This window comes from Macrotis lagotis, chromosome 1 (assembly GCF_037893015.1).
Source record: "Macrotis lagotis isolate mMagLag1 chromosome 1, bilby.v1.9.chrom.fasta, whole genome shotgun sequence".
NCBI lineage: Eukaryota > Metazoa > Chordata > Mammalia > Peramelemorphia > Peramelidae > Macrotis > Macrotis lagotis.
In genome coordinates, this window is record NC_133658.1 from 267,639,944 (window position 1) to 267,712,032 (window position 72,089).

Sequence of the window (72,089 nt, forward strand, 5' to 3'; positions counted from 1 at the left end):
CCAGATCTCTCTCTTAGTTAGACTTCCTCCCCTTGCTTATTATTACTTTCTTACCAGTACCTGTCAATGAGTTATTGAATAGGTATTTATTAAGTGCCAGTCTACCAAATACTTCTACCCTTACCTGCCCCTACAAATTTATATTTACTGTCTGTCATCTAAACTTAATGAAATTAGTCTCTTTATTTTTGCCTTATAACTAAAAGATTCCCAATGAGTTGCTGATAAATGAATCTCTCTGTCTTATCTGAACTACAATGAGAATTAGAAATCAAGAATCATAGATGCCAAGAGTGTTTATCAAGATCACAAGTCATGTAGTTAAAGAGTGACCTGAACACTACCTCCTAAAGTTAGAGGTATGTCTAAATAGAAGTGTCATTGAATCTTGTCTAATCCACAGTAGATCTTGATGACTGGATCATCTTATATTTTTCCGAATATTAGTACATTCCCTTTGTGATTGTCTCCAATTTTTTACATGAATGTATACATAAAGAGAAATAGATGATGGAGAGATAGAAAGAGAGAGTTAGAGATATACTTGAATAAATCATTTGCATATGATCTTTCTCATTAACCCATGAGTTTCTTTAGAGTAGAAACAGTGATTTATTTTTTTCTTGCCCTTTTCTTTGTATTCCCAGAGCATAGCACAGTGCCTGGCCCCTAGGAGATAGTAAATAAATGCTGACTGACTGTCAGCTCATTGCTCATGTAGGATTATATGTATGGAACCTTGTAAAAGATGCAGGTTTATTAAAGATGTAGTGGTTACCATGAAATAGGGATAAGAATTCAATGATGCTACTTGGTTTTCTTTCATTCATAAATGGACTGTTCTGAATTGCCCACCTTAAAGATCATAGCACTTTCCCCAATTGATAAATGGTCAAAGGATATAAATACACAGTTCTCAAATGAAGAAACTAAAACTATATAATAATCATGCGAAAAATGTGCCAAATCATTATTGATTAGAGAAATGCAAATTAACACAACTCTGAGGAATTACCTCATAAGTATCACATAGGTTAAGATGACAAAAAAAGAGAAAATGATCAATGTGGGAGAGGTTGTGGAAGGATTGGGATATTGTTTCATCGCTGATGGAGTTCTGAAGTGATCAACCATTCTGGAGAACAATATGGAACTATGCCCAAAGAACAATAAAAATGATCATACCCTTTGACCCAACAATTCCAATTCTGGGCCTATATCCAGAAGAAATCATAAAAATGCGAAAAGACACACATGTTCAAAAATATTCCTAGCACCTTTTTTGTAGTGGCAAGGAATTGAAAACTGAAGGGATGCTCATGTATTGGGAAATGGTTAAATTAATTATGATACATGAATATTATAGAATATTATTTTTCTAAAAGAAACTAAATGGTTGGGCTCTAGAGAAGCACGGAATGAATCACAGGATCTGATACTGAGGGAAGGAAGCAGAACCAGGAGAACAATGTACACATTAACAACAACACTGTGTGAAGATCATCCTTAATGGATGCAGTTCCTCTCAGCAGTTCAGAGAGCTAGGACAACCCTATTAGACCAGCTATGGACAATACTATTCTTATCCAGAGGAAGAAAAACAAACATCTTTAAAAAACAAAAATCTTTCATAATCTTATAAATACTACTTTCAACTTTGTAAAAATATCTCTTATGTATTTCTTTCTTTTAATCCTTATTCCTCATACCAAAAATGACATTTGTAAACACCATTGTGTAAGTACAATATTAATCTGACTGTTCACTGCTGGGGGGTGGGTGGGAAGGAAGGATGGAAGAAAATTTTGTAATTTAAAAATATACAGAGACATATAAATGAATATTGAAAAACTTTCATAAAATGTAATTGGAAAAATATAATAATGAAAAATTAAATATCATACCACTGAAGGTCTCTAGCCAGGCACCTTTAGGTTGGAATAAGTTGACTTCTCTTTCAGTTTACACTGGTCACAGGGATACACTTCAGAAAATATGGATAAGGTTTTCATAGTAAAAACAACAATTCAGGTAATACATGGTCTTCCTATTGCAGTGATTGACAAACTTTCTTTGAAAGATATCTAATTCATAGTATGGCTAAAATTGTTTGGAGATAAACAGAACTCCTGGATGATATGATATGATTACATTTTTTTACAAATTCAAACAAATAGCTAGAAATAAGAACTGGTGGTAAAACTTTTTCAATGGGGCATCAATTTCAGCTCCAATTTTCACACCTGCAGCTTTTGTTTTCTGTGAGACTTCTGTTGCTAATGTATTATATGATCCAATCATGTATGAAATCTGCTCATTTTCTATGTACTCACACATATGTTCAGAATCTAACTGACCAGAACCTCCTCCTATATCTCCAATTACCTAATAAAGTAAGTTTGGATAAAGGATGCTGCTATTTATGGCTAAACCATAAAATTCAGAGCTAGAGGGGACTTTGGAAATCATCTCAAACAAATATCTGAATTTACAGAGATGCAAATGGAGGTCCAGGAATTTCTTGTTGTGATGAATTTCAAAGTCATTTTTTTATAATAATATTTTCTCTAAAATTCTGAAACATCTATGGAAATTTCTAATAATATAACATTGAAAATTCTTCTTGAGTTGTGGTCAAAAATAAAAACAAAAATAAATACTATCAGATGACCAGACTCTGGCTATCAATAGATCTGTGTTTATCTAAGTTTTTCAAGAATGCCCAGTACCCAGCTTGAAACTAAAAAAGAAATGAAAAATGGACCTCTCTCTTAACTTTACAGTGCAAGATATGAAACATTTCATGTACTGTCAGGCTCAATTTTCTGAAGTGCATTTCCTCCCCCCCCCCTCCTTTTTTTATGTTTTTTGGTACAAGAGATGACTCTCTGCATAGGGGATTATGGAGGGATATATATTCAATAGTGAAAGTTATAGAAAGGCAAAAAACAATGGGATTTTTAAAAAAGCAAAATTATCCAAAATTTCTTCCATACCTTAATTAATCATTAGAGTTAGTGTTCAGTGATATAGTAATATAGCTTTTAGAGAGATAACGGTACAATAAAAAAGTGAGACTAGAAATGAGAAAGAGGATATGTCAAAACAGAGGATAAACTGGAACAGATTGCTATTCCCTATAACTAGATGTTTAGTACAATCTTTAGCCAAAACAAAACATAGTCTCCAAGTAGTTGTGCTGTGTGAGGGGAATAATATCAACTCATAAAAAGTATAGAGAATCATATAAGTTACAGAAAGACCATACCAAAGGGAAGACCTAATGACCAAGTCAAGGTCATTTTCTTTTGCTATTTTACTTAAAATCCATCTCTCTGCTCAGCAGTCATCTGCATTTTGGGAAGAGGACCATTTAAAGGACCCGCTTTGAATTTGAGGCTTGAACCTGCAGTTTTGCATATGGGGCTAGTTGTAGGTGCACAGGCACAATCTGGTACTGAAGTTGATAATTCATCTTTCTTTTGGATGTAAATGCCTAATTATGCAGAAGATAGAAAAGTTTATCCACCCACCAACATACTTCCCCCTAAGTTATCCCCATCATATAAGCAAACAATGCAGGTGCATATATGAAGAGTACCTTTTGTCAAATTAGAACTCTTGCCATATTTTTAAATTTGGCTTCTGGTAATTGAGTCTAATTTAGCTATGATGAGGATAGCCTTTAATGAAATTTTGAAAAAGAACTAATGGGCCCATTAAAGTGAAAAAGAATTTAGAGCCACTGACTGTAAATGAAGTGAAGATGATTGCAATTGATCATTATCCCTAAAATCAAAATCATTGTTTTGAAATGAATGGAGATTATTTTTCCCTTTCTGGACCTGGTAGCAGCATCCCTCATTGAAGCTATCTTGCTTTATTGTCTTATTTTGAGCTTTAAGCTTCCTCATATTAGACTATTAGAGTTCTGAACTTCCTAAGTCTGCTTTAAAACTTTTGAATCTTTCTTTTTGACCTCCGTGAGTCCTAACAGTGGCACATCTACTTCATAGGGAAAAGATATTCAATTTCTGGTCAATCAGCAAACTTTTGATAAGCACCTCTTTATTTACTAAATATAATTGCTGAAGAAAATGGAATCTTAGACAATATATTAAAATTATTTGCAATAGAATAGTGATCAGGATATGGGTATTCATGTATTTAAGATATGTATGACAAAACAAAACAAAACAGAAAAAAACCCTTCAGAATCTGATGAACACTTAATAAAAATTACCTCTTATATATGTCTTTCTCTTAAACCTGATTCCTCATTCTGAAAATAACAAATCTGAAAACATGCTTATCAAAAAAATATGTATATGCAATGCTAACCTGACTATCTGCTGCTGAGGGGAGGGAAGTGGGAAGGGAGGGTGAAAGGAAATTTTGTAACAAAAAATATGCATGTATATATGGATGAAAAAATAAACAAATAAAAAAATTAAAAGATATCTATTGAACTGCAATATGATTGTTCTATTTAGTTTCATTGTATTTTTTAGTGAATGTGCTTGGGAAAAAAGATTTTTAATCCTCTCTGGGATGTGAATTGAGAATACTATTAAAGTACTAATTTTTAGAGAGATCATTCACAACCAGGCCAACAATACTTCTGGTGTGTTTTCTATGAGAGTTATGTGCTGATCCATGGCAGTATAGTGAATATGATCCTCATTACACATATTACAAAGTGAATTTATAGATTTGGCACTATAACAATCTAACTACTAAAAGATACTTGTAGAAACAAAAGAAATGGGATATCAAAGACAGTAATAAATATGATAAGGATTTGTCATTCAGTTATTTTTCAGGCACATTCAACTTTTCATAACCTCATTTGGATTTTCTTGTCAAAAAAACTGTAGTGGTTTGCCATTTCTTTTTCAGATCATTTGAAGAAACTGAGGGAATAGGATTGAATGACTTTCCCCAGGGTGACATAGCTAGTAAGTTCCTGAGACCAGATTTGAACTCCAAAAGAGAAGTCTTAAATGTTCCTAATCCAGCACTTTATCCATTGTGCCACCTAACTTCCTGGAGAGAATTTGAAGGCAAATAAAATTCTAGACCTCAACCTCTAATATAAGGAAGCAATCATCAAATCTTTGTACTATTGCATTGAAATAAATAAATAAATAGATCAATGTAACAGACTGGACAATGTAGAGAAGAAATAATGAAACTCATAACTTTGCATTCATTATACTCTAAGGCATCAATAAATTAAACACTTTTCTAGGTAGTTAAAAAAACCATCTAGGAAACCAAGAAAGTAGGCTTGAAGAAATATATTATATATTAATTTTCATAAAATATATACAAGAAAGATATGTGACATTCGTTATATGGGGAGAACTTAACAATGCTTGCCATTTAGTAGGCACATATTGCTTGTTGACTGACTAATCATTGACTGACCATTAAAAGAGAGAGAAGCATATGATCTGGATATTTCAGAGCTAGGCATAGGAGAGAAATTCTTAACCAATAAATATCTTTATAAAAGAGAAAATAGAACAATCTGATAGCATAAGATTGAAAAATATTTAAACATCAAAAATAATGCATCTGTCATAAAAAGGGAAGTGGTTACCTAGGGGGGAAAGTGTATCATAGAGCAGAAGGAATAAGTTAAATATGGGGAAAATTTCTTCCAGATCTTTATTCATGCATATACAACACTTAGGGACTCCATGGACCATGTTTTCAATGGGGTCTTCTTTGGAGAAGATACTGAAGGGGTTTTCCCTTTTTTTTCTCAAGTTCATCTAAAGCCTACTTTTTTTTTTACAAAGCAATTTGTTTAATTGACTTGGCCAAGGTCACATAGATAGATAATTATTAAATATCTAAGGTCAAATTTGAATTCAGGACTCCTCACTCCACTGTGCCACTTACCAGCACCACAATGCACACTTTTGTGAGACAAACAAAGAAGAAGTAAATTGATTAGGGTCACACAACTAGGAAGTAGCTCAGATTGTATTTGAATTCATGTCCTCTAGTCTTTAACCTCAGGACCCACTGAGCCACCAAGTACTTCTGAATCACCATGAAAGTCAAGGGAAATAATAATAATACAAAAAAAATTGGAAGAGAATGCTGAGAAAACACAAGGTGAATGCTGAGAAAATACAATATGACTTCAAAAGAAGAGATGAAAAAACATGCCAATTCTTAGCAAAAGAAGCCCAAATGTGTGGAGTAGTGCTTATGATTTCAGATTCTTTTCCATAATTAATTAGGTGATTAGGAGAGTTATTAATTTTTTATTTTTAAAATATTGTTCATTTAAAGTTTTGAGCTCCTTCTCTCCTCTCTTCCTCTTACCTATTTCTGAGGATGTAAGCAACCAGAGATAATTATAGATGTACAATTCTGCAAAACATTTCTACTTTTGTTACTTTGTATGAAAGACTTGAATAAAGCAACTAAACAATATAAAACAATAAAAATAGTAAAATCCAAAATATTTAAACAATCACATAAAGTCAACTTCCAGCCAAGATGGCAGAGAGAAATCAGGCACTGTGCTAAAGTCTCCTGGCTTTCCCTGAGAACTAATATGAAATGGGCCTCTTAACAGAATTCAAATCCACAAAATCCAGAGAAGAACAAAGGAGAATAACATCTACCAGCCAAGTCTGTGAACTGGGGACAAAGAGTAGTGAGCCAACACAGGGACGGTGGGCTGAGATCCAGACTAACATAAGAACAGCTGTGGAAATCTTTGGCTTTGTAATCAGGAAGGAACTCTCCAGTAAGGTTGGAGGGAGCATTACAGCTGAGTGGGCAGGAGAGATCCAATGTGGTTAAACATAAATACAGTCAGCTCTGCCTGCCTGGAAGTCAAGGGCAGCAGGCCCCATGTTTTCAGTGGAATTCCCATGTTTCCATTTAAACCCCTTCTGCCTCCCTGTGAAAGAAAGGGACTTTTCCCAGAACAAATACAATAACAACAATTTCCCTCCTCCCCAGGCTCAGATGTGGCAGCATATCTCTCAGTACTGGGTGAATAATAAGATTAACTACATAGCATGAGGACCCAGACCACACTGTTCAAGGATAATTCAGACCCTGCTTCTGCCCCCACCCCCCAGGCTTAGGGAGCGGGCAACAAATCAAAGTTACATATACTCCAGAGAAAGCCTATAGCAGGAGCAGGATAGTGGCAGACCCTAGTGGCAAGCCCACTTGGAGTAATTAAACCCAATCAGCAAAACCTCTAGAGTTTTCAAACCAAAGGTCTGTGAATCAGTCCCTCACCCCAACACAAGATCCTAGGAAAATTAAGAAAGACCAACAAAAAGGGGGGTCCATTGAAAACTACCTCGAAGTTAAAGAACCTAACTCAGAGAGAGCTAGAACTTCTGAGGAGAATTTGAATTGGTCTCCAGCCCAGAATGTCTTCTTAGAAAAGATTAGGAAGGAGTTTACAAATATTGGGAAAAGAAACCCAAGAGAAAATTAACACCTTACAAGAGGAAATTAAAATCTCAAAAGAACAAAATATTTCTCTTAAAACTACAATTGGACAAATGGAAAATTCCTTCAAAAATAGAATTGACCAATTGGAAAAGGAGTTGCAAAATGTAAATGAAGAAAATTCTTCTCTAAAATAGAATGGAATCTGTGGAAACTAATGACTTCATGTGACAGAGGGAAAACTTAAGAATCATTGACCTCTCTGAGGACATTGAGGATAAAAAAACAGGATTTAATATTTCAAGATATTTTGAAGGAAAATGGCCCTGCTATCATGGAACTAGAAGGCAAAATAATAAGTGAAAGAACACATAGATCCCCTTCTGAAAGTGATCTCAAAATGAAAACACCAAAGAATAATGTGGACAAATTTCAGAACTATCAGAGCAAAGAGAAAATTCTGCAAACAGTCAGAAAGAAAGTATTTAGATACCAAGGAACCACAGTAAGGATTACACAGGACCAGCTGCATCAGTATTAAAGGATCAAAGAGCTTGAAAACAACATTCCAAAGAGCAAGGGAGCTTGGAAGGCAGCCAAGAATTTACTATACTTCAAAACTGACCTTTCTCTTCCAGGAGAAAAGATGAATATTTAATGAAATAGGAGACTTCCAAGTTTTCCTTATGAATAGACCAGAGCTCAATAGAAAATTTCGACTTCAAACAGGAGACTTAAGAGACATAGGAAATAGTAAAAATAGGAAAAGAAAAAATGTTATCCAATAATATGAAACTTGATAAAATGAAATGAAAAATATTTTGTCTCCATCAGGGAGAAAAATTATCATAGCTCTTGAGAATTGTAACTCTATTAGAGAAAATATACTTAGCCAAAAGTAATGGACACTCATGATCTGTCTGTGATTCATAATGGTTTAAAAACAATGTCCTTTAAAAGGGGGGGCAGTAAAGAGACGGGAGGATGGAGGAGATTAGATGGGGTAAAGCATGTAACAAGAAAAAGAACAAAGAACCTATTGCAATAGAGGGGGAAAGGGGGGGGGTGGGAACTGCCCAGATTCTTCCTCTCATGAAATTTTGTTCAAGGAAGGATTAACATACACACACTCAGTTAAATTAAAAAACATTAATCTTTCAAATATTGAAAAGGGAACAGGAAAGGGGGGGAAGAAAAGGAGAATTAAAAGACAGAAGGGAAGGAAGAAGAGGTGAAAGGGGAACTAAAAGACAGAGGGGAAGGAAGAAAGGGGAAAGGAAAGAGGAAAGATGGAACACTGAAGGGGGTGGTATTCAGAAGTAAAATACTGGGGAATATTGATAAATTAAAAATTGAGGAAAATACAAACAGAGAGAAGGTAACATGGATATGTTTTAACTTTAAATGTGAATGGGGTGAACTCTCTCATAAAATGTAAGCAAATAGCAGACTGGTTTAAAAAAAAACCACAATCTACAATATGCTGCTTACAAGAAACTCATTTGAAGCACAGCCAAAGTGAAAAGGGGGAGTAGCAATCCTTAACTCAGACAAAGCATTTGCTAAAATAGATTTCATTAAAATAGATAAGGAAAGAAATAATATCCTCTTAAAAGATACCACAGACAATGAAGTAAATTCAAAACTCAATATGTATGCACCAAAGAGTTTAGCATCCAAATCCTTAGAAGAAAATTTGAATGAGAGACAGGAAGATTTAGACAGCAAAACTACTGATAGGAGATCTCAATGTCCCTCACCTGGATTTAGATAAGTCAAACCATCAAATAAATAAGAAGGAAGTTAAGGAGGTAAATAGAATGTTAGAAAAACCTAGATATGATGGACCTTTGGAGGAAATTGAATGGGGATATAAAGGAATATCCTTTTTTTTCTGCAATACATGGCATTTGCAGAAAAATTGACCATGTATAAGGTATAAAAACCTTATAATCAAATCTCAGAAAGACAGAGATACTGAATGCATCCTTCTCAGATCATAATGCAATAAAAATCACATGCAATAAAGGGCTAAGGAAAGACAGACTTAAACTAATTGGAAACTAAATAACCTCATTGTAAAGAATGAGTGGATCAAAGAACAAATTATAGAGAGATTCAATGATTGCATCCTTGATAATGCCAATAACTAGACAATATATCAAAATAATGAGATACAGCCAAGGCAGTTATTAGGGGATATATTATATCTTTAACTGCTTATATGAATAAAATGGAAAAAAGAGGAAATCAATGAACTAAACATGCAACTAAAAATTAAAGAAAGAAGAAATCAAACCCCCCCATTAAATGCCAAATTAGAAATTCTAAAAATTAAAGGAGAAGGTAATAAAATTGAAAGTAAGACAAACCATTGAACTAATTAGCAAAATCGAGTTGATCATGATAAAACCAATAAAATTGATAAAACTTTCAGGAATTTGATTAATAAAAAAGAAAAAAGAATAACAAATTACCAGTATCATAAAATGAAAAAGTTGAATTCACCATCAATGAGGAGGAAATTAAAGTAATAATGGGAAATTATTTTGCCCAGCTGCATGCCACTAAATTTGATAATCTAAGTGAAATGGATGAATATTTACAAAAATATAAATTGCACAGGCTAAATGAAGAGGAAATCAAATACCTAAATAACCCTATCTCAGAAAAAGAAATTCAGCAATCTATAATTGAGCTTCCTAAGAAAAAATCTCCACAGCCAGATGGATTCACAATTGAATTCTAGCAATCATTTAAAGAACAATTGGTTCCCATTCTATAAAAACTATTTGGAAAAAATAGGTGTTGACAGAACTCTGCTTAACTCCTACTATGACACCATTATGCTACTAATACCTAAACCTGGAAGAGTCAAAATAGAGAAAGAAAATTATAGACTAATTTCCCTAATGAATAGGGATCTTAAGAAAATCTTAAGAAAAAATCTTAAGAAAAAAATCTTAAGAAAAATCCTAGCAAAGTGAATACAGCAAGTTATTACTAGGATTATACACTATGACCAAGCAGGATTTATCTCAGAAATAGAGGATTGTTTCAATATTAGGAAAATTGTTAGTATCATTGACTATATCAATTGCAAATCTAACAGAAATCATATAATTACTTCATTAGGTGCTGAAAAAGTCTTTGACAAAATACAACACCCATTCCTTCTAAAAACACTAGAGAGCATAGAAATAAATGGATTTTTCTTTAGAATGATTAGCAGTATCTATCTGAAACCATAAACAAGCATTATATGCAATGGGAATAAGCTAGAGGCATTCCCAGTAAGATCGGGGTGAAACAAGGTTAGCTTCTATGAACACTACTATTCAATATAGTATTAGAAATGTTAGTTTCAGAAATAAGAGAACAAAAAGAAATTGAAGGAATTAGAATTGGAAAGGAAGAAACAAAACTTGCATTCTTGATGATGACATGGTGGTATACCTAGAGAATCCTAAAAAAATCATCAAAAAAAAAATGCTAGAAACAATTAGCAACTCTATCAAAGTCGCAGGATATAAAATAAACCCTCATAAATCCTCAGAATTTCTTTATGTTACTGACAAGATACAGCAGCAAGAGCTTAGAAATAGAAATTCCATTTAAAGTACCTTCAGACAATCTAAAATACTTGGAAGTCTATCTACCAAGGCAGACTCAGTAACTCTATGAAAACACCTATAAAACACTCTTCACACAAATAAAATCAGATTTAACTATCTGGGAAAATAGCAACTGATCATGGATAGCCCAAGCTAATACAATAAAAGTGGGAATTCTATCTAAATTAATCTTACTTAGTGTCTTACAAATCAAACTTCTAAAACAATTACTTTAATGAATTAGAAGAAATTGCAACTAAATTCATATGGAGAAACAAGAATATTCAGGAATTTATTGAAAAAAGGTGCAGGTAAAAGTGGCTTAGCCTTAACATATCTAAAATTTTACAATAAAACATCAGTTATCAAAACTATCTGGCAATGGCTATGAAATAGTGGTGGAGAGGAATAGATTAGGTACAAAAGAGACAGCAGGAAACAATTATAGTAATCTGCTGTTTGATAAATCTAAAGAATCCAACTTCTAGAATAAGAACTCTTTCTTTAATACAAAACTGTTGGGAAAATTGGAAGTTAGTATGGCAGAAACTTGGATTAGACCAACATCTCACAACCTATACCAAGATAAAGATCAAAATGGGTACAGTATTTAGACATTAGAGACTATATTATAAGCAAATCAGGAAATCAAGGAATAGTTTGCATGTCAGATCTAAGTAAAGGAAAGCAATTTTTTGACCAAGAAAGGTATGATTAAAAAAATTAAATTAAATTAAAATAAATTAAAAAAAATAAATTAAAATTAAAATCATTAAAAAATTAGATAACTTTTATTACATTAAATCAAAAAGCTTTTGCACAAACAAAACCAAGATCAAAAGAAATGTGGTAAATTGGGAAAGAATTTTTACAGCTAGTATTTCTGATAAAGGACTCATTTTTAAAATATATGAAGACCTCAGTCAAATTTATAAAAAAAAAAGCCATTCCACAATTGACAAATGGTCAAAGGATATGCAAAGGCAATTTACAGATGAGGAAATCAAAACAATCCATAATCAAATGAAAAATCATTACTAATTATAAAAATGCCAATTAAAGAAACTCTGAGGTACCATCTCACACCTATCAGATTGGCCAATATAACCAGAAAGGACATTGTTCAATTTTGGAAGGAATATGGGATATCTGGGACACTAATACATTGTTGGTGCAGCTGCAAATTCATCCACCCTTTCTAGAGAGTAATCTGGAATTATGCCCAAAATGCAATTAAAATGTACATACCCTTTGATCCAGCAATACCACTACTGAATCTATACCCTAAAGAGTTCATGCAAAAGGGTACAAACATCACTTGTGCAAAATTATTCATAGCAGCCCTGTTTGTAGTAGCAAAGAACTGGAAGTCATGGAAACAAAAGAATATTGCACACCCTAACAGCAACATAGGGGTGATGATCAATCTTATTCGACTTGCTCATTCCATCAATGCAATAATCAGGGACAATTTTAGAACACCTTGTAAGGAGAATACTATCTGTACCAAGGACTTTAAACAAAGAATAAAGTCTATTACCTTCATTTTATTGTAAAAAAAGTGTCTTATGTGCTACATAAAATTTGCTATCTCTAATATTTTATTTTCTCCCCAAGGATATGATTTCTCTCCTAACACATTCAATTTCAATCAATGTATAGCATGGAAACAACATTTCCAAGATTACCAAACTGCCTTCTGTGGGAGGATCATGGAGGGACAGGAGTGTGAAGGAAAGATTGTAAAAGTCAAAACCTTACAGAAAATGATGACTAGAAACTACTATTGTATATAATTGGAAAACAAATTAAATATTAATTAAAAACAATAGCATAAAGCCAATAAACATAAATATATGAGAAAATATTATTTCACAATATATAACTGGACAAATGATATAAAAACAGATTTTCAAAAGAAGAATTTTATTTTATTAATAATCTAATGAAAGAATGCTCCATTGGTAAGTGCAAATCATAATAATCCTAAGACTTTGTCTCATAGTCAATCAATATTTTCAAGGATGATCAAAAAATAAATCAATGTTGATGAAATTGTAGAAAGAAAGGCATCCAAATGCCCTGTCTGTGTGCTTTGAATATGTAAAATTCTGGAAAGTATTTGCAAATGATTATTCAGATACTATGCAAATAAATTGTCTAAAATTCCCATAGCTTTGATCCAGGCATTACACTTAGTTAAATACCTAAGAAAGCCACTAAAAAAAAATGAAATACACCAAAATATTTTAACAGTACTTTGGAATTAATAAATAATTAAAAGAAGCAGAAGCTCCAAAATTGAGGATTGTCTAAACAAATTGTGTTACATAAATGGAATATTACTGTGATATAAGAAAAAACCAATATAATGAATACAGAAAAGGATGCAAAGTAAAGAAAAATATATAATACCTTTAGTGAAAAAAACAAATTACAAAGCAATAGGAAATTAATTATGCACTCCTTTGCAGTGGTTTTAGAGAGCTCCTGAATGTGAGAATTACAGGTAATGTCAGATAATTTTTTATATTTTGATTGTTAAAGGGGAATTTTTGTAAATTTTTTTCTCTTTTTTTATAAATTTTCTTTTTCTTTCTTTCTTTCTTTCTTTCTTTCTTTCTTTCTTTCTTTCTTTCTTGTTTTTCCTTTTCATAAGAAGTGATTTTTCTGTAAAGGAGTAAATCAATAAGAAATTCAGGTGATATAAAAATAAAGTCTAACAAGACCCAAGATGATGGAAAGAAACTGGAAACTTCCCAGAGTTCTTCTCAGTTCTCCCCACCAAAATCTTAAAATCAAACCTCTAAATGAATTCTGAAGGGACAGAAGCCCCAAAAGAAAGAATGGAGCAATTTTACAACTGAAGACATTTTGAAAGAACTTAAGGAAAGGTCTGTCCCATGTATGTGGAAGAGGAATATAGTCCAAGTCAGGTAGGGTGTGGGAAAACGTGTGGGAGAATCATAACCAAAGCAAAATAAAGCAACCAAAGCCCATTAGATCTGCCTTAGCAGGCCGGTGGCACATCAAGTTTTGCATAAGGGTTCCAGCCACAGCATAGAAGAAAATTTGCAAGTCCTAGAACAAATGCACAGTTGGCATAAGTAGGCCAGACAACCTCATATTAGAAAGCAAAAACCATCACCTGAGATCCCAGTGTGAGAATTTATTGAGGAAGCCCATGACACACATCACAAAAGTCTTGGGACACCATCTGCCCCAGGAGCAGAGTTCAACTTTAAAAATCATAAACTAGGCTAAAAATGAGTAAGAAACAGAAAAAAACCCTGATCATAGAATACTACTGATATTTATGATGAAATTGGGGAAGTGATACTATAACATGCACAAGAATTCAATTTGAGTGAGGGGATGCTCTGCTAAGTAATAAACCTCTTTTTTCTCCTCCAGAGCCATCTGGGGCCAATGGCCAGATATTATGGTGACATGAAAGATCAAAGCACTAATTAAAAAGAGGACATTGGAAGAAGGCCAACACATGAAGCCCCAGAGGGGAATATGAATTGGTCTCACAAACGAAAGTCCCACAGAAGAGTTCAAAAAGAATTATTAAAATCAAGTAAGAGAAAATGAAGAAAAATGGAAAAAGAAGTAAAAGGTAATGAGAGAGAGTTAACAGCTTGGAAAAGGAAGGACAAAAATTAACAGAAGAAAACAACTACTTAAAAAATACAATTGGTCAAATGGAAAAAGGAAACAATATTTTACAATAAGATTTGACCAAGTGAAAAAGGAATTACAAAAGCTAACTGAAGAAAACAATTCCTTAAAAATTAAAATTGGGTAGGTGGAAACTAATGCCTCTATGAGACAAAAAGAATCAACTAGATGAAATTTGAAAAATTCAAAGGTAGAATAAAATGTAAAATATCTCATTGGAAAAACAACTGACATAGAAAATAGATCAAGAAGAGATAATTTAAGAATTATTGAACTAACTGAAAGTGAGAATAAAAAAGAGCCTGAATAGTATCTTCCAAGAAATCAAGGAAAATTGTGTCAATGTCTTAGATCCACATTGTAAAATAGTTTTTATAGAATCCACCAATCCTGTTCTAATAGATATGACAAAATGAAAACTCCAAGGAATAACAAATTAGACAACGTACAGAATTATCAGTCAAAGGATAAAACATGAAAAGCAACAAGAATGAAACAATTCAAATACCAAGGAAACACAGACAAGATTTCACAGAATTTAGTAGGTTCCACATAAAAGACTACAGCATCAAGAATATGATATTTTGGAGGGCAAAGGATCTTGGATTACAACTAGAGTCAATTACCCAGAAAAACTCTTTCAAGGAAAAAAGATGGATAGTTAACAAAATAGGGAATTGTCAAAGTTTCCTGATGATCAATTTTCAAATACAAGACCAGAGGGATGTATGAAAAGACAAATAGGAAAGAAAACATTTTCTTATTTCATTTTTTTAGTATTTATAAGCCAATGGGGTTTTGTGACTTGTCCAAATTTGAACTCGGGTCTTCCTGACTCCAGGACTGGTGCTCTATCCACTGCAACACCTAGCTTCCCCAAAAAATGTCCAATGAGATTAAATTGTTTGCATTTGGAGTATTTCCAAAAAGAAAATAAACTTTAAGTAAGACCTTGACCTTGACAGAGATCTTAAAGCTACAGAACCTATTAACAAAAAAGAGTGAAACATGTTCTCAAGATAACATGGAGGAATTTCAGTAAAGGATGGGTAAAAGGGGAGTATAGCACAGCGTAGCTGGGAGAACTAGGAAGCCACAGGAGATTCTTAGTCATAGGGCAGTTCAGTTCAAGGCACAGCAAGCCAGTGTGGCAGCAAGTCAGTAGTGAGGAAGACAAAGTTCAAATCTTGGATATATTGGTGAAACAGAGGGGTCTGGATTGGGCTATCCTAATGGAGGGAACAAAGTACCACACAGACAATGCCATAAGCAAGTGGCAAGCCGCAGACCAGACCCCTGACCCCAACACAAAAAAATTAGGAAGTATACCCCATCTTCCCCCAAGGAGCAGAGCTCAATTATCAAAATGAGCATAAAAATAAAGCCTCCCAAAAGCACTAACCATAGACAGTTAATATTCTGATAAGAATGATAAAAATACCATCCCAGTAGAAGAAAGCATTGACAAAATACTGATGAATGAAGCCTCAAAAGACTTTATGAATTGGTCTTAAATCCAAAAAGACTTCTTGGAAGAGCTCAAAAAGAATTTTTAAAAGCTAAAGGGAGGGGCAGCTAGGTGACACAGTAAATAGAACACTGGTCATGAAGTCAGAAGCATCTGAATTCAAATCCAGCCTCAGACACTTAATAATTACCTTGCTGTGTGACCTTAGGCAAGTCACTTAACCCAAGTGCCTTGGAAAAAAACCCTGAAAAACATTAAAGAAAAGAGGAAGAACAAAAATGAAGAAAAAAAATGACAGTCATGAAGTATAATGAAAAATTGAATGAAGAAATCAAGCTCTGGAGGCACCTAGGTGTCACAGTGGATAGAGTGGCAGTGGATAGAGCACTGACCCTGGATCAGGAGTACCTGAATTCAAATCCGGCCTCAGACACTTAATAGTTACCTAGCTGTGCGGCTTTGGGCAAGCCACTTAAGCCCATTGCCTTGCAAAAAAACCCTAAAAAAAAGAAATCAAGTTCTTTAAAAGAAAACTTGATCACCTGGAAAAGGAAAACAGTTCATTTAAAAGTAAAATTAACCAACTGGAAAGGAAGCACAAAAACTAACAGAAGAAAATAGAACCCTAAAAATTAGTATTGAACAAATGGAAACTAATGACTTTATGAGAAACCTAGATTTTATCAACACATCCAAAAAGCTGAAAAAATGGAAGAAAATATAAAATCCCTCTTAGGAAAAAATGATCAATCTGGAAAATAAATCTAGGAGAGATAATTTAAGAATTATTGTCTACCTGAAAATCTCAAGCAAATAAAATAGTTTGGGCAATATCTGTCAGGATATTATCATGGAAAATTGCCCTAATATCCTATAACAAGCAAAAACATAATTCTTCAAAGAATACACCAGTCACTTCCAGAAAGAGAAACTAGAAAAAAAATCCAAAACATATTGTATCCAAATTTCAGAATTCTCAGCTAAAGGAGAAAATGCTTACAGCAACTGAAAAAAAGTAATTTAAATACCAAGGAACAAATGTCAGGATTATGGCAGGTCTTCATCAATGTCAACATTAAAGGAGAGACATTAGAGAATAAATATTGTCACACAAAAAAACCCACAAAGATGTGCTATAATGGGGGAAAGAAGAAAGGGTGAGTGCAGAGGAAATCTGATTCACAACAAATTTGTTCTAAAGAAGGAATAACATGCATCTATAATTGGGATTAAAACTTTCTTCTAACCTAAAGGGAAGTAAGAGGAGAAGGGAAAATAAAGGGGAAGAAAGGACTGATAAAAGTGAGGGAGAAAGTAAAGTAAAAGTAAAAGTAAAGTTGATGCAAAAGTTAAAAAAATAAAAGCAGAAAGGAGAAGGAAAGGGAAAAGAAGTGATCAAGAGGCAGCTGTCAGAAGCAAATCATTGGTGAGACTGGTTAAGATGAAAGGAAAGAAAAATACAAACAGAGGGAAGTTAAAATGGAGGGAAATAAAACCTTAGTAATCATAACTGCAAATGTGCATGGGGTAAACTCTCCCATAAAACACAAATGGGTAGCAGTGTGGTTGAAAAACCAGAATCCTTCAGTATATTGATTTTAAGAACATTTGAAGCAGAAAGATATACACAGGCTGGTGCAGAATATATTATGTTTAAGATTAAGTAAAGAAAGCAGGACAATATAACTGTGCATAAATTTTGATCCAACAATATGTCTATATCCCATAAAATATGGGAAAGTTTCATATGTACTAAAATATTTATAGCAACTGGTTGTATAGTGACAAACAATTAGAAACTGAGGTGATGCCTATTAATTGGAGAATGACTCATCAAATTGTGGTATATAAATGTTACGAGGTACTATTTTTCTGTAAGAAATCTAGAGCCAGCAGACTTTAGGAAATCATGAGAAGATCTATATAGATTGATATTGAATAAAGTGAACAGAACCAGGAGAATATTGTACACAGTATCATCAACATTGTGAAGTGATCAACTATAATTGATGCAGTTTTTCAAATCAGTTCAGTAATCAAGATAAATCGCCAGAGACTTGTTATGAAAATGTCATTCATATCCAGCCAAAAAACATAGAAAATTGAATAAATAAAACAAACTATGGAGTTTGCATGCAGTCAAAACTTACTATGTTCATTTTTTAAAACTTCTTTTATTTTTTAATTTATTTCCCCTCAGTTCTAATTCTTCTTTCATGATATAACTATTATGAAAATATGTTAGATGTGATTGTACATGTACAACTTTTAGCAAATTGTTCACTACCATGGACAGGGGAGAAGATTGCAAAGATGGCAGAAAAATGTGAAACTCATGAAATAGCAAATGGATTCATGTTAATCACCTTTGCTGTTTTTGGGGGGAAAATAAAATAATAAAGATGCTAAAAAAAATAAAAAAGTAATTTCTACACAACTTGGATCAAATAAAAGGTCAGAATTGAACAGAAAATCCAATTTTCAAATATAAGACTAAAGAGATCCATAAATTATGACTGGGGAAAAATTTATATTCAGCAATATTAAATAGTTTATATCACTATTTGAGAAGAATTAAACGTGGAACTCTTGTAAACTATATCTCTATTAAAAGAAGCATAATTTGATAGATGGTGTGAGTATAAGTTGATTATGATTATATAAAAATTAAGGCAGAGGGAAAAAGGCATTGTACCAGGAAAATAGGAAAGGGTGAGGCAGCATAAGATAAATAACAACACATGAAGAGAATCCTAAAACATCAACAAAATAATTTCCTGAAACAATTAACATCTTTAGCAAAGCTGCAGGTTATAGAATAAACACATATTAATAAACAATTGTATATATTTTCAGCATAGTTCAGCAATAAGAAATAGAAAGAGAAATTCCATGTAAAACAACTGTTAGTAGTATACCTGACAAGACAAACCCAGAAATTATATGAAAATAACAAAATATTTTTCACACCAGTAAAGTCAGATCTTAATGAGTGGAAGAATATAAATTGCTCATGGGCAAGTGAAAATAATATAAAAATGACAATTCTACCTAAATTATTTTCTAAAGCTAGGAAAAAAGTTACAAAATTCAAAAATATCAAGGGAAGGGACACCTAAGTGGCATAGTGGATAGAATACTTTTCCTGGATTAGGAGGATCTGAGTTCAAATCTAGCTTCAGACATATAAAAATTGCCTAGCTGTGTGACCTTCCACAAGTCACTTAACCCTATTTCCTTGAAAAACAAAAACAAGGGGGAGACTACATTGTGCAGTGGATAAAGCACCAGCCTTGGAGTCAGGAGTACCTGGGTTCAAATCCAGTCTCAAACACTTAATAATTGCCGAGCTGTGTGACCTTGGGCAAGCCACTTAACCCCATTTGCCTTGCAAAAAACTTAAAAAAAAGAAATAAAACGAAAACAGAAACAAAACCATTGCCTTGAAAAAACCAAAAGGGGGGGGGTGGAAGGTAATCTAACCATATGAGATCAAAATCTGTTTTATAAAATAGCAGTTATCAAAGCTGTCTCATACTGGCTAAGTGTTAAGAGTGGTAGAAAAGTGGAAGAGATTAGGTACCAAAGAAACAGTACTAAATGACTATAATAATCTACTGTTGGATGAACTTGAAGACTGATTTCTGGCCTAAAAACTCACTATTTGAAAAGAAATGTTAGGAAAACTATAAAAGAATACAGCAAAATTTAGGCATAGAATAAACATCTTATACACTAAACAAAGATAAGGTCAAAATGAGTACAAGATTTATAAAAATATAAGTTATTCCCCAGTTGATAAATGGGTCAAAGGAAATGAATAGGCACTTGTCAGATGAAAAATATTAAATAAACATATAAAATACTATGTCATGATTCTTTAGGAACATAGAAATTAAAACAATTCTGAAGTACAGCTTCTCACCTATAGGACTGAATAATAAGACAAATACAGAAAATAATTAATGATGGAAAGCAAGTGGTAAATCTAGGACACAAAATCATTGTTGGTGGAATTGTGAAACTCCCCATTAAGATGAGTATAACTGTTGTTACCACTATTATTCAATATTGTACTAGAAACATTAGCTTTAGCAATGAGATGAAAAAGAAACTGAAGGAATTAGAATAGGCAATGAATAAACAAAACTGAGTATTTAAAATATCATCATATTTTACTTAATGTATCTTAGAAAATCAACTAAAACCATTTGAAATCATTAATAACTTTAGCAAAGTTGTAAGATATAAAATAAACTCACATAAATCAAGAGCATTTATATTTTAACAAACAACAACAAGAGATAGAAAGAAACATTACATGTAAGCTAATTGAAAACAACACAAAATCCTTGGGAGTCTATTTAACAAGATCTGAAGTCAAATCTATATGTCTGGAAAAATGTCTTCTCATGAGAAGACTGAACTAATAAAAGAAAAATATCAATTCTGCCTAAATTACTTTAGGGCCATACCAATCAAATGGTGACAAAAAGCATTTTATAAATGGAAAATTTTAATAATATTAATCTGGAATAGCAAAAGGTCAACAATAACAATAACTTGGGAATTCATAAAAAATGTAAAAGAATGTTACCTATCTATACCATATATATATATATATATATATATATATATATATATATATATATATATATGTATATATATATTAAAAAGAATAAGTTGTGAAGCTTTTTTGGTACTGGCAAAAGAATAGGTAAAGTAAAATAGATTAGGTACCAATGAAATAGTATACAATAGAATAGCATTCTACTGTTGGATAATGCCAGAGATTCCAGATTCTGGGCAAAGAACTCACTATTTGACAAAAACTACTGGGGAAATTGGAAAATTGTATGACAGAAACTAGGCATAGACCAATATCTCACACAATACGTAAAGGTATGCTGAAAATGAGCATATGATTTAGACATAGAGATGCAATAAGTCAACTATCAAAATAAGAAACAGTTTATCTTCCAGTACTTGGAGACAGACAGGATTCTTGATCAAGCAAGTGATATAGAACAGTGTAAACTGCAGAATGCATAATTTTGATTATATTGAATTAAAAAGGTTTTGCCCAAATAAAATCAATTGTAGTCAATGTAGAAGGGAAAAAGAAAGGAAAAAAAGAAAGCTGGAAGACAATTTTTATAATCAGTATTTTTGATAAAAGTCTCATTTCTAAAGTGTCTATTATTTTAAAGAATGAAAATCATTCCCCAATTGACAAATAGTCAAAGGATATGAATAGGCACTTTTCAGATGAAGATATTAAGGTTATCTGAAAATCATATGAAAAAATTCTCTATTAATTAGAGAATTTCCAACCAAACCATCTTTGAGTTCCTACTTCACACATCAGATTGATTATTATAACAAAAATGAAAATGATTAATGTTGGCAAGGTTGTGAGAAAACTGGGTCATTATTATATTGTTGGTGGAATTGTGAACTGATCTAACCTTTCTGGAGAGCAATTTGGAATTATTCCCAAAGAGCAATAAAATTGAAACAATGATACAAATAGGTTTATATCCCAATGACATCAAGGCGACTAATTCCGTATCACAAAGAGACAATGATAAAGCAGAAACGACCCACATTTACAAAAAATATTTGTAGCAGTTCTCTTTGTGGTGGCAAAGAATTGAAAATTGAGGACAGTGACTCTACAAGTTATGGTATATAAATGAGATGAAATAATCTTTTATATAAGAAATAATGAGTAGATGAATTTCAGAAAAACCTTGAAAGACTTACGTGAACTCATTCTGAGTGAAAAAATTAGACCGAGGAAAGTTTTGTACATGGTACCAGCAACATTGTGTGATAAGCAAGTATTATAGATTTAGCTCTTTTAAACAATACAATCATCAAAGACAGGTCCAAAATTCTTATGATGGAAAATGCCTTCCATGTACAAAGAAAGAATTATGGAGTCTATATACAGTATATACCCTATTATTTTCACTTAAAATTTTTTTCTCAATTTGTTTCTCTTTTATTCTGATTCTTCTTTCACAACATGACTAATATGGAAATATGTCTAACATGATTGTATATGTATAACCTATATCAGATTACATGCTGTCTTGGGGAAGGTATGGGAAAGGAGGGAAAATATGGAAACTCAAAATCTTCTTAAAAATATATGTTGAAGGGGCAGCTAGGTGGTGTAGTGGATAAAGCACCAGCCCTGGAGTCAGGAGTACCTGGGTTCAAATCTATCTGGTCTCAGACACTTAATAATTACCTAGGTAAGTCACTTAACCCTGTCTGCCTTTCAAAAAAACCCTAATACATATATATATATATGTGTGTGTGTGTGTGTGTGTGTGTGTGGTGTGTGTGTGTGTGTGTGTGTGTGTGTGTATGTATATATGTATGTTGAAATCTATCCTTGCAATTGGAAAAAAGATGCAAATAAAACAATGAAAAAAGTAATATATCAAATCTATTTGATTAAATATAAAGAAAACTATATGTTTATATATGTAGCTATGTATGTATTATCATTTTCAAAGTTAAGAATGTAAGAGTTCACAGATTCTTATACAGTCCTCTTCATATTTCCAAATAGTAGTGATTGTTCACATTCCAAGATTTTTACTATGACCTGTCATAGTTTAAATAATATATTCAACCTCAGTTTTCTGAAAGAGTAGTTAAAACAAACTAAAAAAAAAACCCAAAAAACATAAGATTGGGGTTTACTTGAACTTAAAATTAACCACTATAAAAAACTTTGTGTTTGAATAATAAGTAAATACCAACTGATTGACTTTCCTCCCATCTTTATTTCTTGGGGTTATTTCCCACTTTCTGATTCTTCCGTATTAAACACATTGTCCTTCCATGACCATGAGGTACATTAGCTACATTTTTAAACTGAGACTGCCTCCTGTTTAAATGGATAATCTGCTCTCTTTCCAATTCCACTGTTAAATTTTCTTCTGATGAGATTGCCAGTTTGCCAAAAGAAATCTATTCTTATTTGATCAGTCAATAATCTGCTATTCTTCTGGTATTAAGTTCAAGTTGATCAACAAAATACAGTTAGAAAACATATTATTATTATACTATTTTATATCTGAAGAGATTGAACCACTAAAGAAAGGAAATAACTTATACTTCCCACCTCCTTAATTGTATTATAGTTAGTAATAATAGCATATCTATATCTATATCTATATCTATACATATATATATATATATATACTTGTATAATATAGCTATATAGATATAATATGTTTCAGGCACTTTGATAAGCCCTTTTCAAATATTATTTAATTTAATCTGAGATATAACTACTCTTATTTTCCCCATTTTGTAGACAAGGAAACTGAGGTAAACAGTGCCTTAGCCCACATGTGAACTCCAACTCTTGATAATGAATCTAGGAATAAGAACAACAAGCTTTTGGTTGTCTAAATATACTGCCCTTAAAATCATATGTTCAGGAGTGAATTGTTTTTTTTTAATTCTTTATATCAGGGAACTTTCCCTCTATGCAATTATATATCTAGTCTTCAATTTACAATCTGAGAGATTTTGAGAGGATAAATGACTTAATCCAGGGGGAAGAAAATCAGTCAGTATCTGTTCAGAATCTTCATTTTCTTGACTCCAAGGCTATTTATATCTCTATCCACTTCATCATGTTGTCTCATAGTTTCCATGATCACTCTCAGCATAATATGGTGGTGACCAGATTGCTCAAAGCAATGTCTTAGGCCAAGAACAGTCCACTCCCTTTATGTCAATCCTTTCAGGTTCAGAGGCAGTTAGAAAATACTATACAATATTACCATAACTCCTGTAGGCACATTGTAACATTGCTGGTGCTAGATTAGCATTGGCTTCTCAAAGTCCACATGCAGCATTGTAGCTGTTGTCATTCATATAGAGAAAGGCATCTAAAGAAGAAAACTTGCCTTCCTTCAGCAGTCCACAGTTAAGAGGAAAGAGGTAGCTAATCCAAGAGTCCTCCATCAAGCTCCAAAGTTTGATTTATTTGTTTGTTTTCTAGCTTTCATTTCTTGGATTTGATTGATTAGAAATAATTAGAAGTTCTCATTTTTCAAAGCAGTCATCTCACAAACAATTTTCTTTCTTAAGTCAGTGAGGATTTCCCAGTTCACTTCATAGTCTATGTCCCTGGGGAAAGACTATATTAGAAAGCATGTGGTAAAATAGTTTCACAGTTCAAGTCTTAAAGCTTTGTTACAACCAAAGAAAACCCAGAAATGATTGCTTCCCATAAATTAATAATAGGGCCATATCTTAGAAATATTGAAAATAGATGCAAGAGATATTTGGCTTGTCATAGTATCAGCATCAAAAATGTATTTTTAAAAATCTTTTTTTTTTATCACACAAATGGTTTATCATAGAGAATCAGTGTAACGTAGTGGAAAGAGGCTTTGGTAAATAGAATGTAAACAACTAGAAGGTAAAAGTTATTTCCCCCTTATGTTTATCTTGAAATAAAATAAAACAGAACTTTTCATATATTAAGCACATAGTAATTACATATTGGATTGAATTATAATAGCAAGAGTCAAAAGACCTGTGTTTTAGTTTGGGTTCTTAAATTTATCAGCTATGAGATCCTTGATAAATCTTTTGATTTGTACAAGTATTATATATAAAATTGAAAAGACATAAATCTTACTTGCTTCATCTACATCAATATATTTCATGGGGTAGGGGAGTGGCAAAAATGATTTCATTAATGTTTTCCATTATTCAAAGTAAAAAGAACCTTTAAGTCACAATTACATACAATAGTTCAGCTTCTTTTTGTATTGTTAAAGATATGCAAAGATAGTTTTCAGCATTTGCCTTTTTGCAAACTATTGAGTTGTACATTTGTTTTGGCAGTCTCCTAGCTCTCTCATTCCCCTTGGCAATATACAATGTGTTACAGGAAGTATGTGTACAACATCTTTCTATGTTAGTTATATTGTGAAAGAAAAATTAGACCTAAAGGGAGAAGAGCCATTATTTACAGAAAAAGAGTACCCCAATCATTTTCATATACCTTAACTTATTGAGTCATTTCCCAACAGCTGGACATTCCATCAATTTCCAGCTCTTTGCCACTAAAAAATAACTACCATACATATTTATGTACATTGGGTCTTTTCTCCTTTTTATGATCATTGGGAAATAGACCTAGTAGTGGTATTATTGCACCAAGGGTTTCTATTGCTTTTGGTCCTAGTTCCAGTTTTGCATCAGTTCACAACTCTACCAAAAGTGCTTTAGTGCCCCAATCTTCTCACATCCTCTCAAACATTGATCATTTTTTTGTTAATCTTTTTTAGCCAATCTGATAGGTGTGAGGTAGTTCTCAAAGTTTTTTCATTTGTATTTCTCTTATTAATAATGGTTTGAAACATTTTTTCATATGATCATAGGTAGCTTTAATTTCTTTATCAGCAAACTGTTCAACTGAAAACTTTCTATTCTGACTTAGTTCATTATATATTTTAGAATAGAGTACTTTATCAAAAACACTTGCTGTGAAAATTGTTTCTCATTTCTCTACATTCCTTGAAAACTTGGTTGCATTGGTTTTATTTGAAGACCCTACAAGCACCCCTTCAAGGAGGTGAGAGGAGGTCAACAATTGCACATTTTACATGTTTTTACTTTCTTTAATAAATTGATCAATTGTATAGATTCTTCCCTCTTATTTTCCTTTTTTTGTCTTTAAGATATTACTCGTTACAAAAGGTAAGCACTTGAAGAACTCCTTCTGTGTGTCAGACATTAAGTCTTTAATAAATATTATCTCATTTGATTCTCATAGCAACCAAAAAGGTAAATGCTATTATCACACCTATTTTTAGTTGTTGGTGCTAAACTAAACACACTTCAAGTGTCTTATCTGGGTAATATAGCTAGTTAAATGTCTAAGTCCAGATTTGAACTCAGATTTTCTTTACTTTCTGGCCAGTCAGTACTCGATCTAACCTGATGCATGAATCTTATGGAATTGACTAATGGACTAAAAAAAGTAAATGAGTTTACTTGAGTCAACATGCTTATATCAAAATGGAAATTTCTCCTGACTTCAATTACTCCTAGTTAAGTGATACAGATCAATATATTTAACCTCTGCCTGTCTCAGCTTTCTCATCTTTAAAATGTGGATAATAATAGCACCTACTCCCAGGGTTACTATGAGGATCAAATGAGTAATTTGTAAAGCACTTATCACAGACCCTGTCACATAAGAGGAACTACATAAATAATTAGTATTTTTATTATAAATCATGGTACATGGAAGAAGTCATCAAATTTTCTGCACTCTTCTCAGCTATAGAATAAATGCAATACTATTTTTTTCTATTTATATAATACTGATAAGCATGCACACAGATTTAGGATACTTGGAAAAGATACAGTGTTGTTAAAAAAAACAAAAAGCAAAAGGCATTTGAAATTATTTTCAAAAAATAAAAAGGAAGTCAGAGTGCAGTTTCAAGCATTGACCTAGGATCAGAATGAAAATGTGGAGCAGAATTAGGGCCCCACAAACTGGAACAGTAAGCAACTTCATGAAGAGAGTGAAATCTTGGGGTCAGGTCCAACAGACTATTGCTACTCTCTTAACAAGCACTCTAGTTTCAGTAGAAGGTATTGAAGATGGTTTCACTGTCATTGAGGAATAGAATATATCCCTAGACCCTCCTGTAGAGAGTGAAGATGAGGAAAAGGATAGACTTATAACACTGAGCATCAGAAGCCTAATAATCATGGAGAGCGAACATAGGTAGATACTGAAATGGACAATGACTTGAATGAGTTGGCCTGCCTACCCCTAGGAATCCCAAAACAATCAATTCCATAGTAGTGTAATAAAAAAGATGATTGCACACAAAACTGCAAAATCCTATTTCTTTTAAATATATAATAAAGTTCTCATATAAATTTCTTTTTTCCCTTTTTTTTTTCTTTCTTTGCCTCCCCACCCTAAAAGAAGGAAACTATTAGATATAAATAAATGCTTAGTGGGAAGAGTATGGTACAAAAGATTCTCCAGTTTGACAAGAAATCTTTTCATGGATTTTATTACTACTGAAAATAGTTTTTCCTGCAATTATTGACCACCTCAAGGCACAATGGGATAAATTTCCAATCCCTAATTATTTTTCTACTTCTTTCTTTCTACATTGCATTAATATTTGTACTTCTCTCCTAAGATCCATTTTGTTCAGTTCTGTATATTTAGGGACCCATCTGCCCAAATCCAATCCACCTTAGCATTTATACTTTGCAGAGAATAAAGCAGCCTATGCACATGGTCCCAAAATAGATGAATAAATAAATAGGAATTAAATATTACAGTCAATGCACCAAATGATCCGATTTCATCAATACAGGTCTATCTATAAGCCTCTCTCTCCCATAAGGCTAGTAACAACCATGCATACCTACTTATTAGCAATAATTATTACACAGATGTTCCATCCAACATGTTGGTGGGGGGAAGAGTACTTTTTTCCTACTCTTTTCTTATCTAAACCCTATCTCTGCTTCAAGACATATCCTCAAAAGCTATCTCCTTTGTGAAAATTTTCTTTCATCTTGTTTCACTAATTTCTTCCTGCACTTAGTAGAATCTATTACACAATATGGCACCTACAGGATCTTGCATTGTCTATCAATTGTTTTAATTAAGTGTAGAATAATTATGGAATTAGATGATACACTCTTTGATATCAGAGAATTCTTAGTCTTTTGTCTCCTCTCGCACAGTGTTATGCAACTTTTACAGTACCCAAAAATCCATCAAGGTATTTCTTAACTTGGTCTAATGTATGGACTTACATATAATTTTAAGAGGGATTTTAAAATAATTTTAAACATGGAATTCTACCTCAATGAAAATCTTTTCCATTCAATGCTTATTATTGGTAAATTCAGTTCACTTCTGAAATCTTAGGTATCTTAATTATAAAATGGAAGCCTTAGCATTTTTGTGAGGGAAGCAATCTTTAAAAAGTTCTTTGCAAGTCTAATCTCTAATATTCTAAATTGAAGTCCAGTTACTACTTCATTTGTGCTGGCTTGAATTCTCATTATCAGACTTTAATTCCTTTGACTTAAAATAGTTTTTATTTGTTACTTTTAATTTATGGAATAAAATAATCAGTTCCATAGCAGTGAAATAAAAAAGGTGATTGAACATAAACCTGCAAATGTCTATTTCTTTTAAATATATAATAAAGCTATCATTTAAATTTCTTTTTCCCTTTTTTTCTTCTTTTGCACCCCTACCATAGAGATGGAAACTATTAGACATAAAATTTTATATGAAAAATTATTCTATACATACTTCTTCTATTCATCAGTTCTTTCTTTGGATACAGATAGGATCTTTCTTCATATTTCCTTTTTAGTTAATTAGTTTTTACAATAACCAAAATAATTTATTCATTCATAGCTATTCTTAAAACAATAGGGCCTCCAAAATTTTCCAAAATATTCATAACAGTTCTTTTTGTAGTGACAAGAATTAGAAATTGAGGGGATGCCCATCAATTGACAAATGGTTAAACAAGTTATGGTACATGAATATTATGGAATACCAGTTTTCTAAAAGAAACCATAAGTGATTGAACTCTAGGGAAGCATGGAATGATTTTCAGAATCTGATGCTGAGGGAAAGAAGCAGAACCAAGAGAACAATGTACACGTCAACAGCGATATTATGGGATGATCACAATGGGTGTTGATGGATGCACCTCCTCTCAGCAGTTTAGAGCTCTAGGATAATCTTATAAGACTGGTTATGAAGAATTCTATCCCCATGCAGAAGAAGAAAAACATAACAAAAAAATCCTTCAGAAGCTGATGAGCAATTCACCTAAAAAATCTCTTCTAAATTTCTTTCCCTTAATCCTAATTCTTCATACCAAAAATTACATAGCTTAATAAATGACATAAGATATAAGTCTAAACTCAGTTGCTTTTTTCCAGTTTTCCCAACAATTTTTACCAAATAATGAATTCTTTCCCCAAAATCTTTACACTTGTCAAATACAAGGTTATTATTATTATTTGCTGCTGTCCAAAGTTTTATCCAAAGTGAAATAGTCCCTCCCAAGGAGTTTTGTTTTGTTTTTGCATCAAGGTCACTTCTAAGTACCATTTTGAATCTTATCTAAGGAAGAGGTTTTAATAAGTAGAAAAGTATAGAGGATATGTAATAACTTAAGTATGTGGGAAAGAGTTGTACAGAGGACAGAAAAGTTGTCAAGAGGATTAAAAACTGCTAGTTAAACTTAATTAATTATGCAGTTTTTGGGAGGTGACAGTTTGGTTAGTTCTCAAAAGTATTTATAATAATTGTTTTTTACTCCAAAACAAGTTGTCCTGAACTGCAGCTATATTTTAAGTCCTGAAGGACACCAGAAGACTATGATATAGTAGAAAAGTCAATGGAAGATATATATCGAATGACTTAGATTCCAAACATTTCCTGCCCTTCTTGATACCTGTAGAGTCTTCAGCAAATAATTTAACCTTTCTGTACCCAAGGTTTTTGATAGCTAAAATGAAAGAGCTTTGAAAAACCATTGAAACTCAGAGTCAAAAGGGAATTTTATAGTACTTAGATTTCCAGTAGTTCAATCTATATCTGCTAAAGAATCTTCTCTTGAAAAGCCCGAACAAGTCTTAATCAAATGTTAAGTCATACATGGGCAGCTAGGTGACTCAGTGGATGGAGTACCAGTTATAGAGTCAGGAGAATGAGAGTTCAAATCCGGCCTCAGACACTTAACAATTACCTAGTTGTTTGACCTCAGGCAAGTCACTTAACCTCACTGCTTTGCAAAAAAAACAAAAAATAAAAATATTAGGTCATCCAATTTTTATTTGTACTTATCTTATGTGGAGGAATTCACTTACTCCTAATATAGTCTATCTCACTCTTAGGTTTAATTATTACTTCCTATGACCAATGACATTTAAAGAATCAGGAATAGGTGGATTGTGCTGATGACCAAGGTGGCCCACTCATTCTATTGCTCTATGTACCATATGCCTATGACCAAAGTTGAGGAATATAAATTCTAGTACTAAGGCCTATTGGATTATTGAGCAGAGTACTGGCTATGTTGTCAATTTCCAGAGGAACTATTCCAGGAAAAGAGGATCAGCAAGAAACTATTAAAAATGCCTCTTTGTACAAAACAGCATGAAATAGTTCTTCATATACAAAATCATCACAGTAAATATCACTCTAGTGAATTACGTGTTTGTGTGTTTTGCTGAAAACTGTATCTTTTCTAAGAGATTGCTACCTAAATAAGAATGCTCTGGAGATCCTAATGTAGAAATAAAAGAATGGTTCTGTCAATTTCAGTGTCTCTTTTAAGTAAGAGAAATGTGACTTTCCACATTGCTTCTATCTCTCTTTTCTCTGATGTAACTGTCACAAAGTCTTCAGATCTGAGGAATAGTGCCACTGAGATCAGTCATGAGGGAATCAGTTTTTAAGGTGAATGAGCCACAAGAGTTCTGAATGATATTTTGGAGTGCCTGTATGTGTGTGTGTGTGTGTGTGTGTGTGTTTGTGTTCTTGCATGCAGTGTATATATGTTGCTAAATGCCTATGCACAGTAATAGTTAAAATGGAATTGTGAACTTGGGAAGACAATAACAGTGCTCACAATAAGCTGTCTACAGACTGAATGGTAGCAAGAAAATACATTAAAACATTCCATGGTTTTGTCATAGTCTTTTTTTCTTGTTCTTTTCCAACTACATGTAAAAATAGTTTTCAACATTCATTTTTTTTTGTAAAATAATGACTTCTACATTTTCTCCTTCCTCTTTTTCTTCCCCTCCACTTTTATTGGAGATTTTTTATTCAAGACTAACAGGGAAACAAAAACAATATTAACCTTGAAAAATCAAAAGCATTTATCAAGTGCTAATTTCTATGACCAACCAGCAATCACTTTGGTAATTACCATTTATGTGCCAGGAACTGTGCCAGGCATTGACATTAGTATTTCAAAGAATATAATGACACCTATTCATTATGACTTAACATTCTAATGAAGAAGTCAACAATTACATGAGAAAATATGTGGAACAAAAAATTGTTTTATATTTTTCAAAATTATATGTATATACACAAAATAGTTCAATATGAGGTAGTTTGGAGGAGGACACTAGACTTTTTTGCAGAAGATTGTTCTTGAGCCATATCTTAAGGGTAAAAAGGAATTCTATTTAGTGGAAGTAAGTATTAAGTAAATTTCAAGCATGGGGGATGACTAATGAAAAGTCATAGAACTAGGAAATGCATTGACATGAGGAACAGAAAGAAGTTCATTTTGACTTGATAGAAGGGTGTGGGAGGAAAAGCAGTATCCAGAGAGCTGTAAATATAGTTTAGAGTCAAGTTGGGAAAAGTTTTAAAATTTTAAAAATAAAAGGTTCATAATTTATCCTCAGGCAACACTACATTTGAGTAGGGTATTCAAAAGATCAGATTTGCATGTAGACAAAATTATTTTGGTGACAGTGTGTAGAATGGACTGGGCTTCAGAGAGATAAGAGGACAGGAAACCAATCTTTGTCTTGGTGAGGGGATAACAGTCTGAATTGTAAACTTGGGGAGACTGCTGGAGAACTTGGAGTTAGTGGCAACAACATAAGTAGAGAAGAGATAAGATACAACAGATGTTTTGAGGTGAGACACAATTTAGGATGATTTGACAAATGATTGGATGTGAAGTAAAAGAAAATGAGTATTCCAAGAAAATAATAAAATCTCTCAGGAAGTAAACCACAAAAAGTAGGACAACTTCTTTACTCAATGAGCTTACTAAATTTATGCAGGGAGAATAACATGTTCCATGTTTATAAATAAATAAATATGTGGCATATATATATATGCATATATATATATATATATATATAAATATATGCCCAGTGAAGGGGTGAATATGAAAAAACAAAACTAGGTTAATGAGTAAATGAAAAATCTCTTAGAAGAGCAATTAGAACTTGAGCTGAGCTTTGAATAGAAATATCCAATAGACAGGGGTGAAGAGAAGGAGTATTCCAGGTATGGAACATGGGCTGTGGTGTTTTATTACAACTCATTGTGCATATTAGTTACCTTGGTAGAAAGTCCTCAGAAAGCACTTCAGAGACAGTGTGGTGCAGTGAAAAATGATGGATTTGAAACAAAAGGTTTCCAAACTGTCTTTACCACATATAATCTAATTGGAAATTAGACAATTTCTCAGAGTTTCAGTTTTCCCACATGAAAATGAGTCACTCAAACTAGATGATATGTAGTATCCCTTCCAGATCAATAATCTTTGGCTCAATAATCTTATTCTGTAGTCAATAAATAGAGGAAATAAAAAATTTTTAAATGCCCTGTGGAACAACTTAAGTTCTCAGGGAAATGTGGATTTGAGCATGTGTGTGTCATATTCTGAGTAGTTAAGTTTGCTTTAGCTTTCTTCCAAAGGAATCACTTGACATTTCTAGGAGAATGAGGTTACTTCTTACCTCTACAACTGTGTTCCCTAAAGAGAAAAATATGACTATGCATTTGCAGAAGAGCCACTCTGAAACCAACCAATCTTCCTTGTATTTGTAAGACAACAAAAATAATGACATACCATCTATTATGCAAACTGTAATATGTTTTTGCAGGAGCATCAGGTCATAATTAGTTCTGGAAAAATCATGCACATTTCTTTCCTAAGTAGATAAATACATTCAATAGCCCAGGTGACTGGGGAGCTCAACTCCCAGTCCTGATGGATGCATACTTCAGATGCTGCTCAATTCCCAGAGTAGTTGCAGAAAGACAAGAGGAAAGAATTTCTGTGTGAGTATGTAGAAGAGACTATTTTAAACTCTCAAAAGAAAGTTACTCAGTGTTGGGCTAAAATGCATTAGGGAAAGCAGTTTTTCTCATGTTATACAAACTAAAATCCATTTCCAATTGTGTTTCTCACAGTTCATCTATGAGTAAAAAAAGTCAGGGTAGGGGGTTCTTTAAAACTTCTCACTTACTTTGGCACCCAACAATAGCAGGTCCATATTACAGAAAATGAGAACAAGAAGTATGGAAAGTTCAGCACTTATCTTTGTCAGAATAAATTTTCATGAAATTTAGAGATTCCTGTAAACACCTTGAAGAGAGAATTAGCAAATACTCTGCTCAGGACAAGTCTGCCAGTGTCACAGAATTTAATAATTGAAATATTTCTTAAGGATACTGTAAAGGAGATTCCTGAACAATAGTGTAAGTTACATACATGGATTCTCATGAAATGTCACATCCTTGACTTGAAAGTTCATACACTCATGTCATCTGAAGGCAGTTAATTAATTTCCATATGCTGTTCCTAGTTTTCTACTCTTATACTAAGGAAAATAAGTCAACTTCCTCTTTCAGATAATAATCTTTCAAATCTTGGCAGTTCTTTCCTTTGTCTTCTCTTTCTCCACTGCTCAGTTTCCCTTGGAAACTTGGAAATCTTCATTTGATATCATTTGCAGCTCAACTACCATCTTAGAAACTCCTTCCTCTGAACATATTCCAGATAGTCAATATCTCATGTAAAAAAGCAATGCTCAAAAATGAACACATTACTCTAGGTAGGGTCTAAAGAGTGTCAGGATCATGAAATTTCAAAGGTACAGTGAATTTAGAGTTTCTTGTCCCTGAAAGTCATAAATTTATAGATTTAGAAATATTCTGAGATATCATATACAATAAATCATAGTTGAACAATATATCGCCTTAAAATAATCATCAATTTCTTTTTCAAAACCTACATATCCATCATTTATTACCTCCAGAGATAACCTATTCCACTGGTGGATTCTTAGAGTCTTTTCCATCATATTGAGGCAAGATCTGTTTCTCTGCAAAGTGACCTTCATTTGTAGAAACTCTCTATTGCTGCAATTAATTTGTAACTTAAAATTATTGAAAGTTATCTATAACACTGAGAAACTGAGTGACTTATCCATGGTCCCACATATTATATGTATCAGAAAATGGTCTGAAATGGGAAAAGGCTAGATGGCAGAGTAAATGCAGGGACTCCCCAAATCTCTCCCTCAAATCCCTCCAAATAATAAGTCTAAACAAATTCTACAATGGCAGAACCCACAGGTAGGCTGAATGAAACAATTTTCCAGCCCAAGACAGTATGGAAGATCTGTTGGAAGGGTCTGATACACCAGGGATAGAAAAGAGCCACATACCGGGTCACTAGAGTGAATCCTCCAATAATCCAGGGATAATGCAAAGGGCACATGGGTTCCTGGGGGTTCCTGGGTCCATGGCAGTGGTGGAGGTTCCAGATCTTTCAGTCCAGGGATTGCAAAGAACAATAGTAGGAAAACTCTATCACACCATGGTAAGATCAGAGTCCAGTCCAGCACAGGCCTTAGCATAGACCCAGTGGCAAGGGACCAGGAACAGACTTGGGGAGCCACCAGGCAGGGAGTCACCCAGAATCTGCTTCCAGAATGCTCATCCCACAGAAGTTAAGGAGTTTAGGGGAAACTGTAGAGACCTCTTTGTTATCCCTGAGGCAGGACTCTTTTGCTTTACCCATAGTCATATACAGATCACAGTCTGAGGCCCCAATCTCAGGAAAAGTAGGAGAAAAACGGCAGACCTTACTGCCTGCAGCAGACCAGGGTTTTCCTCACATTTTCAGGTCAGAAAGGACTTCTTATGGTCATTCAAAGAACAGAACACAAGCCAGGAAAGTTGTCCTAACTTTGCCTAAGACCTTGGAGGAATTGAGAAATTGCCAGTCCCTGGGGGTGACACTGAAAACAATTGCAAATCTATCCAAAGGTTGGAACAGTGCACCCTCCACCCTGGAAGTGGAACCCCCACCTTAAAAAAAGAGTTAAAATCAAGTCATAGACTGGGCAAAAGAGAAAGCAGAAGGAACAAACCCAGCTATAGACACCTTTTGTCTTATGGAGGATCAAAATATACATACAGAACATAACAAAATCAAAACTTCTGAATCAAAAACCTCAAGAAAAATTTGCATTGATCTCAGCTATGAAAAAGATCAAAAAAGATTTTTAAAACCAAGTTAGATAAATAGAGGAAAAATTGGGAAGAGAAAAGAGAGCAATGCAGGAAAAAATGAAAATATATACAAAAGTTTGGTGAAGGAATTACAAAAAAGTACTGAAGAACATAACATTTTAAAAGCCGGTTTGAGTCAAGTGGAAAGAGCAATTCTAAAAGCTAATGAGGAGAGTACATTAAAAAGCAGAATTAACCAGAAGGAAAAGGAGATACAAAAATTCTATGAAGAAAATAATTCCTTAAAATGTAGAATGGAGGTCAGGGTAGTATATGATTTTGTGAGAAATCAAGAATAATAAACGATAAAGCAAACTAAATGAATGAAAAACTAGAAGGAAATATGAAATATCTCACTGGACAAAAAAACAGCAGATCTGGAAATAGATACAGGAGATATAATTAAAAATTATGGGACTGAAAGTCATGAACAAAAAATGTCTCTAGACTTCATTTTTACAAGAAATTCTCTAGGAAAATTTTCCTAATAGCCTAGAAGTAGAGGGCAAAATAGAAATTGAAGGAATCCACCACGCATCCCCTGAAAGAGATCCCAAGATGAAAACTTCCAGGAATATTAAAGTCAAATTTCAGAATTCCCAAGTCAAGGAGAAAATATTGTAAGCAGCCAGAAAGAAACAATTCAAATATCATGAATACAGACAGGAAAACACAATATTTAGCAGCTTCTGCTTTAAGGGCTTGCAGAGCTTAGAATACAATACTCTGGAAGGCAAAGAAGTTTGGATTACAACCAATAATCAAGAACCCATAAAAAGCAAATGTACTCTTTCAAGGGAAAAGAGGGATGTTCAATAAAATAGGGAACTTTCAAACTTTAATGTTGAAATGGCTAGAGCTGAAACAGAAAGTTTGAACTTCATATAATAGGATGTATGGAGAGGGTGGGCAAGGAGAGCAAATCATATAGAATTTAATGGTTTTGACCTATTTTTATTTCTGCATAAAAATGATACTAATAACTCATATGAACCTCATTTATTAGGTCAATTAGCAGGAGCATATTATAAACAAGACATAGTTTAGCCAGAAGCAATTTGAATTAGAATATACATGTTAAAAGATGGAGTTAATGGAGGAGAAAGGAATATGCAGGCAGAAAGAGAAAGGAGAAATAGAATGGGGTATATTATTTTATATAAAAAGGCAAGAAAAAGTTTTTGTAATGGAGAGAAAGAGGGGGAGGTGAGGGAGAGTGTTTAAGACTTCTCTCATTAGAAGAAGTTCAGGGAGGGAAAAATATACAGACAATTAAATATAGAATATATCTTACCTTAGAGGAAAATGGGAGGGAAAAGTAATGGGAGAAAGGGGAAAGGAGGAGGGAAGGAGGGAGGTGTAAGTGATAGAAGAGAGGGAAGATTGTGGAAGAAGCAACACACTTTTGAGGAGGGATAGCAATAAATGGGGTGGGGGAATGGAGTGAGATAACTGTGGGAAAAATATTGAAGCACTTTTTCTGATGGATTTATGATAAGGAATGATATTTAATTCAGACACAGAGCTGATGGTGACTGAATACAGACTGAAGTATTCTTTTCTTTCTCACTATATTTTCCTTGAGATTTATCTTTCTTTGGAGAGGGGGTTATGTGTACTTTGACAAAATGACTATTGTAGTAATGTTTTTCAAGGTTACATATTTTTAACCTACACCAAATAACTTACTTTCTCATTGGGGATATATTTTAGGAGGAAGGGAGAGAAGTTGGAACTCAAGGTTTTGGAAGTACATGTCAAAACTTACTTTTGCATGTAACTGGGGAAAAACTCTAAAAAAGAAAAATAAAATAGGGTTGGGGCAACAAAAAGTATAAACTGTGAATCTGGGCTTGCTGACTCTAAGGATTTGTTTACTAGAACATGCTGATAAACAAATAAAGCTAGTCCTCTTTTTAAACAGCTATCATTTTTATCATTTAAATATTTTTTCCAAACTAAATTCCAATTCCTCTACTATTCTTCCTGTAGCAGGTTTTTGAGAACTCTCAGCATTCTGCTTACAAGTGAATATTTGTCCTGAAATGTGTTAAGAACTAAATGCAATAACCTAGCATGTTTTGAGGATTCTTAAATTATCTCCTATTATTTTATACACCATGAGGATTCTTCCTATAACCTCTTTGTCTCTAATGTCACACAAGTGATTTTTTCAAACTTGTAATCAAATAAAACTTCCTGGACCTCTGTACACTAATTGTTGTGTAGTCATATGTTCACTTACAGTTTTTTGTAGGAATTTCACACACACACACACACACACACACACACACACACACACACACACCCCACTACTTTTTAATGTCACTGGATTTAGACTATAGTCTTGCTGTGACAATGGCATCATCCATGTCACCACCATGGTCAATGCAACTTTTTAAGACTTAGAACTGAGGATCAGCATTGGAGTAGGTCAGAATTTTAAAAAAATGAGGTGCATTGTAGTGTTATCATAGATTTGTAAGGGCTACATGTAGGGAAGGAATTAACAAAGAACACAAAACCTAACATCTGGTAGTTATGAACTTAATAGTATTGTGCAGATTTGTGGCAGAATAGTTTCTTTTTTATTACAATGGTTTTTTAAATTTTTTTACATTGTTTTACTCCAAGTACATGCAAAAAGCAACATTTACATTGAAAGTGTCGAGTTTCAAATTCGCTCCCTTTCTCCCACCACACTCCCCCCATCAAGAAAGCAAGTTACTTGGTAAAGGTTAAAAATGTGTAGCCATGAAACACATTATTACAATAGTCATGTTGTAGAAGTAAACATAATCCCTCCCCACGAAGAAAGAGAAACTTCAAGAAAAATAAAGTGAAATAATAAAAAGTGTGATTCGGTCTGTATTCAGTCACCATCAGTTCTTCCTTTGGGATGTATTATAATATTCTTTACCATGACTCTATCAGAGAAATTGCTTCAACATTTTTTCCCACAGTTACTATTGCTAGTTGTACTTCCCTCCATCCTATTTCCCCCACCCCCCATTTACTCTATTCTCTCTCTCCATTCACCCTGTCTTGTCAAAAGTGTGTTGCAGGGGCAGCTAGGTGGAGCACTGGATTGAGCACCACCCCCTGCTGGAGTCAGGAGTACCTGAGTACAAATCTGGCCGCAGGCAATTAATTGCCTAGCTGTGTGGCCTTGGGCAAGCCAATTAATCCCATTTGCCTGGCAAAAAAAAATTCTAAAAAAACAAAAGCAAAAAAAAGTGTTTTATATATGATTACCCTCACCAACAATTTTCCTTCTCTTCTATCAGCTACATTTCCCTCCCCTCCCCCATTCCCTTTCACCTATCTCTTTCCTCTCCTATTTTCCTTTAGTTTAAGATAGATTTCTATACCCAATTGAGTGTGTATTTTATTTCCTCTCTGAGCCTCTTCTGGTGAGCATTAAGTCTCACTCAATACCCCATCTTCCCATTCTTTCACTCCATTATAAAAGGTTTTCTTACCTCTTTTTTTCCTTTTGGTTTTTTGCAAGGCAAATGGGGTTAAGTGGCTTGCCCAAGGCCACACAACTAGGTAATTATTAAGTGTCTGAGACCAGATTAGAACCCAGGTACTCCTGACTCCAAGGCCAATGCTTTATCCACCACGCCACCTAGCCTCCCTTTCTTACCTCTTTTATGTGACTTATCCCATTCTTCCTCTCTTTTCCCTAACTCCCAGTGAATTCCTTTCTTTCATGAACTCCATTCTTTAATGTTTTATACCTTCCCTTCTGTGACTTGTCTATAATATGGTCCTTCTAACTGCCCTAATAAATGAGAAGGTTCATATTAGTTATTAGTATTATCTTCCCATGAAAGAATACAAGCATCATTAAGTCCCTCATAATTTACCCTTCCAGTCTGTCCTGTCTGTGCCTCATCTTGTACTTGAAGATCAAACTTTCTGTTCAGCTTTGGTGATTTCATTAGTAAAGTTTCATTGCTTTGTCCACCATTTCACTTGAAAAAAGTGTAGTTGCTATTGCTAGGTAGTTGATTCTTAGTTGTCATCCAATCTCTTTTGCCTTCCAGACTATCACATTCTAAGCCCTACAAGTGCAGAAACTTCTAAATCTTTTGTTATCCTGACTGTAGTTCCACAATATTTGAATTGTTTCTTTTATACTACTTGTGATATTTTCTCCTCAATTTTGGAGCTCTGGAATTTGACTATTTTCATTTTCATTTCAAGAGGTGGTTGGTGGATTCTTTTGATTTCTATTTTACTCTCTGTTTCTAGGATGTCATAACAGTTTTCAAATTTCTTGAAAATGAAGTCTGGGGTCTTTTTTTTTGGTCATGAATTTCAGATAGTACAATGATTTTTTAATTATCTCTCCTGGATCTGTTTTCCAAATTATCCACATTTTCTTCTAGTTTTTCATTCTTTTGGTTTTGTTTTATTGTTTCTTAATTTCTCAGAAAGTTATCAGCTTCATTTAGCTCCATTCTATATTTGAAGGAATTATTTTCCTCAGAGAACTTTTGTGTCTCATTTTTCATATGGCCAATTCTGCTTTTTTAAAGATTTCTTCTCCCTTTTGACCTTTAGGACTGTTTTTTTCCCATTTGACACACAACAGTTTTTAAGATGTTATTTTCTTCAGTATTTTTTTTTATAATTCCTTCACCAAGTTGCTGGCTTGGTTTTTATGATTTTCCCTCATTGGTATCATTTCTCTTCCTAATTTTTCCTCTAGAACCCAAGTAAGATTTTCAAAATCGTTTTTGAGCTCTCCATTAACCTGAAACCAATATGTATTTTTCTTGGATGTTTTGGATACTGAAGCTTTGACTTTGTTTTATTCTGAGTGTGTATTTTGATTCTCCACACCACCAAAGTAATTGCATTTGGTTGGATTTTTCTTTTCTTCTGTTTCTCTCATTTCCCCAGTTTATGACTTGATTTTAATTCTTTGTTAAGGTAGGGGATATGCTTTCAGGGTGGAAGATGCACTGTCCCAAGATTTTGAGGGTGTTTATAGCTATTTTCAGAGACACCCCCAAGGGACCTCAATTGCTTCAAGTTCTTATGGAAGCCTCTGACTGCTCTCCTGGCCTGTGCTCTGGGCTCTGGATGAGCAGTAATATTCCTTTCTGCCCTGGAACTATGAGGAGGGTCCATGCTCTACAACATCAGTAAAGTTCTTTTTCCTGAGCCTGAAGCAGACCTGGATCTGAGGATGGGCAAAGTCACATATTCCTCCACAAACAGTACAGAGACCCCTGTGATCTTCCTCAAACTTCTTACTTGCCATGGGCTAAGCACTCTGGAAGAAGTTGTCAGATGGCTCTGATGGTAGCTGCCCAGGCCTGCTTCTGATTTGGGGGGGCCTGAGCTGTGCCAAGTCCTGTGCCAGCTCTACCCTCACTCTGGTGTGACAGAGCACACCTGCTGCCCTTCTCCATTGACCTTCACAATCCCTGAACTGAGAAATTTCGAAACTTCCACTGCTGCCATGGCCCCAGGCATCCCTAAGGACCCAAGTGCTCTAAAGACTGTTCCAGGTAGGTTGGAACTGGTTCTGCTGAGGGCCCTTTCTAACCCCAATGTAACAGACAGCAGTCAGTTTTAACATTTTATTTAGTTTTTTAACATTTTATTCTTTTTAAATTTTGAGTTTCAAATAATCCCTTATCTACTGGGAAGGTAAGCGATAAGAGACCAATTTAGCATGTATATTTTACAAAGAATTTCCAAAACATGGTCATATCCCAAAAAAGGCAATCAGACAGTAGAAGCTTGGGACACTTTATCACAGGTCAAGCACAAATAGTCCATATGACTGCAGGGCCAGTGCTCTGTCCACTTTTGAGTTGCTGCAAGTCTACTTTGCTGTTAGACCACAATGTCTTCTTTGATTTGAGCATAATACTAGACAGTCCTGTTCTAGTTTATCCTACAGCTCAAAATTGCTTCCAAAGTTCTTCAGAGAGAACATTGAGAGACTACTTGTACCTCTAACTTCCCTGTGAGCACTAGCCTTGTGTGAGTTCTCTTTAAATTAGTTTTTTTAAGCAAATATATATTTGGCATTGTCAATGAAGCTTTTCCATTGGAGTTGTGTTTTCTGTAGTAGAGTTTAAATGCTTTACAATTCAACTTCAGGAAGGAACTGTTGTTCAATGTTTTATCTTGCTATGTGAGCTTCAGAATCTTTCTAAGGCAATTCAAATGGAAGGAATTCAGTTTACTGGCACAGGCACTGGCAGATTGTCCATATTTCACAGTCAAGCCTTAAGCCTTAATGAGGTCAGCACAAATGGAGTGTGGGCATTAATTTTGGTAAGGTACCTAATATCTCTTCTCTCCCAAACTTTCCTTCAGAGTCTCCTAAATACTAAGCTAACTCTGACAATGCAGTAATGAACTATATCATATAGGTGTACATTCCTGTAAATTATACTGCCAAAATAAGTGAACTTTTCCACAGTATTACCAATATAACATTTCTGTAACTGATGAGTTGCACATATGGATGGTGTGGTGTTGGATGATGGAGAGTCTGTTTTCTTGATGTTAATTATGCTAAAATTAGCACAACTGGCAGAGAATTGACTTATGCATTGTCATAACAGCCTGCAAGGCAATAATTTGCAAAAAGAAATCACACATCATCTCATCCTTCATTTAGTCTTGGTTTGTAGTCTTTTCAAGTAAAATAATTTACCATCAGTGCTAAACCTAACCTTGATGCTATTTTCATCTTCAGTGAAGGCAACCCACAATATAGCTGAAAACATCATCCTAAAAGGCTTGGGAGGAAACACAGAAGCTTGTTTCATTCCATCAGTTGTGACTGGCAAAGCACAAAAGCCTGATCCATTATCCAGAACCTACATAAACATGCCATCATGTAACTGATATGTTACTTATGAACTACTCCAAGCAACCATGGTTTTGCAAATAAAAATGGTATGGATGACATCTTTTGACATGCATAAATTTGATTAAAGTGAGGCAGAGCTCTGTGAAGTCATTGACCTCACTGCCTCTTTCACAGTCATTGCAACCAAATAGTAAGAAAAAAGCCAAAACAACTGGTGATGGCTTGGTATGCAGTGAATGACCTTGACCAAGTTCTCAGCACTCCATGACCCCTGTATCTACCTCTTTTATGACCCATTGTAACAAATTGTCATATGTGTCTATTCCACTGGGTGGAGTCTTCAAATGCAGAGGGCAGACTCACCAACTCATTGATGAATTTGGGATATGGTGGTTACCACCACTCAAGTTTAACCTATCTTTCAAAACAGTTAATGAAGGTGTGACCACTACAGCTTCCTGAAGTCACAGGTGAGATTTGGAAGGTAGGTGGATTTTAAAGGTTAAAATAACACCAAAAAAGACTTGACAACCCTCACACCAGAAGAACTAGACATCCATGACATCCATACCTTTTAGCAAAATATGATTTTCTGATACTTTTAAAATTAGGATTACTTGGGGCAGCTAGGTATCTCAGTAGAACACTGGCCCTGGAGTCAGGAGAACCTGAGTTAAAATCTGGACTCAGACACTTAATAATTACCTAGCTAGGTGACTTGGGCAAATCACTTAATCCCACTGCTTTGTAAAAAAAAATAGGATTACTTTTACTTTGATTTTGTTTCAGATCATGATAATTACCCATCTTTTTTTTAACTTCAGCTGATTCAGAATAAATTCTTTTTTTGTTTTAACTGAATGTGTCTTCCTGTTTTAATGTTTTGCCTTTGTAAACAACATATAGTTGGATTTTAATCTTATTCATTTCTGCTCCTTTTTGCTATCTGTTTGCATTTTGTTGAGAGCTCATCCCATTCAAATTCTGTTATGATAATCAAGTGTGAATTTCCATACATCCTATTTTTTCTTTTTATCCTTCTCTTTTTCCCTGTTTTTATAATGTACTTCTTCAAAATTCTACTTTACTTCTGACTCCTGAGTCTCTTAAACCATATTCTTCTACATCTATTCCAACCTCCAATATATCTCATCTCCTCTTCCAATTCTTTATTGGATTAGATATACTTTTATGAGTGTGAGTGTGTGTGTGTGTGTGTGTGTGTGTGTGTGTGTGTATGTCTGTGCATGTGTGTGCATGTCTTCATGCCTCTTTAAAGAAATTTATTTTGGTACAGCTTTCAGGAAGTGAAAGGTAAACCATTTTTAATTTCTATTTTACCAGCTGGATCTAAGATAGCATTGCTAATTTGTAGAAATTTGATGTTTAGGCTTTTTTAAACATGGCTTTCAAATAGTCCAATAATTTTAAAATTATCTCTTGTCAATCTATTTTCCAAGTTGGTATCTTTCTCATGAGATATTTCACATTTTCTTCTATTTTTCTTCATTTTTGACTGTTTTATTGTGTCATGCTATCTGATAAAGTTTCTACTTGCCTGATTTAAATTTTTAAGGTATTATTTTCTTAATTGGGTTTTTCTGCTTATTTTTCTAAGTGATTAGTTCTGCTTTTTAAGGAGTTCTCATCAGTGAATATTTATGCCCCTTTAATTATTATTTTTTTCACCATTTTTATGCCCCTTTAAGTTGTTAATTCTCTTTTCATAATTTTTTTTCATCTTTCTCATTTCTTTTTTTGAAAAAACTTTCCCTCTAATGGTTTTGTCTTTTTAAAAATTCTTCCAATAAGAATTACAATGATAAGGGGAAGCTAGGTGGTGCAGTGGAAAGAACACTGGCCCTGGAATCAAGGGGAGTTGAGTTCAAATCCAAACTTAGTTGTGTCACCTTAGGAAAGTCACTTAGGCCTTGTAAAAATGCCTTGTAAAAAATCCCAGGAATTCCAGGGATTCTTATTGATTTGGGGTCCAATTGGTTGGATCAATTGAAACTTTATTTGTAGTACTTTTTAACTTATTATCATTTGAGTTTATGATTTGATATTCCATGCCACCATAGTAGCTTTCTATGGTAAGGTCCTTTTTGTTGCTATTTGTTCATTTTTCTAGTCTATACCTTGACTTTATTGTGTTTTGTCAAAGTTGGATTCTACTCTCCTTGTGATAGGGAAGCACCATTCAAAATTTCAGGCTGCTATTTTTAGAACTAGTTTGGGACTGGGTGGGTGGTAAGATGTGAAAATTTTCAGTTCTTCCAAGGTGATGTGATTTGAGGAGGAGTGTGTTCACTGCTCTCCAGATCTCAGCTTTGGTTTACACCATGCAGCTTGTTCCCTACAGCTACAAGTATTAATAGTCCTCTTGACTCTATGTACAAGGTCCCCACTCTCTTGTAGCCACAAGTATTAGTACTCCTCTCTTCCTTGGAACCATGAGCAGGGTCCCTGCCTCATTGTGAATGGCTACAAACACTGCTCCTTTCCCTAAAACTGTGACTAAGACCTATCTGTAAGTAAGAGTTATCAATCAGTGTCAACTGTAGTCAGTCCTAGTAATGGATCATCAACAATCTGTTTCTGTTTATCAATACTTTTTTGAACCACTTAGTGAAACTGGGGAGAGTTCCTAAATTTCTTGTTGTTGCCACTATTGTCTCTGTCATCTTCAAGGTCTACTCTTAGTACAATGAAGTTCTGCATCAACTCCCTCCCAGTGTGTGATAGACCTCCATTATCAACCTCCTGAGTTTTCTAAGACTGGGAAAAAAGTCTCACTCTTAACTTTTGTTGACTCTACCTCTCCAAAATGCTATTTAAGTAGTTATTTTATAGTTCCATGTGAGGTTTGGGAAATTTCAGTTGAATGACTACCTCTAATATGCCATATTGTCTCTACCCTAATATCAGTTATTTTAGCTAGTTCATGTGAATCATTTGTGTTTGTCATCAGAATTTTGTTCATGTTATGATACCAATTTCTGTTCTTAATATTATTCCATCCCTATTTATGTATATTTTCCCTACAGAATTTTAGCTAATGATATTTAGACTAACTTTATTCTTCCTGAGACTTTTGAAATATTTTCTTCTGAAATCTAAAGAGCACATTTGATTTTTTAACATTTTTCCTCTACATTTGTCTATTTAAATCTCTATCATTCGTGTTTAAATAGCACTAAAAGATTTATAACATGTTGTCCTTTCAACAACCTTATGGTTTAAATAATGTTAATATTGTCATACTTATTTTATAGATGAGGAAACTGAGGCACAGAGAATTTTATCAAATCTTCCAGGTCCAGTTGAAATCTGACAGAGTCAGGAAGAAAAACTTCTTTTCTATTCCGTGTTATATCTAATTTGTCAACTATAGACATTCACTTTATGATCATTATAGCATCCATGGATAATCTACTTCCATGAGTACAGTATGAATCTAGTTTTTTTTTCCTTGGGATACATTAATCAGGTGCCTACTGACTCAAATGTTTTCTTGAACACCCAATTGCCTCCCTTACCCAAACATCAAGATTATCTAGTTTTGTGAAGAAAACATAAATATATTTACACACCTCTCCCCAATTAGGCTTTCCATCTTAACAGTTATGGCAAGCATAATTTACTTCCTCCGTGTTATGTCTAGCAAATATTCCTTTTATCTCAACAATTTGCAGTTGTCATCACCTGAGTCAAAAGATTTTTTTCCTTCTTTGTACTACAGCTCCAGATCAGTCTCTTTATTCCTTATTTTCCTCTTTTCTTACTGTATAGTGTGCACTCTGGACAATTACATTATAATCAATAATCCCTCTCCCTGAATGTTTTTTCTCTCCTACCTTCAATCTTTTTTTACCTTACAGAAAATTGGTTTTCTCTCCAAAAAGACATATAGTTGTTATCATTTGTTCTTCCAGAGGTGGAACGTGACAATATTCCACCACCACATGGTGGTCAAGATAGCAATGTGAAGCTAAGGACCTTCTGGAACATTTCCCAAAACAACTTTAAAAGAAACTTCTAAACAGATTCTAAAGCAACACAAGTAACAATAAAACAGAAGGAAACAAGTGCTCAACTCAAGAAATCATGGAGGAACTTCAGAAAAGGTCTCTGAAATGGATAATAGGGGAATGCAGCCCAGCATAGGCAGAAGAGTTAGGAATTGAGTGGTTGGTTCCATGCCAGAGCACAGCTTGGGTCATGATTCAGCAGGTTAGTTGTGCAGCAGGCCAGCCATGAGGCTCCCTACTCTGGCTCAAAATACAAGTTTAAACCCAGTAATGCTGACACAACAGGAAGGCCTCGGTTGGGCTATTCTAATGCAAGGAATAAATGACTAGCCCTGGAGATGCTAGAGTGCAAACACAGGGATTCCCTGGTCCAGCACAAAAAGCTTGGCATGGTGTCCCCATTGTCCCAGGAGCAGAGCTCAACTATCAAAATGAGCAAAAAAAATGTTCTAAGCATTAAAAAAATACTATGGGAGCAGATAGGTTGTGCAGTAGATAGAGTACCAATTCTGGAGTAAGGAGGATGTGAGTTCAAATGAGACTTCATACACTGTTAATTACCTAGCTGTGTAACCTTGGGCAAATCAATTAACCCCACTGCCTTGCAAAAAAAAATTACTATGCTGATAAGGATGATAAAAAGGCCATTTAATAACAGGAAAGTAGGCATAAAAGGTTTACAATTGAAGCCTCAAAGGGGTTTATGAATTAGTTTCAAATCTAAAAAAAAAAAAAAACACCTCTTGTAAGAGCTCAAAAAGGATTTTAAAAAAAAAACAAAGAATAGAGGGGTGGAGCCAAGATGGTGAAGTAAAGGAAGAAAGCTATCCAGGTTCTACCCCAAACCCCTACAAATACCTTTTAAATAATGACTCTAAAAAATACTAAAGTGCCATCAAAAATTTAGCACAAAATAATTTTCTAGTCCAAGACAATTTGGAAAATTGGCAGGAATTGTCTCTTGTACCAGGCTGAGAGAGGTACAAGAGTAAGCCAGGTTGGTGTGCACTGGCTCCAGCTCTCCAAAAACAGGCATCAAATGGTTAGATCAGTGGCAGTGATGGCAGTTTCATTACCTCTCAACCCAGAGATTACCAAAGACAACTTGAAAGTTCAACAAGAGAAGTCTGTGGCACATGAGTAATACTGGAGCATACTCCAGCACAGACTTTAAGAGAATAGACCTGGACCCAAAGGATCAAGAGCAGTCTTTGGGAATGACAGAATCAGAGGCCACAGCTTCTCTTGGAACTTTTGCCCCACAGATGATTAAGGGTTCAGAAGGAAATTACTAGGGTCCTTTTTCTATCACTGAGGGAGGACTCTGTTGCTTTACCCATTCATGGAGCTGGATACACCTCTCTCCAGTTAGGTTTTCCATCTTAACAGTTATGGCAAGGATAACTTACTTTCTCCAAGCTATGTCTAGCAAATACCAAGGACAACTTGAAAGGTCACAGCACCAGGAAAAGAAGGATCAATCATGCATCAGAGATTGCTGCCTTAGGAGCATGGGGACCCCCCCCCATAGTTCCAGGGCAGTAAAGAGTACTTGTTATCACCCACAGACCAGAAGACAGGTAAGAAGTATAGTAAAAATATTTCTTTGGATCACACCAACTTGGAAGCATTACAAACTAGAAGGTCTCTAGAAGGATCTCTGCAAATAGCTACCAAAAAACTCCCTAAACTTGGGATAGTGTGCCCCTCTACCTTAACAAAGAGCTAAAATTAAGTCCAAAATGCAAGTTCTCCACCAAACCTCTCTAAATATCTTTAAATAGGGGCAACTAGGTGGCATAGTGAAAGGGGTACCTGCCCTGGAGTCAGGAGGACCTGAGTTCAAATTTGACCTTAGACACTTAATAATTATCTAGCTATGTGACTTTGGGCAACTTACTTGACTCCTTTGCCTTGCAGGAACCAGAAAACACCCCTCAAACAGCCTTAAATAATGACTCTAAATAAAATTTACGGTGTCTGAGAAAATCTTCAAAAAAGAGCAGAATAAAACTAGAAAGTTACTATGGTACTAAGGAAGATCAGAGCACATACTCAGAAGATAACAAAATCACAGCTTCTACATTTGAATAAAAAATGTGAACTGATCTCAGGCCATGGAAGACTTCATGGGTGGCTAGGTGGCACAGTGGATAGAGCACCAGCCCTGGAGTCAGGAGTACCTGAGTTCAAATCTGGCCTCAGACATTTGATAATTACCTAGCTGTGTGGCCTTGGGCAAGCCACTTAACCCCATTTGCCTTTCAAAAAAAAAAAAAAAACCCTAAAAAAAAGTACCTCAGAAAAAATGACTAACCAGGAAAATAGATGCAAGAGAGATAATTTACAAATTATTGGCCTAGATAAAAAAAGAGCTTGGACAATATCCTTCAGAAAATCATCAAAGAAAATTGCCATAATACTCTAGAACAAGTAGAGAATTTAGTCCTAAAAAAGGATCAATTGATAACAACCACCCCCTCCAGAAAAATAACCCAAAATAAAAATTCCAAAGAATATTGTAGCCAAATTTCAGAATTCTCAGCTAAAGTAAAAATTATTGCAAACTTCCAAAAAGAAGTAGTTTAGGGTGGAGTCAAGTTGGAAACAAGAGAAGAGCCTCTCTTAGGTGATCTCTCTATAATATTTCAAAAATCATAAAAATATGACTCTAAATTTTTGATAGACAGAACCCATAGAAAGATCCAGTGAGGCAGTTCTCCAGACAAAGGCAACCTGGAAAATAGTGTAAAGTCTCTGCTCCATGGGATTAGCTCACCCACCAGAGTGAAGGAACTTCAGCCTCATGAAGGCAGTCCCAGGGCACTTGGGAGCCAGCCTCATGGCAGCAGAAGCAGTTTCCTGACCTACACCCCCAGGGAGAACCAGGCACAACTTGGAAGATCACCTGCTGGATATCTGCCAGAGTGAGTGCACGAAGTCTAGCACTCAGGGCACTCAGCAAGCAATGGTGGTGGCCACAGCCCAGATCCAGGAAACAGAAGCAGACAGATCCCATAAACAGGAGCCCCCAGCCAACTGAGCCTTGAGTGCTCAGTCTGTCAAAGGTAGGGTGGAGAAAGGCTTCCAAGGTCTGTGTTCTTTACCTGGAACAGGACTCTGAGACTCTGACATCACTCAGATCCTGATCACAGTCTAAGACCTCCATAGAACAGCAGGGCCTCTCCCTGCTTCAGCCCCATGGCAGAGGGGTGCACTTGTTGTCATTCACAGACCAGGAGGGAAGATAGAGTTGAACACACTGACATCCTTGTTGAGGGGGTTGTGTCCCAATAATACTCAAAAGCTCCAAAAGTACCCAAAAACCTGGGGAGATAATTAAACAGAGAAAAAAAGAGGAACACCATTGAGAAATACATTGTCTATGATCCCAAGAAGTATCAAAATACTTAATATGAAGATGAGGAAGTACATGCTTCTACATCTAAAACTCCAATAAAAATGGAAATTGGGCTCAGTCTATGATAGGGCTCAAAAAAGATTTTGAAAATCAAGTAAAAGAGACAGAAGAAAAATTGGGGAAAGAAATGAGAGAGATGCAGGAAAAACATGAAAAAGAAGTCAGCTGATTAGTCAAGGAGATTCAAAAAATGCTGAAGAAAATAACATGCTAAAAACCAGCATAAGTCAATGGATAAAACAGTTCAAAAAGTTATTGAGGAGAAGAATGATTGATAAAGTACAATTAGGGGGCAGCTAGGTGGCTCAGTGAAGAGAGCACCAGCACTGGAGTCAGGAGTACCTGAGTTCAAATCCTGCCTCAGACACTTAATGATTACCTAGCTGTGTGGCCTTGGGCAAGCCACTTAATCCCATTGCCTTACAAAAAAAAAAACCTAAAAAAAAGCAAAATTAGCCAGATTGAAAAAGAGATAAGAAAGCTCTCTGAGGAAAACAAATCCTTCAGATGTAGAATGGAGCTAAAGGAAGCTGTTGATTTTAGGAGAAGTCAAGACACAATACTTAAGCACCAAAAGGATGAAAAATTAGAAGAAAATGTGAAACATCTCATTGAAAAAAACAACTGATCTGGAAAACAAATTCAGGAAAGATAAATGCTTGGAATCCAACTGAGAATCAACTACCCAGCAAAACGGAGCATTCTCTTCCAGGGGAACAATGGACTTTCAATGAATCAGGGAAAGTTCAATTGTTCCTGTTGAAACAAGCAGAGCTGAACAGAAAGTTTGATCTTCAAAAAAAGGATTCAAGTGAAGCATAGAGAGTGGAAGAGAAGAGTAAAATATGAGGGACTTGATGATGATGATGAACTGCATGTATTCCTGCATCGAAAAATGATACTGATAACACTCATATAAAACTTCTCATTTAACAGAGCAGGAAGAAGGAGCCTTTATAGATTAAGCACAGGAGAGAAATACATTTGAAATTATATCATATGGTAAAAGTGGAATCAATGGCTAAAAGGGAAATGTAATGGGAGTAAGAGAAAGGAGAGGTGGAATAGGCTAAGGTATTTCATATAATAAGATTTTTTTTGCAATGAGCTATTGCAATGATATGGAAGGGGGAAAGGTAAGGGGAAATGAGGGAACCTTTGCTGTCATCTGAGGTGGATCGGAGAAGAAACAACATATATACTCAATGGGGTATAGACATTGAGAGTAGGAAGGAGAGAAGGGGGACAAGGTTAAGGCAGGATATGAGTGATAGAGGAGAGGGTGGACCATGGAGTAGAGTGGTCAGATATAACAGATTTTCTTTTTTTTACTTTTTGCAAAGGGCTGGTATTGGATGACCTGTTCAGGACCGCAAGGCTGGATGGTTGTTGGGCATTAGGGGTGGTATGTGGGCTTGGGACCTCTTGGTTCCAGGGCTGGTAATCAGTCTGCTGCACCACTCAGCTACACTACAGCACAATTAAGAAGAGGGACAGAGTGAAAGGAGAGAGAAAATATAGTATATAGTAGTAGGGAGGTACAAATGGAGAAAGTTGCGATCAGCAATGACAATGGTGGAAAAATATCGAAGTAGCTTTTGTGATGGACTTATCATAAAGAAAGTGATACACCCATGACAGAGCTAGTGGTGTTGGAACACAGACTGAAGCACATTTTTTAATTTTTAATTTTAATTTTTATTTGTTTCTCTTTCCTTTATTTTATTGCTCATGAAGATCTATGTTTTCTGGGGAGGAGAAGGTATTATGTTTGCCCTTAAGAATATTTTATCAATGTTTAAAAAAAAGAATCATTTGTTCCAAAATAAAAAATAGACAAATATAAAAAAGAGTACGATAGACAGGATTATATAGGACTTGTCTGCTTCAAAATTCAAAGATTAGATTTCCTAGAATATGTTATTCCAGAACACAAAGGAATTTGGATTACCATTAAGAATCATCCACCCTGAAAAATACAGCATAGTCTTTCATTGGAAAAAACAGAATTTCAGGAAAATTTAAGACTTTCAAACTTACCTGAAAAAAGACCAGAACTAAAAAGCAAATTTGATCTTCAAATACAAGACTCAGTAGATGCCTAAAAAAGGTAAACAGATACATGAAATTTAGTCAATAAGACTAACTTTCTACATTACGACAAAGGAAGACAATATTTTTAACTTTTGAGAATTTTATTTCTCTTAGGACAGTTGAAAGGAGCAGAATTGAAAAGAGGTGTGGTTATAAATTGATCATGATTGGGGTGGCTAGGTGGCATAGTGGATAAAGCACTGGCCTTGGAGTCAGGAGTACCTGGGCCCAAATCTGGTCTCAGACACTTAATAATTACCTGGCTTTGTGGCCTTGGGCAAGCCACTTAACCCTGTTTGCCTTGCAAAAACCTAAAAAAATAAAAAAAATAAAAAAATAAATTGATCATTACGCAGGGGCAATTTATTTCATGAAGATGGTCATTCTATTGGGACAGTGGGATGGAGTATACTTGAACAGAGGGTATGGGTATAAAGTGATCATGATGTGATGGTGATTATGGCTCTTAAGAATGGTAATTCTGTCAGGGCACTTGAAACTATATTATGACAGAGGGCATAGTCACAAGACAGGTATGAAGCAATTAAGGGATGAAAAAAGTATAATACTGGGAGGAGAAGATGGAAGCATTAGAGCATAATTAACCCCATATGTAAAAGAAAGAAAGAGCTGTTAGAGTAGAGGGAAGGGAGAGTGAACACTGTGTACATTTTATTCTTAATGGATTTGACTCAATGAACAAATAACATAAATTTCCAAATGGGATTAGAAATTTAATCTACCTATGTGGGGGAAAAGGATGGAGTAAAATACAGAGTTATTAATCATAACTGTGAATGTAAATTGGATGAACTATCCCATGAAATAGAAATGGGTAGTAATATGGAATAAAAAAACAGATTCCTACTTACTTCCAAGAAACACATTTGAAACAGATATAAATGGGGTAAAGAAAAAAGGCTGGATCAAAATATATTTTGTTTTTACTAAGTAAAGAAAGCAGGGGCAGCAATCTTGATCTCAAAGCAAAACTAGATCTGTTCAAAAGGAATAAGGGAGGAAATTACATCTTCTTTAAAGGCCCTACAGCCAATGAAGTCATATCAATATTAATATATGCATCAGGTGGTATGGCTTTGAATTCTTATAGGAGAAGTTATTAATTAGAGGGAGACACAGATAGCAGGACCATATTAGTGGGGGACTTCAACCTCACTCACTTAGAATTTGAAAAATCTAAGCACAATATAAACAAGAAAGGTTTTACGCAGGTGAACTGAATTTTAGAAAAATAAGATATGATAGACCTCTAGAGAAAATTGAGTGGGAATAGAAAGAAACAGACTATCTTTTCTGTGGTACATGCCACCCACACAAAAAAAAAATGTCCATGTGTTAAGACATAAAAACATAACAATCAAATGCAGAAAAATAGAATTTTAAATGCATCTTTTTCAGATGCAATAAAAATCACTTGCTATAAAGGGTCATGAAAAAGATGAATGAGTAATTTATTGAAAAGTAAAAGTCTACTTTTAAACTGTTTGGATCAAATAACAAATCATAAACATAATCAAAAATTTCATCCAGGTAAATGACAATGATGAGACATCACACCAAAACTTGTGGGAATTCGGTCAAAGTTATTAACAGGCTCAATTTCATATCTCTAAATATTTCAATAAATAAAAGAAATGGAGGAGATCAATAAATTGGGTATGTTGCTAAAAAAACTAGAGAAATTAAATGCCAAATTTAAAATTCTGAAAATCAAAGGAGAAGTTAATTAAATGTAAAGTAATAAAAATGTTGAATTGATAAATTGAAATAGTATATAAAAATAAAAAGCAGATGAATATTTGTTTAATATGATTAAAAAAAGAAATAAGAAAAACAAATGAGCAATATCAAAAGTGAAAATGGTGATTTGACCTCTAATGAGGAAGAAATTAAAATGATTATTGAGAGATATTTTACCTAAATATATGTCAATAAATCTGACAAATAAATAAACTGAATCAATAGTGACAAAAATATCAACAGAAAATATAAAATAAAAGAAGAAATAAAATACTTAAATAACTTCATTTCAGAAATACGAAATTGAACATGCTATCAAAAAGCTCCTCAAGTAAAATACTCCAGGGTCAATTGGATTTAAAGTGATTTCTTCTAAACATTTAAAGAAGAATTAACTACAATTCTGTATAAACTTTTCAAAAGTAGGTGAAAGAGTTCCATCAAATTCCTTTTATGGTATTAACATGGTGTTGATACCTAAACCAGGAAGATTAAAAAAAAGACAAATAAAATTATAGACCATCTTCGTAATGAATATTGATGCAATTTTAAATATTAGCTAAGTGAGTTATCACTAGGATCATACATTATAATCAGGTAGGATTTATATCAAGTATTCAGGGAAGAAAACAATCAGCACAATTTACCATATCAATAATAAAATAAACAAAAGTCATATGATTATAGCAATAGATGCTGAAAGAGCCTTTAAGAAAATTACAGCATCTGTTCTTATTAAAAACACTGGAGAACAGGGGCATAAATGGAATTTTCCTTAAAATTATTAGTAGTATCTGCCAAAACTAGCAACAGGATTTTATAATGAGGATAAACTAGAAGCACTCCCAATAAGGCCAGAGGTGGAAAAAAAGATGCCCATTATCAACACTATTATTCAATATTGTATATGAAATTCTGGCTTTAGCAATAAGAGAAGAAAAAGATATTTATGGAATGAGAATAGGCAATGAAAAAACAAAACTCTCACTCTTTGGAGAGGCTATGAGGGTAAACTTAGAAAACAATTGAAAATAAACTAAAAAGCTACTTGAAAACAATTAGCAACTTTAGCAAACCTGAAGGATATAAAATAAACACACATAAACCATCAACATTTCTATATATGATGAAAAAAGATCAACAAAGAGATGGCAAGAGAGATTCTATATAAAGAAGACAACATAAAATACTTGGGAAACTAACTCCCAAGACAAACTGAGAAACTATATGAAAACAACTATAAAACACTTTTCACACAAAATCAGATCAAAAAATTGGAAAAAAATTGCTCATTGGTAGGTCAAACTAATATAATAAAAATGATAATTATTTCAAAATTAAATCATTTATTCAATGCCATGCCAATCAAACTACCAAAAATACCTTAGTCAAAGAAAAATAGTAATAAAATTTATCTGGAGGGACAAAAAAAAAGATATTCATGAAATAAAGGCAAGTGAAAGTGGCCTAGCCCTATCAGAGCTAAATTATATTGTAATGTGGCAGTCATCAAATCTGACTGATATTGGTTGAGAAATAGAGAAATGGATTAATGGAATAGATTAGATATAATTGAAACAGAAGTAAATGCCTTTAGTAATCTACCATTTGATAAACCTATAGACTCTAGCTTCTAGGATAAGAAATCACATTTTGACAAAAATCCCTTCTGACAAAAATGGAAAATAGTAAGGGCAAAACTAGGCAAAGACTACCATTTCACATGCTATACCAATATAAACTCAAAATGGGTCCAGAATTTAGACAAAATGGATGATAGTATAAGCCAATTAGGAGAACAAGGTATAGGCTGTCAGATCTACAGAAAAGAGTGAAGTTTATGGCCAAAAACATATAGATATCATTATAAATTGCAAAGTAAATAATTTCAACCACATCAAATTAAAAAGTTGTGATTAAATAAAACCAATGCAAGATTAGATTAAAAGGATTGTAGAAATCTGTGAAACAATGTTCAAAGCTAGTGTTTCTGATTAGGACTCATTTCTAAAATTTATAGAGAATTGAGTCAAATTTATCAGAATGTAAGTCATTACATAATTTAAAAAATCAAATCATATAAGCAGTTTTCAGGTGAAGAAATTAAAATTACCTAGAGACATATGAGAAAATGCTCCAAATCATTATTGATTAGACAAATGCAAATTAGAACGACTTTGATTTATATCTCACACCTATCAGATTAGCTAAGATAATTAAAAAGGAAAATAATTTATACTGGAGAGGATAGGGGAAAACTGGGAAACTAATGCACTATTACTGGAGTTGTTATTTCATCCAACCACTGTGGATAGAAATTTGGAATTATCCCCAAAGAATACTAAAACTGTATATACCCTTTACTACCATTACTAGATCTATATCCTCAAAAAGGTCACAAAAATTGGAGAAAGTCTCACAGGGACAAAAATATTTATAAGAGCTTTTTTATGGAGACAAAGAATTGAAAATTGATGGGATATCAATTGGAGAATGACAGAATAAGTTGTATGAATGTAATAGAGTACTGTAAGAAATCAATAGTGGTTGGACTTTATAAAAACAGGAAAGTCTTGCATGAATTTATGCTGAGTGGAATGTACAGTACCTGGGGAACAGTGTACACATTAACAAAATTATGAGATTATCAACAATGATGGATGCAACTCCTCTCTGTAGTCCACTAATCATGGACAATCTTGAGAGGCCTGTTATTGAAAATACCATCTACATCTAGAGAAAACGTTTATGGAGTGAGAAATAAGAATATAGCACTTTTAAAAACTTTTCTGTGTTGTTTCTTTCTCTCTCATGTTTTCCCTTTATTTTTAATTCTTCTTTCAAAAAATGACTAATATGGGAATGTGTTAAACACAATTGTACTTGTACAACATATATCAAATTATCCAGTGCTATGGGGAGGGTAGAAAAAAAGGACATCTGGTAGAAAGCAGTGGAACTCAAAAGCTTGCTAAAGGATGAATGTTGATTACTATCTTTGTATATATTTGAATAAAAAGATAAATCCTTGATGAACTTTTACAGTATTGGATACTTCTTACATTATACTCCCAATAGAATGGACCAGGAAGAGAAAGTCTATTCCTTGCTTTCTTTAGTCAATTCCCAAACTTTGCTAGTCTCTGCCATCACTTTGCAGTCATTCTTTTTTGATGTTTAATCTATCCATCAATATCAAAGAATTAGGTCCTTATTGCAGCAATCTGTACATTTACAAAGTCACTTGTACCATTTTCTCTTTCAGAATTTCAATTTATACAATGCATTCAAATGCATTGATTTCTCCCTTTATCCCATTATACCATAATCCTTGTAACTTTAACTTTGACACCATCTTTCATTCTTCCCTTTTTAAAATTAGTAGAACCCCAATATCACTTGCAGTCCTTTCACATGCAGGAAGATCTGTATTTGGCAACTAGTTAGGAAGGATTATTTAGAAAATGAAAGTAGAGCGTCAGATGATATAGAAATGAAAGCAGAGAGTCAGATGATATAGAAAGATCTGAGTATAAACCCTACCCCTGATACCATTTTTTATGATTAGGGATGACATATTTACCATAGCTATTATTCTCATTATGATTGTTTTGCTGCCCTATTGTAAATCATATCACCGGTGAGCTCATCTTTAAACTACACTATTCCAAAATGAATAATATACAGGATAGCTCAGAGACAGAGAGAAATATCAGAAAGTCAGTATAGTTTTCTCTTCCACATTGTTGGGGTTTGGGATATAGTGCCTCTGTGACCTGGAAAATCCAAATAAAATTTTTTGGCCCTCCCTTTGCACCATAGAAGAAATCTGATATTTTTCATCATCTTTTATGGGGTGTTTACCATACCTTATTTTAAAATTTGGATATATTTATGGTATTAAAAGATAAGCAATTTAATAATTCCTAATTTCTAAACTTTTTCTGTCATCTGCTGGGTATCACGTGTTATCTGTGGCTTTTTTTTAGGTTTTTGCAAGGCAAATGGGGTTAAGTGGCTTGCCCAAGGCCACACAGCTAGGTAATTATTAAGTGTCTGAGACCAGATTTGAACCCAGGTACTCCTAACTCCAGGGCCGGTGCTTTATCCACTGAGCCACCTAGCTGCCCCTATCTGTGGCTTTTATTACACTTTTTTTGCACTTTTTTATTTGTTACACTTTTTATTACACTTTATTATACTTTATTACACTTTTATTACACTTTTATTACACTTCCAAAACATTATCATTTAATTTATTTTGCCAGCTAGCAATGGAGAAATCATTGGGGACACGGCAGCGGGGAGGAGTGTAATTGCATGGAAAGAATATCTATATTTACTCACTAAGAATTCTTCAAAACAACCCTTGTTTCTATATTAAGGCACACCAAAGAATGGGCTATATATAGGAAGATATGCACAATTCAAGGATATAAGCACCACTATTTAATTGACCCTACCTCAAAAAGACACAACACAAAATTATCCAATCAATGAACATGCTCATGGACTTATCCCTATGCCATTTTTGCACAAATTTCACAAGGTTCCTGCCTTTCTCTTGTTACTCTCAACCTTTGTTAATATTTTTCCTAGATTTATTTTATAGTATTACAATAATTTTTTAAGAGTAAACATAAACCCCCCTCCCACCCCCCCCTCAAGAAAATGAGAAACCTCAAGAATAGTGAGAGAGAGGGAAAAAATGTACTTCAGTATGTATTCAAATTCCAATGGCTCTATCTCTGGGGTGAGTTGCTTTCTTTATCATAAGTCCACCAGAGAAGTTGCTTCAGTATCATTCCCACAGTAGCTATTACTACCTGTATTTCCGTCCACTCTAATCCTCCCCACTCTATTCTATTCTCTCTCTCTCTCTCTCTCTCTCTCTCTCTCTCTCTCTCTCTCTCTCTCTCTCTCTCCTTTCATCCTGGCCCTGTCCACAATTGTGTTGTACCTGAGTCTCCTCTCCCACAATCTTCCCTCTCTTCTATTACCTATTTCCCCCTTCCCCCCCCCCCCATTCCCTTGTAACCCATCCATTTTTTCTCATTTTTCTCTAGGGTAAGAGATACTGCTTCACCCTAATAAATGTGTATGTTATTTATTCTCTGAGCCATTTCTGATGAGAAGGAAGGCTCACAAATTCCCCCCTTGCCTTCCCTCCACTCCATTGAAAAAGCTTTTTTTTGACTCATGGGAAATTTCTTAGCTTCTCCTTCATCTCCTTTCCCTTCCTCCCAGTAATTTCCTTTATCACCATTGAATCTTTTTACTATATTATACCATATTTTGCTCTTTCCTGTGCCCTGTCTATATATGCTCCTTCTAAGAGCTCTTATAAATGAGAAAGTTCATGTGAGTTAACAATATCTTCTTCCCATGCAGCAATAAAAACAGTTCAATACCATTAAGTTCCTCATATTTAGTCCTTCTCATCCACTCCCTCTGTGGTTCACCAGAGTCCTATACTTGAAGATTAAACTTTCTGTTCAGCACTGGTTGTTTCAATAGGAAAGTTTGAAAGTCCCCTGTTTCACTGAAAGTCCATTTTTTTCCACTGAAAGAGGATGGATGTTCAGTCTTTCTGGGTAGTTGATTCTCGGTTGTAAACCAAGATCTTTTGCCTTCCAAAATATCATATTACAATCCCTATGAGCCCTTAATGTAGATGTTGCCAGATCATGTGTAATCCTGACTATGGAGCCTTGGTAGTTAAATTATTTGTTTCTGGCAGCTTTTAGAATGTTCTCTTTGATTTGGGAGTTTTGGAATTTGGCTATAATATTCCTGGAAGTTTATCTTTTGGGATCTCTTTCACGAGTGCATTCCCTCAATTTGTATTTTACTCTCTGCTTCTAGGATCTCAGGGCAATTTTACTGTACTATTGCTTGAAAAATCACATCTAGGCTCTTTTCCTGGTCATGACTTTCAGGTAGCCCATAATTTTTAAATTATTTTTTTTGGATCTGTTTTTGAGGTCAGTTGTTTTTCCAATGAGATATTTCACATTTTCTTCTAATTTTTGGCTTTTTGAGAAGTTCTACTTCTTGATTTCTTGCAAAGTCATCAGCTTCCTTTAGTTCCATTCTGCATTTGAAGGAGTTTTTTGTTTCTTCAGAGAGCTTTTTTATCTCCCTTTCCAGCTGGTCAATTCTGCTTTTTAAGGCATTCTTCTCCTCATTTGCCTTTTATTTTGCTTTTTTTTCTATTTGACATAAACTGTTTTTTAACATATTATTTTCTTCAGTATTTTTTATTTCTTTCACCAAGCTGTTGATTTAGTTTTTATGATTGTTCTGCATTGCTCTCATTTCTCCTCCCAATTTTTCCTCCACTTCCCTTAATTTCTTTTCAACATCTTTTTTTGAGCTCATCCATAGTTTTAGTCTATTTTTTATTTCTCTTGAAGGTTTTGGATATGGAAGCTTCTATTTTGTCATCATCTGAGTATGTGTTTTGATTTTCCATGGGACTAAAGTAATTCTCTATGGTCAAATTCTTTTTCTGTTGTTTACTCATTTCCCCAACCCAAAACTAATTTACAGCACTTCCAAGGCTTTGGGTTTTTTTAGGGGGGGACACCCCAGTGGGACTTTATGCCTCCAAGGTGTTATGCTCTCTTGCCTGTGCTTTGATATATAGATGACCATAGCACTACCCTCTGCATTAGAACTGTAAAGAGGAGTCCTGCTGGGCTATCTAAGTATGGAAGTTCAAACTGCAACCTGGATCTGAGTATGGGCAAACATCAGAGTCCTGTCACCTTGGAGAGCAGAGAAATTTCTGTAGTCTCCCCTGACCATCTTTCCATATGTGGGCTTTGCTCTGGAAATGGAGGATGGTTTCTCCTGATTCTCACTTCAGTTTCTCAGGCCAGTGCTTTTCACTCCACACTCATTCTGTTGTAGCAGAATTCTCTCCTCACCCCTTCAAGTTGTTACCAGGCTACAATGTGAGTGGGGCTTTTTCCAACTCCTGGTCCTCATGAAACACACCTTTCCCACAGAACTTCTAAGTTATCTTGGACTGGGAAAATGTATCCCTCAGTCTTTATGTTGGTTCTGCCACTTACAATTTTGGCTAGAGTCATAATTTGACAGCTTTTGGAATTCCCTGGGGAAGGAGTTCCCGGGAAATGCTGCTTTCACACCACTATCTTGGCTCCACCCCCACCCCAACCATTGTTAATTTGAGAAAATGACCATTTCTTCAAAAATATATCCTAATGAATGTAATCTTAAATATTTTGGTTGTAGTTGCTTTAGGGAGATCTGCTAATGCAAACACTCTTTTAGCAACTGCATTCAATAACTTTTGGCCAGTAGAAATCTCTTTTGGTTGTCTCATCCCTGTCATTTTACCTCTGTTTTATGTGTCCACATCCTCCAACCTTTATACTGCCTCTTCACTAACACTTCAGAGATAAAATATAAATTCTGTATTTTGAGAGGGAGTTCACATTTCAGTAAATGTAATGGTCACTACAGTGAATGGTCACTACAGTGGTCACTCAAAAATGTTTGAATTTTACAAACTTGAGGGACATGATTAATTTTTCTGTTATAAAGCTAAGAAGCATGTGTGGTTTGAGAGATTCAAGAGCCCATCAAAAACACATTGGAGCTTAGCTGAAGTGTGTGTGTGGGTTCACAGCATAGTTATTTATATATGTTATCAAATAGAAAGGATTTTAAACTATTTCCCATTCTAGTCTATGAACATTTGCTGATACAGACCTACCTCATGTGCCATATCACGTTTTATTATCAACCACGCTCTTCTAGGCAGTTTTCTTTCAAATCAAAAAATACATCAAATAGGAATGGGCACATTTTATTCTCCTTAGAAAGCAATTTGAGCTACCTGTGCTTTGGACTTACTGAAAATACATAAATGATCAGTGCATTTTTCACTTTATTTTCTGGTTTGTAGCAGAAAATGGTACTGATTGTAAATGTTAATTAAAAATGTAAAGAAAAAAAACAAAAACACTCGCACTTCCTTATGAGTCCTTTTGCTAGATGTCTAACAGTGATTAGGAAATTGTTGAGCCATGATGATATATTAAATATTAAAATTTAGTTTAAGGTTTAATTCAAATTTATAGCAGTTTTACTTAATTTACTGCATATCACACAATTTCCTTTACTGATAACTTCCAGTGTGTACCATAAATAATAAATTTGCTTTTACATTCTTCTATTGTTTTAATATAATTTTGTATTAAACCTACATTTGCCAAGATTTAATTATGCTACAATTTGTTTCTTTTTTTTTCACTTCTTTCTGCTTCAATCTAGTGAGGCTCACCTTTAAGTCTAATTATCATTTTGTAGGTTTATACTAGAAGGCTGCAGGCAGTTCCAGATATTAAGGAGCAAGTCATGGACAACTTATTGGTAGCAAGGTTTAAGTACCAAGTATAAGGAAATTCAGAAACTAAAGGTTTGATTAAAAATTCCTAAACTGTCAGCCCCTGAAAGTTGCTCTCTCAAAAGACTAACCACTCACTATTCTGTTTTGTGTTACAGTTTCCATATGGAAGTTTTTTTTAAAGCATTTGCTTTATACTACTTTATCAATCCATGTTATTATTATTATTATTGTTGTTGTCTTCCTAATATGTCCTATCCCACGAATAGAATCAAATAGCCATAGGATTTCAAAGTTGAAGGGCATGCTGGTAGTTGTTTAACTAATTCATATTCTTAAAAGATGTTCTACATGCAAGTAGTCATCTGGGGTTTACTTGAAGACATTCAATGAGGGGGAGCTCAGAGGATTCCAAGGCAACATATTCCACATCTGTATTTTTGGAAGTTTGGAAATGCTAAATTTGCCTCTTTGGAAGAATCACCCATTGTGAATAGTTTTGCACTTTGAGACCAAGTAGAGGACATATGTCTTTTCCACTTTACAAGCCCTCAAGTAAATAAAGGTAGTTGTCATGACCTCCACAAGTTTTCTCTTTCCCAGACTAAACAAACCTTCTCTAAGACAGGCATCTTTAGCTGGTCTGTCTTGAGTCAGAGTCTCCCATAATATACAATCATTTGTAAAGTTCTCAAGTGAGATTTTCAGAGCCTCCCAGGACTTAGAGCCCTTGAAGATTCTTATAGTTAATTAAATGAGGGTTTGACTTAATCCTTACTTCACTTAACATGGGGTTAAGCACACTGGGAGGAGTGGGGGAATGCAAGTATGAAAGATAATAGACTTGGGGGGAGGGGTACAAATAGTTCATGAAAGGATTAAGCTTTGGATGATACTTTGGCTCTTGAGGATTGTGTGTCTTTGGAAGGTACTTGAAAACGGGGTGAGGAAAAAATGATTATAATTTTCTTTAGTTTTGGCAAGGCAATGGGGTTAAGTGGCTTTCCCAAGGTCATGCAGCTAAGAAATTATTAAGTGTCTGAGGCCTGATTTGAACTCAGGTACTCCTGACTCCAGGGCTGGTGCTCTATCCATTGCTCCACCTAGCTACACTATAAAAATGATTATAATTTGATGTGATTCAAGAATCTTGAAAAGTGTACTTCTAAGGAAACAGAAGAGGGAATGGCACATTATGACTCTGAGGCAAACCTGCTTATCAAACAAGCAATCAAGATGTGTAGGTATTTTGATAACAATTTGAGCTTATCAAGCAATCAATCTATTACTCAATTAATTCTCTCCTTTTTCTTCTAGATTTCTCTAACCTATTGAGTGTGTATGCTGTTTCCTCTCTGAGGCATTTCAAATGAGGCAGAAATAATAAATACATACTTCTCAGACCAAGATGTAATAAAAATTACTTGTAATATAAAGAAGTATGGAAAGAGAAACTAAAAACTAAATGGAAACTAAATAACAATTTTAAATAATGAGTGAATCAAACAACAAATTATAGAAACAATAAATAATTATATCCAAGAAAGTGATAATGATGAGACTTCATTCCTTAAATGATGGTATGCAACCAAGGCAGTTTTGAGGGAAAATTGTATCTCTATATGCTTTTATGAATAAGACAGAGAAAGAGGAGGTCAATGAATTGATCAATATTCAGTAAAAAAGCTAGAAAAATAACAAATTAAAGATCCCCAATAAAATATCAAATTAGAAAATCTGAGAGTCAATGGAGAGATTAATAAAATTGAAAGCAAGTAAACCATTGATCTAATAAATAAAACTAAGAGTTGTTTTTATGAAAAAGCTAGTAAAATAGATAAACCTTTAGTTAATCTGATTAAAAAAAGAAAGAAGACAATCAAATTACCAGTGAACCAATGAGTAGGAAATTAAAGAGATAATTTGGAACTACTTTGCCCAAATGTATGCCAAGACATGTGATTGCCTGAATGAAATGGAGGAATATTAATAAATATATAAACTGCCCAGATTAATAGAAGAGGACATAACAAAATTAAATAACCTCATATCAGAAAAAGAAATTGAAAAAACAATCAATAAACTCCCTATGAAAACGTCTTCAGGTCCAGATGGATTTACAAGTGAATTCTACCAAACATTTTAGAAACAATTAATTCCTATTCTAAGTAAATTATTTTAAAAAAATATGACAAATTCTGTCAAATTCTTTTTATGACACAACATGGTGCTGATATCTAATCCAGGAAGAACCAAAACAGAAACAGAAAATCATAGGCCAATCTCCCTAATGAACACAGATGCAATGAATTTGCAGCAAGTTATTACTAGGTTAATATGCATGATCAGTTAGAATTTATACTAGGTAGGCAAAGAAATTTCAATATTAGGAAAACACTCAACATAATTGAACATATCAATAGCAAAACCAACAAAACTCATATGATTATCTCAATAGATGCTGAAAAAGCCTTTGATATTATACAACATCCATTCCTTTTAAAAACACTAGAAAATTTAGAAATAAATGGAATTTTCCTTACAATAATAAGTATTAACTATCTAAAATATCAACAAAATATATGTAATGGGGATAAACTCAGAGCATTTCCATCAAGATCAGGGGTGAAACAAGAATGTCCATTATCACCATTATTATTCAATATACTTTTAGAAATGTTAACTAGCAATAAGAAAAGAAAAGGAAATTGAATGAATCAGAATTGGCAATGAGGAAGTGAACCTTTCACCCTTTGTAGATGATATGGTGGCCTTAGGAAAATCATCTACAAAACTCTTTGAAACAATTTACAGATGAAAGAAGCAGGATATAAAAATAAACCCATATAGATCATCACCATTACTATATATGAGCAACAAAGTCCAAGAACAAGAACTCGAAAGAGAAATTCCATTGAAAGTAATTGCAGACATTAAATACTTGGGAATCTACCTCCCAAAACAAATCCAGAAATTGTATGAACACAATTATAATGCACTTCTAACCCAAATAAAGTTAAATCTAATAATTGAAAAAATTTCAAATGGTCATGTTAGGTCGAGTTAATATAATAAAAATATCATCAAATTAAATTATTTATTCAGTTTCATACCAATTAAATTACATAATAATTATTTTAACAGAGTTTGAAAAAATATTAACAAAATTCATTTGGAGCAACAAAAGGTCAAGAATAGCAAGGGAAGTGATGAAAAAACAATGTTCAGGAAGGTGGCCTACCTCAGTCAGTTCTCAAACTATACTATGAAGCAGCAGTCATCAAAACTGCCTGGTACTGGTTAAGAAATAGAACAAGGGAGCAATGGATTAGAATGGGTTCAAAAGAAATAGTAGCAAATGACTACAGCAACCTATTGTTTCACAAACCCAAAGTCTTTAGCTTCTGGGATAAGAACTCATTATTTGAATTCTTATTGTTGTGAAAACTGGAAAATATTATGGCAAAAACAAAGTGTAGACTCACATCTCAAACACTATATTAAAATAAAGTTAAAAGGGTTGCAGCATTAAGACATAAAGGGTGACACCACATAAACCAAATACTCTATTTATCTGATCTATGAAAAGGGGACAAATTTATGAACAAACAAAAAATATAATACATTATATCCTGCAAATTAAATGTTTTTGACTATATTAAATTTAAAAAGATTTTGCTTAATAAAATCAGTGCTGTCAAAATTAGGAATGCAGAAAGCTGGAAATAATCTTCACAACTGAGTTGTGATAAGGGTGTCATTTCTATAATATATAGAGAGCTTCATCAAATTTATAAGGTTGCAAATCATTCCCAATGGATAAATGGTCAAAGATATGAATAGACAGTTTCCAATGAAGAAATGAAAGCTATATATAGTCATATGAAAAAATGCTCCAAATCATTATTAATTAGAGAAATGCTGATTAAAACAACTCTGTGATATTACTTCACAACTTTCATATTGGCTAAGATGACAAAAAGAGAAGATGATCAATGTTGGAGAGTTTGTGGAAGGATTGGGACATTAATGCATTGCTGGTGGAATTGTGAAGTCTTCCAACCATTTTGGAGAGCAAGATGGAACTCTGCCCAATGAGCCATGATCTTTTCATACTCTTTGACCCAATAATTCTAATTCTAGACCTATATACAGAAGAAATTATAAAAGTTGGAAAAGTTCCACATGTTCCAAAATATTCATAGCAGCTACTTTTGTAGTGGCAAAGAAGTGAAAATTGTGGGGGGTGTCCATCAATTGGGGAATGGTTAAACAAGTTAAGATACATGAATATTAAGGAATACTATTGTTCTATAAGAAACCATAAATGGTCAGACACTAGAGAAGCATTTATGGAATTACAGGATCTGATGCTGAAGAAAGGGAGCAGAGCCAAGAGAACAATGTACACATTAACAACATCATTGTGAAATGATCAATCCTGATGGATGTAACTGCTCTCAGCAGTTTAGAAAGCTAGGAAACCCTATTAGACGGGCTATGGACAATGTTATCCCCATCCACAGGAAGTAAAAGAAAACAAAAGAAAGCAAATCAAAATCCTTCAGAATCTGAGGAACATTACATTCTCTTTTTTTAAAAAAAATTCTCTTAAGTATTTCTTTCTCTTGATCCTTCATTTCTTATCACAAATGTATAAGTCCAATATTAACCTGACTGTCTCTGAGGGGAAGGAAGTGGGAAGGGATGGCAGAAGAAAATGTTGTAACTTAGAAATATACATAAGCATATGGATGAATGTTTTAAAAAACATTCATAACATATATTTGGAAATGTAAAACATCAATACAAATTTTAAAACAGAAATTGGAAAAAGTACTATAATTTCTTTTAAACAAGTAAAGATGTTCATAGACAAATCTGCCTAGTGATAACTATCTACAATATATTTGAGTGACCATGGATAATTTATTTAGAATAAAATGATTAAGTATTTGATTCCAATAAGTGTGGGAACTGAGATTTTTCTTTTAAAAAATCAAATCAAATATAAGTCTGAGTCCACATTCATATGGCTTCTATTAAGTTTTATCATGTTCCCATCTACATCAAGTATCAGGGTGATAACATTCACAGCATGGAGGTATCCTAAAAATTATCATTTACAAATCCATCATTTTACAAATAAAGAAACTCAGATTCAGGGAAGCAAATCTGCTCACACAGGGAAATAAACAGCAGTGTAATGAAGAAAGTTCTTGGATTCTGAGACTCCAAATTCAAGGCCTCCATTACACTAACCTCTAATTTGCTTATAGAAATGATTAAGAATAGAAAACTGAAAATTATTTTTCTTCCCACTAATTATTACATTGATGAATAGTGAAAAGAACCCAGGATTAGAAGTCATTCTATTACTTTCATCATTATTTTTGCTGTTTTACCCTTTGAGTGCTCTTGACTTTAAGAAAGTCATTGAACATTTGGGTTATAATTAAAACATTTGTAAATCAAATGTTTTGAACTAGATAATCTCTAGGTCCTCTAACATTTTATGATCTTATGGGTCAGTACAGAAGAGAGTTAGTGACTGTAAAATAGCTAACTATAAGCTTAAAAAATCATCTTTTTAATGAAAAAAATATCTCTGGCAACTTGCTTTTCTCTAGAGGTCACTAGAAAATAAAATACCTTAAAGCAAACAGATCCAAATTTTAGTAATTATCCAACAAGCTTTGGGGGATCCTCTGGCACATACATCTCATACTTTAAAAGGAGGCCAAGAAGGAATCAATAAGGACTTTTTTTTTCTTTTAACCTGCTTATCTCACTTTAAATTTTTTTTCTTATTTTTCCAGTTTTGTCTGGATATTGGTTCAGTTGGTTAGGATGTAGTGCTAATGAGATAGAGCTTAAAGGTTCAGTCCCTGGGTAGACTAGTTAGTTTTCAACAGAGTAAAATTCATTCTATCCTCTTATGTGAGTCTGTGTCCCCAACTTGCACCAGTTGTTTTGGAAAACATGTATCACTGGGGACTGGGAGAGCAGATTGCTATATTATGATATCATCTTAATAAATTATAAAACCTATTAATTCAATTCAACAAGTGTCCATAGTCTACTTCATGCCCTTAAAGGAGTGACTTTTTTAGGAGGAATCCAACAGGTATATTGACAAGCAAATTCAAAATATATACCAATAAAATACAATGTAACTTATGAAGAAAAGTTAAGAACAGTAGCAGCAGAAAAATTTAAAAGATTTCTGTAAGACATCTTATTTGATTTGATCCTAGAAGGGCACTAAAGACTCCAAAAGGAAGAAAGAAGGAGAGAGAGTATGACATGCTTACTGGAATGATGGATAACCCAGGCAAATGATACAGATGGAGGTAGTATTGTGTGCTGACAAGTAAATGTAGGTCAATTTATTTAGAGCACCAGTGTATGTGAAGAAAAACTATTGAAAATAAGTATAGAAAGAAAGTTTGGAGACAGATCATTAAGAGGTTTAAATAGCAAATGAAGAAGTTTCTTTTTTGTTGTTTTTCTTTTAGCTTAGAGGCAAAAAGGAGGTGAACCTTCTTGCCATAGGGAGAGATTTGGTCAGATCTGCACTTTGGGAATTACAAGAACAATATTTCATTTTATCCTCTTATATCACCTGAGCTCAACACAATGATATTCACATATCAGGTGGTTAACATAATTGCTAAAATTGAAGGTGATTTTTAATGACTTCACTGAGATTACTTTCCAACTACTGTTTGTATATACATTATTTTTCCATGTTTTCTTCTACATTAAAGTGTAATATCTTAAGTGCAAGGATTACTTTTATTCATCTCTATCTTCACTTCTTACAAAGTCTGGTAAATAATATATGGTACCTAACTCTCTACCATTTTAATATAACCTTCAGATAAGCAAAACAAATATTCTAAACCAATTCAAGTACATGCTCTCCTGAAATAAGGTAATAGGCTCATCTCTATAGATGAATTATGTCATATTATTTATTGTGTTCTTACTTTAGAAGACCTTCCTAAGGTCCTCTATCTCCACATGGACAGAAGCATAGATCAGTTAATTCAGATATGAGAGATGGAGGTATATACCTATTCTCATCATGACAAGTTTGATTGTCAAGAAATAAGTTTTCAGTAGTGAAATATTAAGAACCTATATTACCCAAAGTGACAAGTTCTAGTTATGGGAAAAATGAAAAAAATTATTTCTGCCTTCAATTCTTCTAAGATATGCAAGATATGAATAGATAAATGTATTCATTAAAAGTATAAGAGGAGAAAAAAATCACTAACAAATAAAGCTTCAGAAGAGATTTCCTATGTCGAGACAAATAAGATGAGCTTAAGAGGAAACTAAGTGTTCTAAGAACCAAGGAGTGGTCCATCTAAAAGGTATGAAGACAACCTGCATAAAGGAACATGAGTAGTAGATGGAAGGCTGAGCTTCAACTCATATCTGGTCTTAATCATTTAATAGACATGAGACCTTAGACAAGTCATTTAACTTCTACCTGCCCCAGATTACTCAATGACAAAATGGATATAATAATAGCACATACTTCCCAAGGCTAACTCTAATTTAGATTCTGGATACGTCAAGTATTCCAACATTACTCACTTACCAAAACATAAACTTTACTTTGCATCTTAAGTTCATCATCTCTCTGGCAGGAATTTGGTAGTGCTTCACCTTCATCTGGAATTGTGGCTTATCATTATATTAGAGTTCTAAAGATTTTCAAAGTTGTTCTTTCATTTTATAGTGCTGCTGTCATTATAGAAGTTATTTATTTAGTAGCACAGTAAATGCAGTTCTCAACCTCTAGTCAGGGAAAGCCTTAGTGCAAATATAGACTTGAATATATCCTAGTTGTGTGGTCCTGGTCAAGTTATTTAAACTTCAGATGTCTTAGTTTTTTCTACTTTAAAATGAAGATAACACCAACCTCACAGGATAACTATCATCAACATACAACATATTTGCAAAGCCATTAGCATAGTGCCTGGCACATAATAGTCATTATTTAAATGTTTTTTTTCCCTTTTTTCTGCAATCCCTGGTTCAGCTGTGTTCTCTTTTTATCCAGTTCATAGAAATTTTAGCAATTCGATATGAATTATCTATTTTTACTTCTTATGAAAGAATAATGCATATTACAATAGACATTACAATATAATAATACATATTACAATAACATACCACAGTTTGTTAAGGTATTCTCTAATATGTAGATATCCCCTTAATTTCTAGCTTGGCTATATTACAAAAAGTTTGGTACACATGTCCTTTTGGGGGGGGCAGGGCAGTGAGTATTGCAAGGACAGAAACAACATTTACAAATAATTGTTGGCATTGGAAGTTGAGTTCATTCTATCATAGAATCATAGATTTAAATTTGGAATAAAAGATATGTCATACAATTCAGTGCCTTCTATATGAAACCAAAGAAACTTAGTTCCAGGAATGTTTTGTAATTTTGTGAAGTTAAAATACTCTTATACATTATTAAAGTATTTTTAATTTTTATAATTTATACATTAGGTAAAACAGTTCAAGTCATAGAGTACCTGGGGGATAATATCCTTCTTAGGGCAATAATAGGCAAACCAAATGTAATAAGTATTTTATTTGCATAAAATATACTATAATTATTGACAACTTATTTGTCCAAAGAACACTTTCCCTTCTAATAGTAGTATTTTTAAAATACTTAATTGGTCCAAATTAAATTGATTAAATTATATTCTCTGTCATAATCTGGAGATAAGATAAATACAATCTTCCTCAAAATGTGTTCATATTGGAGTGGTAGTTTGGCAGCTCCCAAGATGACTTCCCAACTTTCCCCTCTTGTACAAGTAGCATTTATAAATTCTGAGGTATAATCCTTACACTAACTCCCATTTGAACTGAAGTGTTTAGTTGCACAAAGTAAGCTTCATTAAGAGATTGAGAGTATATTTTCATGTTATCTGAGTGTATCTCAGGTATATTTTCCACAATATCAATCACAAGCACCATTTCACATCTCTTCAAAGTCATCAGTTAAATTGATTAATGCCACAAGATCAATTTAAACAATTATTTACTTAGAAGATATAGGAAAATATGCTCCCTAAACTGTGACACACTGTGTACTATACTACTTTGTTTACTGGGGATAGTGGGCTAAACCTTTAAGTGCTTGCTATAAAATAATCCCCTCACCAAATTCACTTCTTATTATAGTATATAGCCTTGGGAGGAAGTTGCTCAAGAAAACATCTTCTTTGACAGTTTCAATTCATTTCCTGGGATAGATCCCAAGGACTATCAGATCCTAGCTCCAAGACCTTTGGTGCTTTTTGAAACTTATAAGCCACAGATTTCCAAAATTCTTACTCACAAGACAGAAAAGACTAGAAATCATAGAACAGGGGGAAAAACTACATGGCAATGTGCTCTTCTATAAGTTGCCATGGATAGAAAAAATAGGCATCTGGGGCTATACCCATGCAGAGACTTGCAACAGATATGATCTATTCATTCAAATGGAGTCAGGGAGAAAAGAGAAGCACCTATTATGTTGTAGCTAAGTGCTAAGTATTGGTATGACAAAGACATGAATTAAGCAGTCCATGTCTTCAAGGTACTTACTTATGTATCAGATGCCCTAAACAGAATCACAGCTTTTCAGGGCTAGATACAACTCCAGAGACCACCTTGTTCATTTCTTTAAATCTTCAACAACTGGTCACCTAGCCTTCTAGTGAGGAGAAAATGCTTTAGGTCCCAAGCTAGCCTATTCCACTTTTAGATGGCTTTAATTGTCAGGGTTGACTTTTACCCAATCAGAATCTGTCTCTCTTCAACTTTCATTTATTATTGTTTCAAGTACTATCCTTTGCTGTTGTTGTTGTTGTTGTTGTTGTTCATTTTCAGTCATGTCCATCTCTTCATGACCCATTTTAAGAAAGTTTCTCAACTAAGATACTGGAGGGGTTTGCCATTTTCCTTTTCCAGCTCATTTTATGATAAGGGAACTGAGCCAAACAGGCATAAGTGATTTGTCTAGTTTTACACAGCTACTAAGTGCCTGAGGCCAGATTTGAACTCAAGTTTAGCCTGTATCCTCTGAATGAAGGACTTTATCTCTTCCTTTTCCACCCCACCAAGAAAGTTCAGCATACTCATATCATTTTAATACTGTAGGCACAGCTATTTTTACATACTCTATTTTCTTTCCCCTTCTT